This window comes from Acinonyx jubatus, chromosome C2 (genome assembly GCF_027475565.1).
Source record: "Acinonyx jubatus isolate Ajub_Pintada_27869175 chromosome C2, VMU_Ajub_asm_v1.0, whole genome shotgun sequence".
Classification (NCBI taxonomy): domain Eukaryota; kingdom Metazoa; phylum Chordata; class Mammalia; order Carnivora; family Felidae; genus Acinonyx; species Acinonyx jubatus.
The window spans coordinates 112,027,969-112,100,057 of NC_069384.1; the positions used below are offsets into that span (position 1 = coordinate 112,027,969).

Consider the following 72,089-nt stretch of genomic DNA (forward strand, 5'->3'; position numbering starts at 1 on the left):
ATCTGGAAAACAGTTGGATTGCAGTAGGCAAGACTACTTTACAGTTGTTATATAGAAAAATGAAAAGGTAAAAACTTTTTATATGGGCCAGTAGAAGTGTGGCATTTGCCTTGTTTTAAAATTCAGTTATTTTTATGATCTAAGTTACCACACCTCTTTCTTCCTTCTTTCAAAGGGATAACTTTGGCTTCTGTGGGCAATGTCTTAGTCCATAAAGTTAGACGCTGTTTTATAGCTCAATCTATGACAACACATCATGGAAGAATTCTCAAAACTGCCTAATCTATCAGTTTTCCTGGTAAGGAGAAGAAAAAAATAATAAAGCTAACTCATTATGTTGAACAAATTTTATGACCAAGTAGACTGTATCAGTGCAAAATACCAACTTTTTACTTTACCATTACCAATCCCGAAAGGCTGTCTTACTTTTATTTATGATGATTGTTAAAAAAAAAAAAAATGTCTATGATCTGTAGCTTGCTTTGTGTATGTGCCTCACTTACCATTTTTCATCTGTGAACATAGCATGCCATACCAACTGTAGCCCACTAAGGAAATCATTAAATAGCACTTGTACAGTGATATTCTCCACTGACAAAGGAATACATACATTCAAAGAACAGATCTCGCTATAGAAATTCTGTGACTTGGCATAGAAGTACATGTAACAGAGTTGCATCCTAGAATGTTGAAAGGGTGCAAATATATGTCACTAAATAATAAGCCATTAGGTTAGTATTGCTAGAAAATAGAAACATGGGTTACTAGGCTTGAGGCAGGAAGGGGTGGGAGAAGAGATTATTTTGCTTAGGCAGGGGACTTACAGGGAAGAAAGAAGCCTTCTGAATTGAACTGTGTCAAAGAATGAAAAGGTGAAGCCAACAAAACCTATTTTGACTTGGGTTTCAGTATCTGCAATGGGGCCAAAACTCACATTATCCTTCTTGGGGAAGGATAGCCTTGAGGGACAGGATTTGGACTCATGCTCTGGGACACTCTAATTCTAGTCACCATAAAGGAACTAAATTTGGTTTACCTAGAGGGCTGAATTTACAGAGGCATAAATGTGAAGCCAGGGGTCTTCCATTCCCCCTACCCTTTTGCTAAATTCTTGAAATTCCTTTAAACAAAGACTTTCATTTCACTGAAGTATTATGGCTGTTGGAAGGAAGAGTTTGACTAAAACATTCTAAGACATAGGGTTCTCTGATCTTTCTTTGGAAGCAGAAAGAACAGACACCGGATGTTGGGAATGGAATGTTCATTGTAGAGGGGATAATGGTATAGAAAGACCCAAGACAAACTTCCTCATGAGCATCACTAACCTGCCTATTTATCATTTTGTAATTTTGCCTATTCATTTCTGGATTATTGTACCTCCTAAATTACTTCTCCACTTCCAGTTTCAGCCCACCAATTCACCTCCCATTGGTAACTAGAATGATTAATTTTTCTAAACTGCTTATCTGGTCACAATCCCACTGCCTAAAATCATTCGGGAAGTTATTTTTGTTCTAGCTGCCAACTTACTATGGTGAGTCAGACTTTGCCTGAGTCTGTCTCCTGGGAAACAATTCTGTGGCAATTCAAGGAGTTTTGTTTGTGCTCTCCTTTAAACTTCGGAGCACTGTTTCCTTATCAGGTGTCATCTCTGTGAGGGAACCTCCCCTGACAAATCCATCTTTGAATGTTTTCACTATTGCATTGTACATGTTGGTTTGTCTAAGTCCTCAAACTGTGAATCTTTAGACCTGGGCTTTGTCCTTTTACAAGTATTGAAGAGAATTGAGTCAAGTCACAAGGTGCCTGCACTGAGCCTCCTTTAAAAAAATTAGACTTCAGATCATCTGAAAAATTTCCCCCCCAAATTAGCTGTTATTTTATTTCTAGTTCTACAGAGGTGAATTTCCATCTAAGAACAGGTATTTTAGTTACTCTAATCTTAAGGACTTCCCCCAGATCTTTTTTAAAAGGTCTAGGAGTGACCAGTTTGAATTTGGAGAAACATCATCTCTGAGCTGTGATAATTCTTTGTGGATAAAGACAGTTGTGATTACCTATCTCTGGGGACTTGATGGCAAAGCATTCCACCTTAATACTTCTACTTATCCCAGAACATTTATAATAGAATTGAAATATCCAGCTATTTTGAACATACAACTATGAGTTAAAGTAACTGCATGTTTAATGCCTCATAAGCCTTTTTTGGGGAGGGGGTGTAGCAAGCTGTAAAATCACACTGTTAACTACCTAAAATAAGTTCTCTTTGGGGAAAGTTCGGTTTGTATTGCAGACATATTGCCATTATCAGAAACGAATTCTTCACCTAGGATTTTCTGGTTGGTTAAGGTAAACCAACAGAAAACTTGTGTGGCACTTTGGTCTACAAGAGAAAATTACAGATGGCATTCCTGTAAGACTGTGCCCCCCATATTTGCATCCCAAAAAATATTCCAATTATGTGGACTAAGAGACCTTAAATCTGAGGTCAAACTGAAATTTACTTAAGATCTAAACAAACCGATCACTTGGGGTAATGTCTCGATGTTGTTCTCAAATACAGTGTATTCTATTCTAAAAAACAGTTAGCTTTCCCACCTTTAAGTCTGTCCCTGACTTCGGGGTGAGGCCGTGCCTCAAGAGAGTAGGTTTGGATGTAAAGGTTTCCTTTCACAGCTGTTTTGGGGGTTATGTAAGGGGAAGGGGGACCCAATGGGAAGGAGAAGGATGGGAGAGCAAAGGACGAGCACTATTGTAATTTTGCATCTTTTGAACACCGCACCATGAGTTATCTTATGTCATTAAACTGAAAAGTTTATTAATATTTAAGGCTCTTGATACATATTGTCAAATTACTTTCTAGAAGTACACAGGAAAGTTTGCCTTTCTACATTAGGTCCTGCTATTTAAAAGACAAATAACAATTCATTAAATATTAATTTGCATTTCTTAGGTTACTAGAGGCTGAAACTTTAGAAACTGCCATTTATTTCTTCTGTGAACTACCCATATTTTCTACTGTGGTGGTTTTTTTTTTTTAATGCAAAAATAGTAATAATTGCTTTTAATTACCATTTTAAATTAACATTATCAATCATTTCCTTTGTGACTATTATTTTATGAAGTGTTTTTCTATCCCAAGAACCAAAATTTGTATTTTCACAAAAATCTCAGCCTTTTCTAATACTAGTTTTTCTCTGCCAGTTTTAAATATCACACTTTTTTTGGACTTGAGGAGCACACCTGGTGAGCCTTGTGATTGACATTCCAACACGGAAGTTTCATTTCCTAACGCACTGGTGGTGACTCTACTTAGAATCTTGTTCCACACCTACAGGATTACTTCTCAAGCTTATGTCCTTAGTTCCTTAGTTTTTTCCCATATTATTCATGAACATTAAAATTTTGTTTATATTCAACAATGTATCCTCCAGCACAACTAGAACATAAAATATTTGGTAATTCTACATACACCCCAATTTTATGCATTTCCTTTGTGGCTAAATCTGATGAAGTTTTAATTTTAAATAGACAAAGAACAGTTATTTATCCTCTTTTAACAACGCAGAGAGCTAACTATTGGTTCCCATTAACTCCTGATTAGCTAGCTGGCTATAGACACACAGCATGTTAAGTTTTCTACAGGCACCTTTCTGAATTCAAGTAAAAGTTTTGGTAGACAAGGATTTCTTACTTAAAGGTCACTGACATAATATGAATCTTGAGTACAAATATTGCTCACCATTCTTGCATTCTTTAAATTATTTTACTTTGAAAATTTAAGAACTATCATTAAATCATTAAGAACACAGGTTTTCATTTAAGGAATATCTTGAACTGTGAAAATACAAATCTAATCAAATTAAATTTTGAACACATATAGAGCCAAATATTTCAACAAAACTGCAGTTTAATTTCAGAAAATGTGTTAAAATATATATTTATACATCAATTTCTGACATACACTTAATGTGTTAGTATACACAAAATGATGCTTTCTCTTGAAACTGTATTTATGAAATGTACATTTTAATTTAAATACTCAGTATACACTGCACTTAATCTGCATGTTGCATTTATTAAATACATTAAAATCTGCAATGTAACAAAACGTTTTCTGCATACGAAATTCAAAACACCATTTTAAATGAACAAAAGATGGCTCACTTCATTTTTTTTTTTTTTTTTTTTTTTTACAACTAGTGTATGGGACACTAGCTCAGCTCCACCATACTACCTGTTCGTTCTTTTATTTGACATTGTTCACAGACTAGTACATATTACAATAAGAGTGCTGGATAAAAACATGAGGTACGAAAGTGGTTCAAAGATTATAGGTCATGCAGATCATGCTAGACAGCAAAGAAAATTGTGACCGAGAAAACACTAAATAAAAATACATAAAGAATGTGCATTATAAAAAAAAACTCCATTACACAGCTTTGCTTCTTTGGTTACAAAGTAGGTTGAACAATTTCACAGCTTTTTATTCCCACCCGAAAAAAGAAAGTCATACGAAATGTCAAAAAGCAGAGGAATCGTGGCAATTTCTCTATTAGAAAGTAGAAACAAATGAACAAAGTTTTCTTCATCAAAATAGCCCAATTATTTATTATATCACAATAACTGGTGACTACCTGTACAGTTGCACTATGTTCTTCATACTTACACTATACAAAATTTACATTCAAGCTGGGTCTTTACTACTGAAAATAAATACCGAAGGTAAATTGCCATTAGTGTTAGAAATATGCCAGGATTCTTTTGTTCAATTATTGCCTAAACATTTTATCTATTAAATGCAATCCTGTCTTTCAAATCCTTTACTGATACTTATAATTATTCAAAAAAATTAAAAAAGTTCTGTGACATTGTTCATGTACATTATGAAAATAGCAGCCCTGTAATAAATAAAACACAAATAAATGAAAACTTACGTAGGCAAATGTTACTGATATTGAAAGAAAAGTGGCTCTTTAGATGAACTGTTATTTATAATGTGCGAGGAAGGCTCAGGGTAAATCCACGGGTAATAGGAAACATGGGAGAGCCACCAAAGCTCTGAAAAGACCCCACTCATGCGCACCAGGTAAAATGCAGACTCGGCTTGCTTTAATAAACCCCACCTATTATTCTCCTTGTGTACTGATGACATAAAACTGGACATCAACAGCGCTGCATGACATCTCAAAGAGAGGAAAAGCTCCTGTAGAATGATTGTCTAATACTGAAAAGGCCAAACACACAACCGAAGCATGGCTACTTGCTTTCGTATAAAGTGGAAAGAATACCAGTGGCACACAAGGATAGATTGCTTTCAGTTTTTTTCTTAATGAGGCAAGAAAGCTTTATGCTGAGGAGACATTCGGCTGCTGTGGAGGTTGCGTTGGCTGTGGAGGCTGTGCTATCACTGCTTGTTGTTGAGAAGTGCTACCAGGATTGGCCTGTTGGGCTGGGAGTTGGGATAATTGATCATTGTTTGAAAGAGATTTTAACAGTGCATTTTCTCGTTCAAGTAAAGAGTTTCTTTCAACTAATTCTTTTATTTGTTCCTTTAGAACTTCCACTTCTTCTCTTACTGCATACATCAAATGGCTTTTCACCAGATCCTGTGAAAAACAAAATTAGTAATGTCACAAAGAATATAAGGGAAAGGTGTTGCTATTTGGTTCTGGCCTACCTGGTGCCTTATAAACATGAGGCATTTTTATAGTAGTTCTTTTGCTCTTGCTTTTAATGTTTCTACTGTATCTTGACTGGCCCTAAGGGAGATAAGAGTGGAAAAAATCCAGTTTCCAACTAGGCAGCTAGCCCAGGATTTCTTTTCAAATTTTGGAGTGATTTCCAAAAATACTAGGCTCCTTAAATTGTCAATTATAAGCTTAGAATTAAAAAAAAAAAAAAAAAGTTCAAAATCACATGCTTAGATGTTAGACCAAGAGAACAAAGGATATTCAAGTGATATTTAACTAGTTCTAGCACTTCTTTAAGAGATAAGGTGCCTACGATTTCCAACTCTAAAATCTTAAAGAAAAATAGTTTGTGACTAATGGTCCTTATTTATAGTCTATAATTTTAATAAGCTTGAATCAAAATATTTTATATACAATATGAGCAGAATATCTTTAAGGGAATAAAAAAATTGATAGTAATAGCGGAAATCAGAAACAGATTCAACATGAACAGGTCTATTCATTAGAGATGAGTAAAACAGCATCTATAAATGGATGACAAAGGTTTCTAGCTGAAATTTTAATATTCTTTTGTCAATAAACTATTTTTGATGCTGGAATATTTGAAGGCACATAATGCATTCTGATTATGTATGCCCCTTAAAATGGCCCTGATTTATCAGTGGTAATGCATGAAATGGGAGATGTTCAAATGGGAGAAATAGTAACTCCACTGGTATTTCTAGGCTAAAAATTCTCAATGTTTTTTTAGCAGTTTCAATTAAATGTCATTATATAAAAAATATACTTTGGTCATCTTGATGTAAAGAATTTAGGTGTTTTTCAGAATTGATAAAAACCAACTGCCTCCTACAACAAACAACCTATAAAATGAGAGCACTATTAACTTTTACTTACCATTGCTTGTTCTATTTTGTTGTCAATGGCTACACCACCTCCCCCAGATGCACTGGAAAAAATTAGAATATTTCATTAAATTATTCTAAAAAATGTAACATCTTTTCCAACTCTTAAAATAATTAAAAACATTTGTTTTACTTAAAACCAAAAATAACTTAAAATAGCTTAAAAGTCTATTCTCAAAATTTCAGTACTCAGAGCTCTCATTTTGAAAATGAAGGATCTCAGTAAGTACAGGACTTCTAGGAATCCTTTGTAGTTCCAACATTTCTAATTTCCCTATGACATACATACACTACTTTAAAGTAACTCCCTATTCAGGAGTTAACTCAGTGAACTTTTAAAAGGATAAATTTTGAATGAGCACTACACTCTCCACATCTTTTAAACTTCATTTACTAACTATATATTCTAATTGACTTTCATGTGGAAATTCCAGTAGTCACTTACTGCATTAAAATTCAGATGATGACTTTTCTTCTAGAGATTTTAATTCTGGCTTAAAAATTTTCAGAACTGGCTTCTAAAGGGCCTTTGGGCTGGTTAACAGCGTTCTCAACATTCTGGCAAATCTACATACTTTGATTGTAGGTTACTGGCTGGTAAAAATCACCTACGAACGTATGTGGTTTAGACCAGTTTTTCCTGGAAATAATTTGAAGTAATCTAGCTGGTAAATATATCCCAAGGTCAACCTTAGCATTTGTATGATAATTACACAGAAGATTCAGTAACTGTCCTCTTAACTAGTAAGAACAGTGAAGATCTATATCTTTTTCTTGGTATTTTTGTAAATTTTGAAGAACAGTCATTAGATTTTCATGTAAAGACAAATCTGACACTTTAATCTACTTTAACAATACAAAAAGAGATCTTTAAACAATTTTGATATAAAACTTTGCAAAATTACTCTTCATAAAGTATACCCTAAGAAAATTTAGATGCTAATATATTTGAACACTTTTATTTTAGATGATGTAGACCCTCAATGTTCTATCAGACTGAGGCGCAGAAATATCCCGTCTTATGTAGTGGTGCCTTTTATATTGCAATCCAAGTAGATATGGTTATAATTCTGGTTCTGCTACTCACTACCTATGTGACCATCAGCAAAATCAAGTATTTAACTTCCCTGGACCTCCTTCCTCATCTGTAAAATGAAGGGGTGCTTGTCAATGCCTCAGTGGACTTCCTACTTCTAAATCCTTGAAACTGAATCAGTACATGAAAACATTAAACTTGTTTATCTGAGCATTAACCACATTAATTATAGCATACTCTTTCACTTCTTGCTGCTGCTATTTCTAAGATGAAACAGGCTTTTGTAGACCCAATAACTAGAAACGATATATATAGATTGTTAATAAATAATTATACGTTAGGCTTTAAATGCTTGTAGAGCTATGCAAAACAAAGTATGGCTATATGTAACTATAAACGATAGAACAACTATATAAACCATAAGGCTTCGGTGTAAAGTTCAGTTCAGAGACCACTTGGATATGGTCACCAAATATTGCCTACAATTTGCAAAGAAGACATTAGCATTACTTCTAGGCATTTAGATTACAGTCTATCTGACCATCCTAGATTGTACTTTCTATATTTTTTATTTCTATGTCAAGGAAAAACTCTATTAGTTTTAGTCAATTCTTGATGTGAATACATGCAAGCCTTTTAACACATCTGTTTTAAACAGAACACCTTCAATCCTAACTTTAACACCAGTTTTACATATTAACAAGCAAGCAAAACAAAACAAAAAATAAACCCTAACCCCTAAAAAGGGTTTATTACTTTTTTTTTATGATTAAAATAATATTAGTAAGTTTCCAAACCATTCCCTTAGGCTAAGGAATAATTATCATCCTATTCTTTGCTGATATAATAAACTCTAATCCTGACTCAGACCTCTTTTACAGCAATGGAGGAATAAGTCTGCAAAGTATAAATGGATATGAAGATATGTGTCCCTTAAAAGGTATTAATATCCCAATTTTGTTAAGCATTGTACTTAAACCAGAATTATATCAGTCACAGACACAATTACTATCACTACAGCAATCTAGTTTGAAGGCTGTTTTTAAAGAATTCTATAACCTATGGCAGTGGTTCTTAAACTTTAGCACACACCAGTCATCCAGAGGACTTCTTAAAACAGACTGCTGGGCTTCACCTCAGTTACTGATTCAGAAGGTGTAGGGTGGAGCCCAGGAATGTGCATTTCTAACAAGTTTCCAGGCAATGCTGATTCTGCTACCTGACAGAACATAACTTTGAGAACCATACTTTGAGAACCAATGGTTTACAAAGATGAAAGTCGTAAGAGAAAATAAAAAAAACCTAATTCTATTTTTAAAACTTCTTAACCTGAATACAAAACTTCTTACCCTTCATGACTTTGACCCCTGCCTTCTATGGTCTCCTTTCTTCTCACACTCCATCTGGCTGGCCAATTGTGTTATGTCTTACATAACTATTTACAGTCTGTGAAACATATGTTCTCTCAGGTTTCCATGGCTTTGCAGAACTGCTCCCCGAGCTGCAAATGCTCATGCCTCCAATTCATCTGGCTACCTTTTACTTGTTCCTTAAGATGCTCCAGTGCCACTTCTTCTGTAATGCCTTCTGATTTCCTAAGGCAGAACCAATTACTCCATCTCTCTTATGGTTCACCAATCTTCACAAACTTTTTGTACTGCATAACCAGGAAAGCAAAATAGTGAACTCCAGCTCCTCCACACACTCAGTGTGTGAATTCTGGGAAATTATTTAACCTTTCTAGAACTCAGGTTTTTTATCTAAAATAAGAATTATATACCTCAATTCATAAAACTCCTGTGAGGATTGAATGAGTTAAATAATACTGCCATTGTTAGCTCCTATCAGACTGAGTTCCTTCAGAGAGGTTCTTTATCTTTCACCTGTATGAAGAAGTAAACTCAGTGCTTGGCACATAGGAACTCAAGTGCATACTGAAAGAGTAAATAGGATAGCAATTAGATTTGAAACAATTACTGGTTTATGTCAGAAAGCCATTAAAATATTTTGAGTTTGAATAAATCAGTAATTCTCAAAGTATGGTCACTGGACCAGCAATATCAGCATCATCTGGGAACTTGTTAGAAATGTAAACACTTGGGTCTACCCCAGACCTACTGAATTATATACTCTTGAGGTGGAACCCAGGAAATCTATTTTAACAACTCCTCCAGATGACTGATAGAAACTAAAGATTTGAGAAACTGATTTATAATAAGGATATCAACATGGCAGTCTTAAACAATCAAATAGGAGGGTATTCTATTTAAAAATCCCTGAACATGGTTTAAGACTATTATTTCAACGAGGGTTTTCAATGAGGGTCACAAGTTGTTTTCTACCATATTCAAAGTCAACATAGTGGTTTGGGCTTCACATTCTTAAAAAAATGAAACTGATCAACAAAAGGAGAATGAAAAATTTTCCTTTATTTGCTTCCTTGACCTAATGTTAAAGTATTATGTCTTGTTTTCTTTTTTATAATTGCATTCACCACACTATAACTTGATGGTTAACCAGTTTCTGAACTTAAGTTACCAAGACTTTGTAACTATTCTGGTAAACTATAAGTGCTATAGAAAGGGATAATTTTTAAAAAGAAACTTTCTGTTTGCTATGGGTCACTCTTTTATAATAAAAACATATCATGATTAGTATTTACTAGAAGAATTAAAATTTGTGGGTATTGAGGAAATGGACATATAGACATATAAATAATAAAAATATCTATATAGGATGATTTTCCGCTAAAACTACAGCACCCCCCCCCCCCAAAGAATCAAATGAGCTTGAATTTAGTTTTTTTTTTTTTTTAAGATTTCATACATTTTTAAGTAATCCCCACACCCAACATGGGGCTCAAACTCACAACCGTGAGATCAAGAGTCACAAGCACTACCGACTGAGCCAGCCAGGAGCCCCTAAATTCAATGGTTAAGTAAATTACAATTATATTCACAGGAAAAATAAAACTCAATGTATCAAAGGTACAGCAAGACAGCCCGGTTCAAAGCTGTTCATTTTTAAATTCATCCCAATTGGCTCCCCACACCACAGCTTTTCTTCCCGGGCCTCCTTACTCTTATCACAGATTACTTGGCAACCTTACTGAGAAGAGGCCAGATATGAACCTCTGGCTTTGCAAGTTCCCTACATTTTCATCTTTATTAAAAGGCTAACTGCCTCACTCACGCTCTCAGCTCAGTGACTGTACAAATCATCTCCAGTCTCTCCTCTCTAAAAATTAAAATCCATGAAGGCAAGGTTAGGCTAACTGGATCTCACTTTTTAAAAAACTCTTTATGAGAAATCAACTTTTTTCTTTGTCTTTACTAATGTGGACAGAGACATCATGGCTACTTGTTTAAAATAAAAACAGAGCAAATTTCTTCTCTTACATCTTGACTTCTTTGCTCTTTTTCTGTTCTCCCTTCAGCACAAATGCTAAATAACAGAGCAACAAGGTAGAGACAAAGAACACTTAAATGACTGCCCACTTTTGCAGGCACACATTAACTTTAGTGAGTCCTTACTGCCAAGCTTGAGAAACAATCTCATTTTACAGTTCAGGAAACTGAGGCCAAGTAGTTTACTCAAAGATACAATGCTACAGACAGAACTGAAACTAGACAATGTCAAAACACATGCTTTTTCTACCTTGACAGTACGACGGTGTGAAAGGAATAAGCAACTACCTATTAACCTAAAAGAAATAACAGACTTATGTATATTATAAATGCTTTAACTATGTACCAAATGTCATTTGTGAAAGCATAAGCATGGATCCAAAGATTAAACTATGTGCATAATACTATATCTTATCTAGCACATTCCTAAAAGAAGATGAGCTCTGAGAACAAGGGAGGTAACTTCTTGGAAAAGACTCAGTGATCTTTAGACAGCCAGTATAGCTTACCTATTTACCAAGAACTAAAATGCTCTTTTCCTCTGTTAGAAAGCTGAAGAGGTCTTAAGATCATATGTATCTATATGCAGAAAATTATTTTAAAAATTACCTTTTGCTAAAAGACCCTTCTAACTTTCTGTGTTGAGTCACAATCCCAATTAAAACTCCACTATAGGAATTCCCCAAACTGTAAAATCAAGTATTTTATAAGAACTTCTTTGATTGAGTTGGCAAATCTGATATACTCATGTTCAAGCCCCCTTACCCAAATAAGGTAATGATTCTTCATAAACTCCCAAGTAGAAGCCACAGTCTTTCTTAGAGGCTAGTCCTCAAGAATCATGTACTGTTTCCAGTAAATAATCTACAACCTTCACCCCCCCTCCCCTGCCAATAAGCTCTAAAATATCATCATTACTACTAAAATGGATTAATTCTAACCTGGGTAACATCTGACCTCTTTTCTAAGAAACAGATATCTGTATTTTTTAGAAAGAAAACTATCAAATTGCTGATTGCAAAAAATGTATCTAATGAATGTATGCTATGAAAGTTAAAAAAAATTCATCACTCTTCTATAGGAGGAATTTAAAAATATTTACAGCTTAACACTTAAGAGCAAATAACAATTCTCCTTCTGAAAAAGCCAAAATAAGTAAAATTCATGTAAACTTACTCTATGGCTAAATGCAAACTTCTGCAGTCAGGAATAAAACTATCAGACAAAGTTAACAGTAAATTAAGCTAAGAACTAAAAAATTTTATGTATTCTAATTAACTGACCATAAGTTCTCTATCAATATAAAAACAAAAATCTATTTAATTTCATTATTAAGTTCACAAAAGGCCCGATGAAGATTTTTATTAATAACACAAAATAAGTGATTTTTGTGCATGATAAAAGCTATTTATTATTCATGCTAAACAAGCAGGTAAAATGACTACTCACAAAACTAAATGTTATTATTTTCTCAAGTAACCAGTCTTACAATGGTGCAAAAGTTTTTATCAAAGAACAGTTAAAAACTCAGTTAAATATTTATATAAAGGTATTTGTTTTTAGCATCTACAGAAACCAATTATGTCCTTAGCATATTTTACATTCATCTAATTAACTTAAGGTCAAACTCCTGGCCAGAAATGAATATTTAAAAAGTAAAAAAGAATACATGCTGTGGATTGTACCAATGTCAATTTCTGGGCTTTGGATGCTATACTCATGCAAGATGTTACCATTGCAGGAGGAGGGCAAGGAGACAGGACACATACCACTGGGTGAAAGAGTACATGAGACCTCTCTGTCCTTTTTTTTGTTTTTTGGCAGCCTCTTAGGAATCTATATTTATTTCAAAATAAAAGATACATGCACATGGTAAAAAATAAATTCATAAAATTCAAAAAGGTATGCAATTAATACAAAGTCTCTCTCCTACCTCAGACCCCCTTTGTCCAGTCAACCATACCATCTGTATACGGTCTTTAAAAAAGCCTATTTAGGAAGAACTTCTGTAATACTTTGGAGTGGGAGAGGCCTAACTAGATGCCTCAAAATATAGAAAAATAAAGAACTCTTTCAATACTTTCACTAAAATATAAAGTACTTCTACAAACCTGTAAGATTAGAATAGAATCCCAATTAGAAAAACTGGGTAGATTTCACAGGCACAGTTTAAAAGACATGAAAAAAACTCAAGATGTCATTCATAATAAAAATACAAATTAAAACTTATAACATAATACCATTTCTCTAAACAGACTGGCAAACATATTAAAATTTAATACACTGTAAGTGAGACGGTAGGAAATGGGTCTTCTCGTATAGTGATGTAAGTAATATACTGGCCCTTATAGAGAGCAATTTGCTTATATCACAATTTTATACACACACACACACACACACACACACACACACACACACAGACACACACACACATTATCACTCTATTTATTCTTTGAGTCACCCATCCTACATGTGGGAATTTATCCTATAGATATTTTTACATACATAGGAAATAATATATTTACAAGGCTACTCATTATCGCACTGTTTGTAACAGCAAGATTTCTAATTAACAACAGGGAATTAAGATCATGGTATAGCCATCATGGTAGAGTATTCAACTGAATACTACTGATCTATAAAAAAGACCCCATAAAGATGCTTTTCTGTGTACTCAGATGGGAACAACGTACCCTGGAGATCTTTAAAAGTAAAGGTGCAGATGTATGTATATGATCAGTTGTGTGAGGGGGATATAGATATAGATGTAGTATTTGCTTGTATGTGCATAAAGAAACTGGAAGTTTGTGCATACACACAAAGAAAGTGGTTATCTGTCTGGGAAGGCAGGCAGATGGGGGACAGAGATAGAAGATACTTTCATTGCACTTTGGAGAGTACTCAAAAACAAAACAAAGCAAAACAACAACACATTCCAAAATGAAAGTGACTCACAGAAGAGTTATTACCCTGTACAACGTGAACTCAAGACATGAACAAATGGCAGACAGGAAACAGAAAAGGGAGAAAGGACAGAAAGAGAGCCAACAACTCTACTTTCCTTATGAACCACTTCATTCCAGAAGATAGGTACTATGTTCAACATTCAAAATAACAATCAACATAAGTCATATTTGTGATTTGTAAAATTTACTTCTTTGGCTTACAATGAATTATAATCACTTAAAAATATCATGTAAATAACGTTTATAACTCCTAGTATAGTTATTTCTGTTCAAAGTGACTCTGGTAAGAAAAAAATAAGTCTGTGATAAACATTTTTTTGATATAATAGGCTACATAACTTTATATAATAAAAATGTTACTTTAAAAGTACATTCCAGAGAAGGCATAGATAAGAATAATGTAAACTTTACCTTCTTTTTCCAGATCTCTTTACACTTCCAACTAAGGATATCTTGGGGGAATTATTTTAGTATTAAGCATAAAAATTCTGATAACGTTTTCTTGTAAAGCCACTCCAACAAAACAATTTAAAAACTAACCAAACTAAAATTCTTTCTCTTAAAACACTTAAAATAGAAGATGTAAAAATTTAGTCTGGAAAAACTGGAGAGTAATACAAAAGTAAAACATGCACAGCAATTTTACCACTATAATCCAAATATTCCAAATAAACTAAGAAAGTTTAATATTCTATTATTTCAAGTTAAATACTTAAATGTAAAATCATATCTACTTAAGATAAATGAGCTTATGCACTAGCTAGTTATTTTTTATCAGACTAACATTAGGCAAGGTTTGACAGGATGAAAAAGTTATTTTCTTCCTTTGAGTCAGACTGAAATAAAAAGGGTGTGAGAAAGGGGTAGGAGGAGGGTGGCATTTTCTCTAATGTTGGAGTGCTTACATTTACAGCAGGTTCTCTTGAAAGAGATTTCATTGGACTATTTACACAGCAGCAATAGGTTATCTGATGACAGCATAATCCATTAGTGCGAAGTGGCTTAAACCCAAATTAAAAATCTGACACTACAGTCCTGGTTACTTTAATTTACTTCCTGAAGACTGGGAAGCCAGTATATGACTGACAATTATCTAGACTGAGATATACATTGGCATGTAGGAGTAAAAAAGGAAAGAGAGATTGGAAAGGATTTCAAATGTTGCCAACTGATGTCTAGCCCAGAATACCTTACAAAAATAATGTGATTATACTGAAAGGGAGTAAAGTAGATGTAGTCCTGTATATTCATTCTAGATATTCTAAAGCCATTCTTTTAGTTGCTAAGATAGAAGCTGATATTTGACCAACTTCTAAAAACATCAGAATTGGTGATTAAAGTAAACCTTAATTTAACAAAAGATCTGTTTTTCAGTGATCTGAAGGATGATCCTTCCTAGAAAGATAGAAAATTTAAACAGAAAAAGACAGAAAAAACAAAAAATTCGTTATGTGAACGAGGACATTAAAAACACCTAAGAGTGCAAATTACTTCAGCTGTGTTAGGAAAAGGATATGTTTAGCAACCATTTTGTAGTAAAAATCAATTCTCCTTTAAAAGGTTAACAATAGGGGCGCCTGGGTGGCGCAGTCGGTTAAGCGTCCGACTTCAGCCAGGTCACGATCTCGCGGTCCGTGAGTTTGAGCCCCGCGTCAGGCTCTGGGCTGATGGCTCAGAGCCTGGAGCCTGTTTCTGATTCTGTGTCTCCCTCTCTCTCTGCCCCTCCCCTGTTCATGCTCTGTCTCTCTCTGTCCCCAAAATAAATAAACGTTGAAAAAAAAAATTTTTTTTTAAAAGGTTAACAATAGCATTCCTTCCCTTTGACTATGAACAAATAATAGCACTTTCAATACCTAAGGAAGTTTTCATGGTGCAAGTGTATGAAAATGAACAAAACTGGAGAAAGAACATGATAGAAAAGAATGTCAAGGGAAATAAAAACAGTAACAACAACAACAAAAAACCAACCAAAACACTCAATATTTGTGTTTCATTTCAGAGACCAACAAACATGCAGTGGACCTATTATAAAAACAATCTTTTTATATAGCTAAATACACCTAACGTTTCTAAAAGTAATTCAGAATTCTTCAGCAAGGACATAAAGATGGGTCAAACAAACAAAAAATCAGAACCAGCTTACTATTTCTAATGCTAACATTTACATTATTCCCTCCCATTCCAAATGCCTGCTCAACTTTTAAAGCGGATATCGAAAACTCCTGGAGACTCTCCGTGGTTTATTCTCACACTTTGCTCATACTGTTTCTCATTCTCTAAATACTTCTGTGGAAATTCTACCATTCTTTTATGGCTGTCAGCTCAAATATTTTCTTTTCTGTAAAGGCTAGTTTTCTAACCTTTCTAGAAGTAGTATAGTCAGTCATGTCCCACACTATCCTTATGGCTCTAACCATGTATCTACCATAGACTGTGTTCTAATAGCTCCCACCAGACAAAACTCTATGTGCTATACACAAAACCTACCATGGGCTGTCAGCCATCTACTAAAGAATGCTGTAGAAGCCTGAACTCACAAATTGTATAGTTGGAATTTGAGTCCTAAATATATCATTTACTACTTTACCTCTGGGGCCTCTTTCTTCAGTTCTAACATAAGATAGCTGTACTAGACCACCTCCAAAGCTATTTCCCATGTTTAACGGCAAAATTGACTTTTCCCAAAAGTAGTCCTTGCCATCTAATGGACATGGTTAATGCTTCATTTTAGCTAAACTCAAAACAAACAATTTGGGAAACATTCCTTAATCTCGTTCCTCATTTTCAGTCTGAAACGAAACTTGCCATATCTTCTTGCTGGCTAATATCTAATTCATACATCGAGGTAATCCAAATTCCTTTAGAGCCAACAGAACATAATCTTGAACAAACTTTGCCTCTAATTTCCTATGTAGCCAAATCTCAGTAACATTTATCTTTCTAGATGACACTTTTATAAAAAATGATAAATTCTCATGTCTCCTCTGCACACTGCCCAATGCTCAATGAACACTAGTTGGAAGATTATGAAGTTAGATGATGTCCACCAGTGGGAAGATCACTAGATATGGAATTAGCACACACATGCTGCATCTTGGCCTCACCTCGGATTTGCTGTGTCCTGAGGCTAGTTACTCCCACTGGGCTTTCTCTGTCATTTAGTTTCAAAGGTTTTTATGGAACTTAGTGTAACCTTCACATCTGGGGTTTTTTGGTATGTGTGTGAGGTGGGGGTAACATGGATCTTAAAAAAAAAAAAATAAAAGAACTAAGCCATTAAGGAGGGGGGAGAAGAAATATCAGGATACTGCAAAATGCTTGGTCATAGGTATTAAGCAAGGAAAAAGTGAAACAGTTTTTATAATTGAAGCACAGAGGATCTATGAAAGATCAGAGGGATGATAAAAGAAAGAGATTCACCTATATAACAAAGAAAATGCCACGGATGGCTGCAGTTTTTTTAGCTTGGAAGCAACTAGGAGTAGGGAGATGGTTAATGTGTCATAGGAAGATGGCTAGATTTTAGAGGGCAGGGGCCAGGGAGTGAGTAAAAGAGGAACCTGAGAATAAAGGTGAGAAGAAGAGAAATTTAAGTTTCACTTGGGACTGTTGAATTTTGAGACCTCTGGGATATAGATTCTGGTGGAGAAATATAGAAAGAACGTTGCTGGAAATAGGTATCTAGAACTGTAGAGTAATCTCTGGCCTAGAAGTCTAGATTTGAGAGTTTTTGGAATGTGGTAGGTGGCACAAAACCGTGAGAGGTGAGCTTGCTTATTAAACACTGAAAAGACAAATGGGGCCAAAACAATGGAGAACACTAAGATGAAGAGTTAATGGAAGATGAGCTTGGGAAGAAACTACCCTTCTTCGGAAAGCTAACTATTTCTTTCATTGAATTGAAAGGCCTCACAGTTGCCTTTTTTCCATCTCCAGCATTCTATATACTATTATTTTTTAAAAAGTAAACAATTCTTCCTGAAGCACCTGGGTGGCCCAGTTGGTTAAGTGTCTGACTTTTGATTTTGGCTTAGATCATGATCTCACTGTGAGATCCAGCCCTAAGTTGGGCTCCACAATGGGCATGAAGCCTGCTTGAAATTCTCTCTCTCTCCCTCTCCATCTGTCCCTCCCCTGCTTGTGCAACAAACACATGCACGCATATGCGTGCTCTCTCGCTCAAAAAATAACAGATCTTCTTGAAAAAATCCTCTCAATCTCATTTTCTCAATGAGGCCTAACCAAATGAGTGAAAATGAGAATCCCCCTGAATACGAAACGCCAAATACCAGTGAAGAGCAACAGAGATAATTTTGTTTATCCAAAGCTAATCTTTTCACTTATGCCCAATCTTAAAGATACAGAGATGTTATTTATATAAGCTTTTTAGAAAAAGCATACATAATTGTATGGACAACATACTTGACAAAGTAAAATTCTATCACGCTAGCCCTGAGGATTTTCTGATCAAAACTAGCTTGTGTTTTTAGGTTATTAACTAGTCTTTCTTCGCCACCTTATGTCTCTTCCTAATCTGTCCCAAAGTCCAGGGATAGTAATAAATAAAATGAAGGTTACCAATGCACTGTTTCAAAATAGGGATAAACCCAGAAGAATAAAAGTATCACAAAGTTTTTAAAGAGACAGATGCTTTATTCTGGTTTAGACTAAAGGAACAGTTATCAGCTCTTAACAAAATGAAGAGAATATCTTATCAGGGAAAAACTCTGGTCTGTTTTGCTTTTAATAAATCAATAAATATTTTCCAATTGGGATATTTAAAAATTTTGGATTGGCTTGGGTGTAAGCAAAAAATTAAATTGCTCACTTTCAACAAATATAAAGTATTGTGAATATATGCCCAGAAGAGCGTAAGTTGTCTAGGTCATCAGTTTACCACTTGCTTACTTCTCTTTTGTTCTCTACTTCATTCTGGGGGCAAGACACCTTCCTTCTTAGCAGCTGCCTAAGCAAAAGACTAAATTCTCAAAGAATAATAAAGTGGTTTTAAGAGCACAGGATTCAGAAATTAGACAAGCTTGTTTTAAATCCCAATTCCACCACCTTCTAGTGGGGTGATCATAGCAAGTTAACATACTAAAACCAGTTTCCTTGTCTGTAAAATGGGGTTATAGTTGTACCTGCCCTAAAGGATTGTGTGATGATTATGACATTTGTCAACACTAAAAAAATAAACACTAAAAAAATAATTAGTTCCTTCTACTGTTTGGATAAAATTTGGACTGACAGTATAAAAGGTTACTATTCCAGTGTATCTTAGATCGCGAATGAAGCAGTGAGGTACAAATAAAAATCAATTATGATTAGTATTACACCTCACCCAAAGAACGAAATAATGCTAGTTATGCCTTAAATTTATTTGATTCCTTTGTAGTCAATGAGTCAAATGTTAAAGATTTAAGGCAGTCACAAAATATATGCTATAATAAAAATTGCTTCAGATTTAAACTTACATCAATATTTATTAAGCACAGCACTCCTGTGGATTGAACAATAACGACTGTTTAGCATAAAAATAATCTTAACTTACTGTGGGAGATATTTCCAAAGGCCACTGATATATAACTGAATTATTTCAACATAAAAATTTCCAAAAAAAAAAGTGCTTAACTAAAAATCTCCTGTGCCTTCTTTTAGTGTTATATGATATTTCAACAATTAAATATTACTGAAAACAAATCAGAAGAGTGGGACATGTACTGCTTTGCTTCTATACATCACTCCAGTTGGGAATCACTGCTTTAGAATTACTTAATTCAAAAAGAGATTCTGACAGGACAATGAAGAAAAGGATAAAGCAGCACTACTATAAAATCTAAAGGGTTGTTATGTCCTTGAATTTTTCTCGGTAAATATAATACTGTGATATAGACATGGTAAATGATAGAATTTTACAATCATTTGTATACTTCAAATTGGGTAAAATTATTTATGATGAATTCTAAGAATTACATCATGACCCAAAATTTGTTAAATCAATTTAGATTCTAGCGCTAAGACACAGTCATCTGAAATGGAAATGTTTCACCTACATTCTCTTTGCTCTCTTCTTTTCTTGCCAACAGACCCCACCCTTTTCATTCTTCCATAAATAATTGTTTTTGTTGTCTCTATTGAATGTTCATCCTTGAATTAAACTGTAAAGGGAGGAAGTGTGTTCATCTGGAGGGTCTACTAATTATAACACTTTGCATAAAATTGATATTAAACATTTAATTGAAAAAAAAGATGGAATAAAATAGTATTAATATGTTATCTAATTGTATTTTGTAAGTTAGCATGAACTTATGTTATGTGGGCTTATCGTGCCAGGAAAAAGAACTAATAAATTACCCATTAAAAATTTTTTTTTCTTTAATGTTTACTTATTTTTCAGAGAGAGAGAGAGAGAGAGAGAGAGAGACACACAGAGGAGTGGGGGAGGGGCAGACAGAGGGGAGACAGAATCTGAAGCAGGCTCCAGGCTCCAAGCTGTCAGCACAGAGCCTGACACAGGGCTCGAACTGACAAACCATGAGATCATGACCTGAGCCAAAGTCGGCCGCTTAACTGACTGAGCCACCCAGGTGCCCCATGAAATTACCCATTTAAATATTAGAAACTAATGAGAAGGATATCCCTAGAACATAGTAAAAACGGGCATGTCTCCTGAGAAATCTTTTCTCATTGACTAAAACATCTTAAATAAAAGGTCAATAAACCTTTTTTTTTTGTGACGTTCCTTGCCTCTGGTTGCTACTCACTGAGGAGGAAGAAAGGGTACTAGTTTCTATATAACTGGCAATTGAAGTAAATAGAAAAATGGTTTAAGTCTGAGGAATAGAATAGCTAGAGTTCTATGTACTTTCAGGTTACTTCTGACAAAATTATGCCAGTGAATCGCAGCAGTTCCATAGAAGTGATCATGGTAATGACAAAACTCATAGAAGACTTTGTGGAAAATAAAGTGGACTTTAAAACTCCTAAAGATCTTTTGGATAAAAACCTCGACAAAGATCTTTTACATTAGAATCATGGACTTAGGGAAAATAATTTTGTGAACCTAATGAAAGGCTTAATTGTATAAACATATATCATAAATATCCATGTGTGAGTTCTCTCAATTGCCCAATATCATTCTATACAGATGATTAAAATAGAATCTAAAGAGAAGAAATGAAAAAAAAAAAAAAAAACAAAAAAAACCCAAAAGCTATCTTGAAGGTGGAAAGAGACCACAGGCTTGCTAGTTTGGTTAGATCAGATAAAGAAGACAATTCAAATTGGCATGCCTTTAAGGATGTCTCACAAACAAGTGGAAGTTCTAAGTGAACTAGATCCAGGAGTCTGAAGAAATTCATATGTACAGTACTTTGCTCTTTTTACACACTGGTGGATCAAAGCAGTATAAAGGAGTCCTGTGAAACCTTTGCATCTTTACTAGAATCAATAATTATGAAGTAGGAGAGCATTCTTGTGATCTCTAAGATGTTAAGCAACGTCTCCTTACCCATTTTTGGAAAAAAAAACTTTAGAAATGCATCTATATTAACACCGATGATTTATGGCTACAAACTGCAATCCATATTCTTAATTATTTCAGCTATGAAAACACTAAATTAGAGAATGTTCTCACTTGAAGGTTTCCACAGAATACGCAATACAGCTTTTATTTTTACCTAATAATAAAATAATTTTTACCTAAAATAAAATAATAAACCTAATCTCTTTACTCAATGCTTTCAGTGATGGCAATCATCTGATTTTTCTGCTTCATATTTTAGATTTTCTGATATACGGGAAGACTTTTTACAAGGTTTAAGTATGAACTGTAAAAAGACCAGGACACCATGATCAACATCACTGGGGGTGTTCAAAGGCTAGAGAACAACTAAGAAGGTATGTTATACACAGGAGACAAGTATGAGACAAGTGGTTGGCATAAATGACCACTAAATTCCCTTCCAAGTCAGATTTATAATTCTAGACTCAGAAGATAAACTCAGAGATGGTAGTGAATAAAAAGGCTTTGGCTCTGGAGTCATACCCAGGTTTGAATCGTAACTCTATCACTTTTATAATACGACTTCACACAAGTTATTTGGCCTCTCCAAAGAATAATGATAGGATCAGACAACAGTATTCGGTGAGATAATGCATTAGTGTCTGGCACATATTAAATGCTTAACATATTAATTATATAATTTGTATGAATAAGGTAGAGCAGTCAAAAGCTAAATATCATAAAATACACAGGGAACACTAACTTAGGAGTGAGATGATGTGGTTTCTACATCTGACTCCTGCCTGTAATGTATAATTTCTAACATTCTTCCCAGTTACTAACTTTTATGATGCTACATTTCAGGGGGATTTTAATGTATTTAAACATTTATCAGATGCTGATTATGGAGACACATTACAGAATAAACATTACCCCAGAATTTATGAATGTAAGTGTGGGAGATAGACAAGTTAGAGGTATGATAAATGCTATGACAGGGTAAGATTTTAGAGGGTGTTTGGGGAAACATAATCAAGATCTAGGGTCAGGAAAGAATGTTTAGTAATGGAAGTGCCACAGTTGGGTGGAGAAAAGGACACACAGACAAGTAAAAAGACACAACAGTAGGTACAGTTAGCCATGCTAGAAAACTCAAATAATGAAGACCAGTTAGAAGATTTCTGCATTTCCACCTAAGAAAGGACTGTGTCCCAAATGGGGATGAGAGAGATGGATAGGCTGAAAAAATACTCAGGAGGTAGACGTGGCAGTACTTTGCAATTAACTGGCTATGGGAGAACACAGAAATTTGAATGTTAAGGAGAAATGCCTAGGTACAAGTTTAGAAATGCCACAAGTTTAGTGCCTAGAGCATATAGATGGATTCCTATAATATACAGATGACACTCAGAACCATCTACATGTTCTTAGCATGGTGAAGAATGTGAGAAGAGGGTATTGACAGCATCCTGAGGACACTAATTAATACTTAAAAGGACAAACAGAAAGGCAAAGCCTGCCAAGGGGACTGAGAAAAAACCAGTGAGGTAGAACGAAAAACTAGAAGAGATGGTATCAGAGATATCAAAATTATCAGTCACAAATTTAAAACCTATGACATGCCAGTATCAGCTTTGTACAAATTGGAGAAATTTGTGGAATAGTAAAAACTATTTAAAAGCTACATAACTGTGATCACAATTGTTGATATGCTTGCATATGTACTCAAAGTCTGGAAGGGAATATGCAAACACCGAGACAGTAATTGTGTTAAACACTTGGATTAGGTGTGATGGCTCTTATTCTGTTTCGCAAACATTCTGTGTTTTAATTTTGAAAAGGTGAATATGTTACTACTAAAGAAGCTGGGGTTCAAATATATTACTGAAAAAAAGACTTCTAAATATTCTCATGTTCTGAAGACCTATCAAATTGTCGTACACCTTAATCCATGGTCTTGAAGAAATTACGTATATACTTGATATGCAGACTAGTTCAACTTAACTGAAGAGTAAACAAATTCTTACAGTTTTACTGGTTTTTGTTTTAAGCAGTACTATTATTGTGGATTTAACTTAAAGTCCTACTTAGAACTTTATTATAAACACTTAAAAATAGGAAAAGGTTGTAACGTTTGAAGCTCATCTGAAAATAAAATTAAACCAATAGAAAAGGATTTACACAAAGTAGGGACTCAAAATAAAAACCATGTGTCTAAAAAATAAATTTTGCTGCATACGTGTTTTAAAAATAAACACTGACGAGGTATCTTAATAGAATTTTTCACAACTAAGGGCAAACGGGAAACTGGTATAGCACTTAGTAGAAGGTTTTACATGAGATTCATTCCCCTACCCAAAGAAACATTCGCAGTTCAAAGTAGATTTTTAAACTGCTTCCCATTGTTTGCTATTTATAAATCCTAAATATCAAAGGGCGAGTTCCTTAATGGTTACACTTGGTACAATACTAAATACTAAATACTTCTAACACATATATAGTTGCTTAAAATCACAAGCATTAAATTCGAATAGAAGTTATTTTCGAATGCAATACATATTTAAATAGCTACTTATCAAATTAGTTTTTTGGACAAGTGCTTTAAAAGATGGTTTTATAATAAAGGATGACCCATTGCTACTTAGGTTCAAAGGAAATCAAATTTATATATTCACGTCTTCACTCAATATAAAATTCTCCCTTATCCTTTAAGCTCCCCAGGGTTACTCTCTGCATACCGACATACAATTGAGAGTCATAGTTCCAGTTAGAAAGCTAGATTTGAATCCCAGCCCCACTACTTAATGGCTATGTGACATGAGCAAGTTACCCAATCTAAGCTTTCAATTTCCTTCTCTGTAAACTGAGGATACTACCTACATAATACAACAGTTGTGAAAATTAAATAACATGACAAAAATAGGTAGCGGTAGTGCCTGATACATAGTAACCACTCAGTAGCAAAACTAAATTATCCTGTGGAGAAATCCAATCAACATTTGAGCACAGAGACTGACAGTATGAAATTCCTAAACTAAAAGTGGGTAGGCTCTGATTTGTTCCATCAGTCTAATGATCACTTATGATAAATCAGCCTTGGATAAAATTCAGTAAGAGTTACAGAATCAGTGTATTCATTAAAAATTTCTTTCCTACACCATGTAGTTAGGTATATTACAAGGCTGTGCCTCTTAAATACATTCACTAACAAATGTTATTCAACTGTCTTTGAAAATCTGACAAATGCTCTGAATGTTTCACCAAAAACTGAACATAAAGTTTCATCCAAAATTTCACAGGGTTCACGATCCCTTGAGGCCCACTCACCCACTGACTACCAAAGATGGATATCCTACACTAAAGAAATTAGAAATTGTTTTCCTAATTACCCAAGGTATATAGAATTATTGTAGTAAAGGAAAAAATAAAAACTAAAAATCTTATAGAATATGGGACAATTATTAGTTTGTGATATTTCCTTCCAGACTACTATTGATCGTAATTACTGCTTTAAGAAACTTAAGTTTATATAATATGATCAAAGTCATGTAATACAATCAGAAACAATTTAGAATATTATTCAAAAGATAGAATGTATGTAAGGGAGAGACTAACATATCTCTGGTTGAGAATAAAGTTAGACACAGATATGGTAGCCTATTTATATAATTTCTAAAAATCTTTGATACACTTACAGGATATGTACACCATACTTTAATGAACATACTTTTTCTACAACTTTATGACCTTGGACATAAAAAACTTAACCCAAATATGCAAAATATGATGATGATCTTTTGAAGACTGAAGATTAAGATCTTATCCTAGTCTAAACTGTATTTTCCTAAGAGTCTCCTACAAAATACTGTGTAAAACAAAGTGAAATAAGAAGACCTATAAAACAAGTTTAAAGATTTTTGTTTTCCAAGCAGAATACAATGCTGAAAGGAAATGTTTTATTTTCAGGGCATACAAAAAAGTATATTGACTTATAAGTTTATCATTTTCATTTAATATTGGTTCTTAAGACAGGAACTGAGAAAAATTTCCTGGCTTTACTTTTACAGACATCTAGCAGAAAAATGCCTTTTATTAACAAAAAATAAAATCCCAGAAGCAATAAAAGTAATTTAAACTATATTGTATGAAAAATGGATGTAAGGTGGTTTTTTTTTTCTAATAAAAGATTAATATATTAGTTCTTAAATCTCTCCTGGGAAAATAACTAGAAAGTATTTGGGGGCTCTTAACTACACTGTGAACATCTACAGCAGATGTAATAGCAATATTTAAATAATGTTACTATAGCACAGGATGTCACTTTATTTTTTAAACTGATTATTTATTAAACACCACTGCAAAGATACGGCCTTCAGCCTCATGAAATTTTGAAAGGATTACATACCCCCAAGTATTTAAAATTCCAAGTTTGAACTTATATTTAGTACTATACTCTTAGTTATACAATGTGCTCATTTTGTTCATAAATATTCATCTCAATACAATAACATCAGGTATAATACATAAAATCTAATCCATTAAGTCTTACCAATTTATGACCTGATGAGACACTCTTGTGGACAACATTCAGTCCTTAGAAGCTAGAATAACCCTCCAACCATGTGAGGGCATCACAACTTTTAAACTTTCGGCTTTCGATCATTATTATGTCACATTCCTCCTCCGATGCTGAATTCTAAAAAAAATTCTAGCAAAGAGTTTAAGTAAATAAGTGTTTTAATCAAATAGCCTTTAAAAATCTTTTATAGCAAAGTTTTATGTTTTACCATGATTACACAACTGATATTTTGTACTTAAAATTTTTTTAATGTAAAATAATTTCATATTTAATCTGGATACTTCAAACTTTAAATTTCAACATGGACTTCAGGCCATCAGGAATACTTGTTAGTAAAGAGTCAAGGAGAAATGGAAACCAATTAAAGGTTTAAGATCATGATCCAGAAATTATGATGTAACACCATTAACTTGCTACAGACAGTTTTGTAGTCCTGTAGAATGGCACTTAAATCTATTATCTGGTTCACATCCACATGATTTTCTAGACTTACATACAGCACACGTGGCTGGATCAGTAATAATCCATACCGATCATTTAAATGCTCAAGACAGCATTCAATTTTTATACCTAAATCCTAATCTGTCTCTACCATCTCCAACTTAAAAATTAGACAACATGATAGAATAAAATTTTATTATGCATTTTATATAACAGACATAACAATGTATCCTGTTCAGAAGTGGTCCTACAGCTCATCTGTGTGTGGGCACAGAATGAAATTAGGGGTAGGAATATTTAATAAATGATAAAAAAATTACTTAATAATGTTGAATTTATTAAATTTTACAAGAAAGCTTTCAATTGGGCATCTATTTTAATTGCTGAAGGGTAATATTTGTAACATTTTCTATCTAGTGTGAATACTCATTTCTGTTTTTAGTTGCCAGTAATCCACAGAAAAGGCAGCCCACACATTCATGGGCACATTTTTGCCAATTTAAATTATCCCTCTAAATAAAAAGACATAACAGGGCAAGGGAAAGGGGGAAAGGAAGCCATTACTGAGGAAGATCAATATATGCAAAGCCACAGAAAACTCAAAGACAGCATTGTAAAGGAAACTCTGCAGCAATCTCCAGAAATATTTGACCCAAATGTAGAGGGTTGGAGTTATGCTGTTACAGATTTTAACTTTTAATGGATTTTTTTCTATCACACAGTCTTTAAAAGTCTCCTACACAATCTGAAGAACTATTAGAATTTTTCCAATTTATAAATATCTTTCCAAATGTAATCTCACAACACATTTGACTTCAATAAAATCATACAACTTTACTATCTTTTGTCAAAGTGCAGCCTTATAATGTAATCACCTGGTGAAGGCAAAAACCCATAATGATGAGGGAAGTAGTAGTTTAAAGTCGTGGTCATTTCATTAACATATTATCAAAACATTTTAAGCAACTCTTGTCTCCTATCAACCACAATACTACCATGATTTTAAAAAGTCCTTTTTGATGATGTACTCTTTTATGGGACAAGTCCCATGAGAAGACACAATACCCAGACATATGTAGCAGAGTAAATGCTTCCTGAAATATATGTACCTGTAATGCTGGTAATTTGCTTGTCTGTAAAGGCTCTGATGGACTGGCCATTTAAAAGCCACACTACCTGACCCTCTGTTAAAGGGCCTGCCAACAATAAGCATTGTTAACGATAAATGCCTGGAAAGATTCTGGAATAAAGAATCACACCAGTCATATAAAGCAAACTTAGTTATTTTATTATGAAGCTTATAGAAAAAAAAAATTTAAGGAGTATGTGCATTATACGAATGTATGGTAAATTTAGGACTTAAGAGCTATACTATATTCAAAAATACAAAATTTTCCTTATCAGATTTTCCCCCCAGCATGTATTTTCAAAATTAGCTGCTACCAAGTACAGGGGTCACATTTGAAGGGTTTCAATGACTAAATTCCAAAATGTAGGAAATCCTTATTAAAAATGTGAAATAAAATTGGGTAACTGAATCGCTTGTAGATGAACATAGTTAAGACTAATCAGATATTCTTTTTAAAATTAGAATTCTCCCCAAAATGAATATTTATTTAGAAAGTTGTTCTAATAGATCAATCATAATCTTGAATCTCTGGCAAGATTGCTATCAAAAACAAATTCTGAACATTTCCTATATTTATCATTTCCTTCTTTTTCAATTTGTGAGAAGGAAAAATCCCATTTAACCAAGTATGTGCTATTGAAAGTTCTTATGGTATAGTCCAGGAAGAACTAGGCTTAGGTTTACCATGATTTAGCTAATTTTATGGCAAATTTATATTGATAGAACAATGTAGAGAGCACAGGGGCAAGAAAGTGGATGATCTACAATTTCCAAGTCATCTGAAAACCGATACGCAAAATCAAAAAAATCTGCAAGAGTTCCTAAAGGAACTTGCTATGTGAATAAATGTGCTTAGGTTTGGTCTGATATAAAATTTTACTTTCACGTGTAAACCACATCCTTAAAAACTTCACTACACTGTTTGGAGAAATCCTCGACATGATAAATCAATGCTTGCTTTTCTAAAGATCAGAAATGCTTGTTTTTTAAATGGAAAAAAGGGGGAAATGGGACAACTCTGTATGCTCCCAATAAATTAAGTATATAGTCTTTCCACAGATTACATATTGGGGAAAGGAAGCTAAGAATATCAAAGATAAACTTACGGAAAAGTTTTAGTCCAAACGTACCTAACAGAATAAGAACACTGGAAAGACAGTGTGTTCTAAGAAACTCACATATAAAAAGACATACACAGTAAAGGAAACCCGTATCTGTGGATGAGCCAAGGCAAAATTTAAGATGATTAGCTATGTTAAAAATATTAAAGAAGGTGTTTAGCATGCTGTGCACTATATCCAATCCACCTTTTGGTGAAAGAAACACAAAATATATGGCTTAAAAATTTCATTCATACAGCTCTGAAAAATACCTCTAACAAAATAGGTTATTGATGTTTTTAATAGATCATGTTCATTCATAAGTGATTTACACTCCTCATTCTTTCAAAAGGAGTAGAAACAGCTTATAGAGGATTAAAATAAATTAATTGGGAGTTGGAACAGAAAATAAAAATGGAAAACAGAGTAGGTAGAAGCCAATTATATGTTATTTAAATACATATGTGATAAGGAATGGCAGGCTTTGTTAACAGAAGGCAGGATATCTGACTGAGCTTTTATTAATAACAGCTAACATAAGGAAATATAACTGCTCTTAAAATTTAAGAGAGCATCACATATTACGTTTTTAAGAGTTAATATCTCCTTCTTGAAACATAATATAACCATCCCAAACATACATTTAGCAACATTTTCCGAACTAAGTTAGTAATACCTAAAACAGAAAAAGGTGCTGCAAATAAATTTTCTGAAGCTCAATGGTTAATAGTCACTCTGAACAGAAGGAGTGGGATTAATCAGACAATACAACTCTTCCGGAACTCCTTGTTACCTTCAAATAGTGGGTAGACCCCAGGGCAAGAATACTTTCTTTACCCTGACATTACCCACAGGGAGATATACAGTAAGACACACTTTTGGCTTCCAAGACACTGGTTACATATACCACTGTTTCTGGGTCAAATATCAAATTAAAAACTGAAAAAAAAAATAACAATCAGCACCTTCCAAATCTTTTGGTATTTATAATCAAGGATCTTTAAACCTTGAAAACAACCAGGAAACAAAATTGCATAAAAATGCTATTTATTAAGGATATATATCAAAACATATTCTAAATTATTACCACCTATTTAAATTTATTTCTGTCAAATATGAAAAATGTTTTAAAAGTATTCAACTGAAACCTAAACACAGAAGATAATTTTTGGTACACTAACACATTTAAGTGCTTTATATCCATCACAAAAATCTAATATATTTCCTGATTTGAGTAATTTATTTATTTTTTTCAATATATGAAATTTATTGCCAAATTGGTTTCCATACAAAACCAAGTGCTCATCCCAAAAGGTGCCCTCCTCAATACCCATCACCCACCCTCCCCCTCCCTTCCACCCCCCATCAACCCTCAGTTTGAGTAATTTAGAATATTAGTACGAGTATGCGTGTGCACACATAAATAATAAAGAAAATGCCAACTAGAATATAGTCAGTCATTTCATCTAACTACGTACCAACCCAAATTAAGGAAACAAAAATATAAAGTAACTCCACTTGGTATTTGTTTCTTCCTAAAAGGCTGCCAAACTATCTGGAAGTTTAAATACACTGAGTGAAGTGTGAGCTTAAAATTTTAAATTGTTTAAGACTAGAAAGAAAACAAAACAGATGCTATATATATTTGTTCTGGCTCAACAAATTCAGGCTATATTTAAATATCCTCATCCAAACAAGTTCAGTAAAAGTTTTTCTTAAAAAGCTTTGTTAGAGTTCTAGATTCCATAGAAAAAATAAATTGGGTTTAGCAAATTAGTTTACACACTAATACACACATACAAGTTTCTGTTCTATTCAAAGGTTTGGTTTACTTAAAACTATTCTGGTGAAAAGTAAAAATAAATTAACAATAATAAGACCTTACCAACTATTTCCACTTATTTCAACGGTTTCTCAAATTTTACCCTGAAAGTAATTACCATGACCTCTCAGAGTAGGCTTTGGTGACTTATGTTAAGAAAATTTACTAACTAAAGAAGAAGGTGGTAAACACATGAGCAGAAGCATATAATAATGGATAAGCTGTTAAAAATTTATCATCATCAATTTTGAAGTCTGGTCATGTGATGAAAATAATGTCAGCAAGTCAGGTGTCCCATTTCAGCCAGCCATAGAAAAGCTAAGAGAGGAAAAGAAATGCTTAGAATCCACCAAACATCACATCAAACAATGAGACGCAGATCTATGGTTAAAAATCTGGTAGCAGATAATTCACCTTACACAACTATCAGAATAAAATTAGGAGGATGCAACAGAATATAAAGGATAGCAATTACATAATTTGTAACCCCAACAGGTGAGTAAAAAGGTCTTCAAATTACACTACTTTTTCCAATTCCAGATTAGAATCCCAACTTAATATGTATGTATAAAAATCACCTAACAGAAAAAATTGGTACATGAATACACTTGCATTTCTGTTCGAAGGGACACACCCACATTAATATCCACAGGTTCTTCTCTTGCCATTACCCACCCCGCAAGTCTGAGAAATAAAAGACATCCCCTTGTAACATTTTTCCAGCCCCAACAGTTGTTTCAGCTGGATTTTAGGCATCTTGCCTATCTCCTCTCCCCAACCCTGACAATACAGACTAACTAGGCAGATGTGTTTTACCTTATCATTTTATCCAGAATACTAGCACTCCTTTTTTGTGGTGAACATTTAAACTTTTAACAATCCAGAGAAGACTAATACAAGAGAAGTATTTAATTACATAAGAAGGAGGAAAAAAGACAGGTGTTTGATAATTAAATGTGATCTATGATCTTGTATTGGCTCTTGGATCAGGTAAAAAATGGTAATGAAAGACATTACTGGGACAACTGCAAAATCTGAATATAAACTGTGTATTAGATAACAGTATATTAAACTTGAATTTGCTAATTATACTGTTGTTAGATAATAGAATCTTCTTATGCTAGAAGTATTTTTGGGTCAAATGCACAGGATGTCTGCAACTTATTCTTAAATGGTTCCTAAATAATATGTCAGGGTCATAAAGCAAGTATGACAAAATGTTAATGAATGCTTAATCTTGGTAAGATTATTGGAGCTTTTTATTATTCTTGTAATTTTTCTGTAAATTTGAAATTTTTTCAAAATTCAAACATGTTCCCTTCTTTTTTTTAGTTAGTAAATGATATTCCCAGAATCTATCTTCTACTTTCCAAGATCACTTACCCTCTTCAGAGCTTTTCCTGTTCTCTAAAAGTAGATAATGTTTCCCAAGGTTATGGCTTGACCCTTTTACCCTACTCTGCTCACTCCTTGGCAAACTCAGCTTTCCCTAAAGCTTGAACTCTATATGCATATATACATAAATAAAACAAACAAATGGTTCTTAAATCTCATCTAGCCTTGGCTTCTCTACCAAGCTGCAAGTCTGCAGCTCCAGTTGTACCCTGAGTATTTCCACCTTGACTTTCTAGCAGCTCCACACATCCCAAAGTAGCTAAAACCAGAATCTCATTACTATTTTCTCCTTCTCAAACCAATTCTTTTACTAATTCTTCCTATTGGTACCACCATTCTCTCAGTCAATTAGGTTCTAGACTCTGGAGTCAAATATCCAGTAAGTTATAACATCGTGTAATTCCTACCTTCTGATAACTATTCTTTTCTCATCTCCATTGCCTAATTCAGGCCTTCATTACCTTTCTATTCTCTTTGGTCTCTGTCTATCCCAACATCTCTTCTCTGGTGTCTTCAAATGTTTTGTGCAACAAATTTAACCATCCTTACCACATATGCTCTATACTTAACACAGTTGCTCACTGTATTACTCTAATTGGAATTCTCCCTTTCCCTCAGTTCTTTAACTCTGTATGAGCAAATTCTATTCACCTTTCAGGTTCCAACTCAAAAAGCCTCTTCCTAAAGAAGCCTTGCCCAGTACCTCCAGCTGTACTTGAGACATTCAAATGCTTGAATTTTAAATGACAGTTATCACTTTCAATCATGTGATGATTTTCTCACTTATCTTTTTCCATGTTAAGACCCAGCTCACTGGTTTTCCTATTGTGACCAACACTTATATGCCTCTGGTACAGGATTCTTTTCTAAGAGTTTGCTTGTCTTCCATTCCTTAAGCAAATACACAGTTCTATGAGGTTTTCTGATAATCATGGCCAACAATGATAAAACAGAAGTAGCACAATTCCAACGCCTTTCTTATCTCTTCTTTTCCATTTAGAACTAAGTGCGGGGGATAAAACTCCACAGAACAGGGATTTTAGAAGTAATTGGCTTTAAACCTCAAAGTCAACATTCCTGACATAAGCAGGAAGACAGCTGTTAACTGTATTAATATTAATTTGTAGTGATGGAAAGACTTTTTTTTACAGAGCATGTGTCTACTTTAAGAAAGCAAGCTCAAGCCTCTCTGTTCAAACACCCACCTGACTGTCTGGGTAGAGTATAAAGAAAGTAGTTTTTAGCTACCTTTGTATTTAAAGTAACTATCCTATAGAAATGGAGTATACTAAGTCTGTCACCATCTTTTCCTGTTTCTTTGAGATCTAAAAAGATTGTCTAAAATTACATTGGCTTTTGTGACAGGACTGTCACTTGCTGATCAATACCATAAAATGCAGGCAACTAAATACATCTAGGGATTTTTTACTCCACCTATTTAACCTAAGTTTCAACTTTCCTGAATTTACACACAAGTTCTTTCAATTTCTAGTTTTCTACACATGCTTCAGACTGTTAAACTTATAAATGCTATCATCTGATAATACCTATAACTTCCTACTTTATTGTCTAAACACTTTATAAACATGTCTTTAGGTTTTTCTCTAAATCTGAGATCCAGTCCTAAAAGGTGACAGGTTACTAAAACTTTGTCCTCTAATTTTGTGTCTTTGATTATCCTCTACTGGATATCCTTAACTGGAATATGTCAAAATGTAATTACATAATAAATTACATAAGTACTATATAGAAATTATTAGAAAATATATCTGGGGTGCTTACAAAACAATTCAGGTTCATATCCTCAAGGTACTTCTAGTAAGTACAGAACATCTCCTAGTAAGGAAAGAATATTTAACTAGTAACAATTTCCAACAACTCATTATGGTGATTCTTGAAAATTATGTACTGCTGACCCTTTAACAACATGGGTTTGAACTGCACACGTCCTACTTATTTGTGGATTTTATTTATAGTTGACATGTTATATCAGTTTCATGCATATAGCATAGTAATTCAACATACCTTAATTTTTTATAGTACTATAAATGTATTTCCTCTTCCTTATGATTTTCTTAATAACATTTTCTTTTCTGTAGCTTAATTTGCAAGAATACCATATTTAATACATATAATGTACAAAATATGTATTAATCGATTGTTTATATTATTAGTAAGTTACACTTGGATTTTCAACTGCGTCCAGGGGAGGGAGAGAAAAGGGACAGTGTCCTTAATCGCTGCATTATTTAAGGGTCAACTGTAGTTCAGATCTACAACTGTGCAGAACCACATACATAAATCTCACATATGGGGTGAAAGAAGACAGACACAAAATAAGGAACTACAATTTTGTGTCTTAATCTGGGTGCTGGTTACAAAAGTATGTTTAGTTGAACTGTACATTTATGAATGGTGTACTTTTCTGATAAAAATTATACTTCAATAAGAAGATTTTTTTCAAGTCCTATCACTAAAGCATTCACAAAAACTGGATTAGCCAAGTTCTAAAACCTGAGGTTTACCATCTGGATAAGTACTAGGGGGTGTTAATGATGTACCCAAGCTTCTTGGAGGATGAGTAAAACAAAACAAATTATCTTATACAAGAAACTTATTTCTGATTTACTCCTAACTTCAAAAATGAAATCTCATAGGAACAAAACAAAGCAATTTAAATGAAATTAGGTATCTAACATAAAGATAAAAAATTTAGACACTCTTTAACTTAACTCATGTGCGCTATTTTCCTTATTTATTTCTCTTTAAATACTGGTGCTATCATAAGGAAGGACAAGCCAACTCAAGGGGATAGTGCACCTGGCAACTGTTACTCTCATTTGTTAACTACATTTATGCATTTTCTTCATTAAGGCAGAAATACTGCAAGTGTTTATCAATGAAGTCTAAATCCTTACAAGCTACCTAATTTCTTCCTTTAGTCTACCTGAGCAAAAGTTTCTTCCTCCCTACTCTTTTACCTTACTGACCCGATATATACAAGAGGGTAAATTTGTTTGCAATAAACCCTTACCCTCAGCTTTTTTGCAAAGGACTCAACAACAGCCTGTTCCCCAGTGATCGTTAAAATAGGTTTCTAAACTAATTTGTTACCTACCATTGCAGTGGTAACAAAGCAATGCCAATAATTAAGTCTGGAAAGCTGTTCTTTACAGAGAAATAGAAAGTCAAATTTTAAAGTTACTATTCTAAAATGCCAATAAGCTAGGATACCACTAAGTATAACTACAGTAAAATAATCTCCAGAAAGCTAATTATGGAAGCTTAATAAATAGTCAATGCAAACACTCTGGGCTTCCTAAGAAAGGGATGTATTATTTTTAAAGTATCAGTATCAATTGTTCTTAAATTTGGCAATGGTTTCAGCTGACTGATTCCCTGAGTACTCTGTAAATGACAGGAAGATAGAAAACAATGATGGCACCTACAGGTAGGTGCTTAAACTTTAGTATAATAACTGAATAAAGTGCTGGTTATCAGTAGAAAGACAATCTCTAAATACAGGTAGAGGCAGATGGGTGAAAATCTTCTCAATTTGCTAATTCTAATTTAAAGAGAGAAGGAAACAAAGGGGCCATTAGGGAACTCTGAGTCAATGTGAGGAAATGTATATTAATTACTTATGTTTTGATTAAAAGATACCTGCTAAAAGAATATGGGGGGGGGGGGGAGGAGGGAAGATTCCAGTCTTTCACATAAGGCAAACCAAGGATCTTCAGGTATTCCGGGCAGGTTTAATGAAAATTGGCACAGGGTTTAAAAGCTGCCTCTACAGAATAGGAGTTCCAAGATTTCATAAATAAGAGCCTGAAATGTACTTATCAACACTGATAAGCAAATTTATACCTCAAACTTAGATACTGTAAAGGATTTATAGTCCCTTCAACTCCTGAATGGTTCTATTCAATAGAATCATCCCCTGCAAAATACTTATTTGCCAAATTAGTGTAATTAAAAAAAAAATCCTTAATTTATAATGGTAAAAAAATGAATATGGCAATTTGGTGAGATTACGACCATGGTTAGGATAAGAGTATTTAATATATTTTAAAGCTTAACACACACAAATCTTCAACCCCTTGTCTGCAATGAAAAAAAACGAATAGTCCCACAATACTTTATTTGCTAATATACCTATTAAAAAGTCTGTAGCTATTTACCAACTGAACTCGTATAGTTAGAACTAATAAAGCTAGCCACTACTGCTCTCAACTGAAAATCTAGTAAGTTAGTTGAAAGGTTCAAAGGAAGCCACTAGTTCATTTCTATGGAGTTGGACTTGTCACTTTAGTACCAAATGGAAGAATGGCTGATCTATAATATAAGTTTGGTGTCAACACACTACAGACAAGTATCTATTAACATCTTTGGCTCTGGACAACAGGCTTCAGGGAGAAGAGAAAATACTTTCAAACCATGAGAAACTACAGATACAGCAACTTGCCTCATTTCTGATACTTAAATATTTCTGTATCTAAAAATGGAAAACAGATAAGGAGTATTTAGCTATAACAACAAATGATGAGCAGGCAACTTCTGTGGTTGTTTTATAATGGAACAAAAGAAAACTTTTGATATTAGGTCAAAATTATAAAAAATAAAGCTCAAACCTTTCTATATTGTTTTGATGAACAGCTCTTAATCATATTGATATCATGGTAGCTTACAAAATCTAGCTATTTGAAATAAATTACCATTCAACTAAAACTTCTCTTATTATACATTTCTAAATAGAGTGCCATTTTTCCTTTTTCTAATACAAAAGTATAAAGTACAACCCAAGGTACTCATCCTGGCTACATCTGATAAGCCATTTGAATGATTGAGCATCCATGCTTGTTTTATGCCACAATTTACACTTATGTCTTACTTTATATTGATATAGCTGTATAATTTCAAAATTGAAATTATAAACATTGTACTATAAATTTTAAAACTTCTTGTTCTATAAGTAACTATTTTAAAACATTTTCAGTTAAGGAACAGATCACCAAAAAGATACTTTGCTAGACAATTTCTTCAGAGTGACACACAGCAAATCACGTCTAAGAATTAAAAGACTGTTACCATTTGTAGGCAATGTAAACCATGTCTTAACATGACATGTACATGCACTTAGCAATACTCTTTTCTAATGAAAGAGATGAAGTTAAGTCCATGAGTGTTATCCAAACTATGCCAGAGGACACAAATGCGTTGCCAGGCAGAGTTAAAAGAATCTAGCAAAGCTTTGTGTGAATTTTTAAAACAGCATTTGTGCTCATTCTATTAATTAAACACAGAATGGAGTGCTAATAAATATTCAGCCAAATAACTGAACAGAGCATATACTAAAACTATGTAATAAGCAGAAAGATAAACCAAATTATCTTTTGCCATAAATGAACTCTTAAGACTTCACTCTATATTTTAAAAAGTTAAAAATGAAATTTATATAACATTTCTATGAGAAAAGCTGTTTTAGGAGTTTATAAAACAGTAATGCAGGTCTAGGGAATTCGAGCAAACAAGCTTGATGTTAAAGTTTCGCAGCAAGAATTAAACAGTGACTATTACTTTAATACCTTGGTCTCGTCCCTTCTCCAATTTCTTAATAAGTAACATTTCGCTTTGAGTCACTAAGGCGTTTACAGAGAAATATAAAATAGGAAAAAGTAAAATAACCGTAGTTTATTTTACAGAATATATTTTTACATTGAAATATAAAGGGTAAGTGAATATTTCATATAGCAAAATTCAATAGAATATGTAAATCCTTCAAAAAAGTAAACATACTTAAAAAATAAGTAAAAACAAAAGTATGCTTATATTCTATTTAAAATATAGATTGTCCTTTTGGTTTATTTTGCTGCTTTGTCCCATGCTAGATACCACATGATTCCCCCCCTAAAATGACATATAAAGTTTAGTTTTAATGATGTGATACCAGTACAGTGCAAAGCAATTCATGCATACATTTTTGCATGTATGCATTCCATATGTAAGTATTCATACCTATCCCAGAGGTTCTTTGATTCCTGAAACGTGTTCAAATGGAACGCTTGGTAGAAAGCAGTTGAAGGATTCCTGCGAGATCCAAGAATCAAATGGAAATGAGGTTGAGAAAGTACAGTCAAATCACTATTTTTCAAAAAAAGATGGAAGATCTTAGATTTCTAATATAGTATAAAGCTTTAAAAGAAAAAAAAACCACTACATAAGCTTGCTTAAAAACATTTTGAAAGAAATTAAAAAACTGGATGAAATCCAGCAGACCCTGCCAATTCAGGATCACAGTTATAAAAGAAAGGAGTAATACAGATAAAATAGCACCCAATTATGTGTGTGTGTATGTCTACACAAACATGAATCAGTTCACAGCCTAATCAACATTAGTCTGTATCAGATGCCTTTATAAATCTCTAAACACTTAGCAGTTCAGCAAAGCTATTCTCAGGTACAGTTTTCATATACAATAAATTAGGCTACACCTTCATAATATAAAAAATCTTAACAGGATCTATTTAATAGGGTTTGATGACGACCAACGAGTCCTTTTCTGGGTTGGACTTGACATGATTTCTTCTACCTTCAGAACCCATTTATTTGTGTTTTCTCTGGGTTAGGGCAAAAAACGGTGCAGCAATTGTATGGCAGCTTTCTAATTTCTGGCATTAGTACAGTGCCCCTTTGAGGGGTAAGAGCTTATACACCTTAATCACCATCCATTTCTACCATTCCCTGGAGACACATTCCCTAGGGCTATAACCACAGAATCTTACCTGATGGGCTCATCAAGGCAAGCTCCCAGCCTGCATGATTCATCTCACATCCCTGGATTTCTTAAGAGACTACTAAAATTTGACTACTAAACCTCCTCTCTAATAGTTCCCCCTGTACCTAAGCATATTTCCATAGTTTTCCCAACTTCAGTCTGTATGTTAGGGAGCTAACAAAAACTTGTCACATTACTTCTAAAATCCTTGACCCCCGCTGTGGCAAGGGTCTTAACAGCAAGTTAAGAACATAAGTGCTTATTAAATACCAGACACTATTCTGGGTTTGTCTGTTTATTTATGTATATTAACTGAATTCTACAACAGCCCCCAAAGTAGGTATTGTTATTATTTCTACCTCACCAAAAGGAAAACACCTAACATCACAGAGCTAGTAGGTAGCAATCTGGTCCTACAGTTTATGCTCTTAAACTACTATGCTAAACATAGAGTTAAATTTTAACCTCTCTAGGTCTGGGTCTTTATTATTAGTACAATAAGAAAACTATTTCCAAATTCTACTGGAAGAGCGATGAATTACCGATGATCAACAATCAAACAAATACTCAACAGAATTCCAGGATTTCAAAATTCTGATTAAGACTCATTGTATTATCTATTAAATTTTTTAAAAAAATATTTTTTAAAGGCTATTTTTTTATTTTAACCACTAGGATACCTCTTAGATGATCTAAAACTAGGAAAGGCAGACAGACGCTAGATGCCAGAGTGTCACCAAAGCCAACTGTTTGATTAATTGGCATTTTCAGCATATCTACTTCTCTTTGCCTGCCCTACTTACTTTAACTGTTTCCTATTCTTTTAACCCTTTCTCTGTTTTTCTCTAGACCAGGCCTCAGATAATCAAACTGATTAGACCTAATATCAAAGATTCAGAGTCTGCTAACTACCATTTATTTAATAGCTTGTACCCTCTCAAGATAGATCTGTCAGGCCATTTTTTTTTTTTTTTTTTTTTTACTGTAACTGGAAATCGGTCTACCAAATTAAACGAAAGTAAACTGAACCAACTGAAAACTCAATTGGCTTTTACCAGGCTTACTCAGGACCATATGGGGACAAGTTTGCTATTCACATAGGTCTGTTTGGAGACCCTGGATTTAAAACAGAGTGACTCAAAGAGGAAAGCAGTAAATATGAGAGGATAACAAAGAGTAAACGTGGAGGCTATTCTGCAAGGCTGGAATTTAAAATTCATTAAAGAGTATTTACAATATATTTATAAGGATGACATTCTTTAAAAAAACTTCAGATCCCCTGACCTTGGAAACATACATACATATATATTTAACTTGAATCAAATTCATATGCCAAATAAATTGGTTTTAAATGAAGTCATATGACTTGAGTTATGAGATTCCAGCATTTTTACAGCATAGACTCTAATAATGAAATGTTTCTCATAAGTTAAATGTAGAAGTGAAAAAAGAATGTATCTGCAGTTAGTCGTGGATCTTGGGGCAAAAAAGGAACCAATGAAATAAAATACTATAAATGGGCCTAAAGTCTTCAGAACATGTCAGAACAAATACTCAGGTTGCAAAAGCTGGCAGTGAATCACTTTTTGCATACATTCAAAATGAAGAAGCCATATGGAGTTATACAATCTATGTACTCTAGAAAAATTCAAATAGTCTAGATTGCAAGGATAAACATTTGGTTTCTGGAATACTTCAGCAGGGTGTTTTCCATAAACAGAGGAATTTTTTGCAAATAGCAACAATTAGTCTCAAAACATTGATTAACAGCCATAGATTAAAGGAGTCAAGTCTGTTAAACCTAGCTGATCAGAACTTCAAAAGAGCCATTTGTAAATACTGAAGGGCTTGATCATCAAAGACTTCTGTTTTGGAATGGCATAAAATTGAGGAAATTAAGAGCCCAAGGAAAATGCTGTTAATGGGGATCATTTCAAGGTTATAGTCTATGTAATCTGAAGGCACCACGAGGCAACTGACGTTATTAAAAATTTATTGGAAAGAAATACTGAATTTTACGCAATTTTGGTCATAAATTCTCTTCTGCCCAAGAAATAAAATTTGAAACCAGTTTTCTAATAACATATTTGATGTCAATGCTAACTATTAGTCTAAATATAAAGCCAACAAAGCACTTCTTAGGGAGACTGAGGTGTGGTTTATTCTGAATTTATTTCAGCCACCTAAATTAAAATGCTGTTTCCCCATTTGTAGACATTGTTCAAAACCAATGAATGACTATATCTTTTTCTCTGACTTTATACACTAAATAGCCTGTCCTGTTAATATCTAAGTACATGATAGTAGTACATCACAATGTGACTCAAACATGACATATACCTACCTGCTTTGCTAAGACACTATCTTTGTAGGGTAACTGTAACAGAGAGGAAAATATAGATATATACTACACCTCAAAATTAAGCTACCAAAATCGTTGAAGCTTAAAGTATGAGGTACATGAGCCCTAAACTTAGCAAATACCTTCTTCTCTTATGTCAAAACTCAACTTCAGAGATCTCTAAATAGAAACCAGGGAAATACAATAAGCAGAGGAACAAGGGCCACCTCCAACATTATTATCTAAGGATTTAAAATAATTAAAACTATTCTTTAGGTAAAGGATTACAACACAACAGATTAGTGGCTAGAGTAGCTTTTCCTTCCTCTATACTATAGTCAGCAAAGTAATAGAACAAAACTAACTCTGGAAAAATCCAAGAGCACTGGCTTTGGAGTCAGAAGGCCTAAGTCTGAATCCATGCTTTGTCACTTAATAACTATGTATTTAAATCCTATAAGTCTGTTTTCTTAATCCATAAAAAGAGGAGGAACACTTCCCCATAGTTGCTGAAAAGTTCAAATGATATTATGCATAAATAGGGCCACAGATATAATTAAGCTTGATTTGTGTTTAAAACAGGATTACAGTTTCTAAATCATGCTATATAAAAATCAAGTTTTGGTAGAGAATCTTAACATATACCAAATATTTCATCATTACTAAGGTAATATTGAGGCAAACAAAATACTTAAGCTTAGAGCTACGTATACCAAGCTATTTTGTACATTCCATTGGATAAGAATCCTGACTTCTGGGACTGAGAGCTCCCCCAGGATTTCCTTATACACAACTTTATTGCAAGATTTTAATTAAAAGTACAATAATCACTGAAAAGGGTACTGAAATGGTTCCAAGATACATACTATTTTAACAATAAAAGCTTCAAGAAACACATTTAACAGCAACCATAAACTTCTGATAAAAAAAAAAAATTCAATTTCTCACTGTAACATTTAAATCCTTCACTCTAGTTCCTGTCAAATTAACTACATTTCTCAAATCTGACATCTCACTCTTCCATTGTCACACAAACTGCCATCTCTCTCTACTTGGAAAATCATCCGCTTTGCTTATCAACTGACCTAACCTAAATGGCCCTTTTAAGATTCATTTCAAGAGTTGAAGAATGCACAAGTAACAATGGGTTGATTCTGAGGACAGAAACTGGGTGGCTGGAGGATAGAGGTATCAGAGAGGCCTTCAATTTATACTCTTGTATATTTTGAACTGTACAAAAGGTATTACCTATGCAGATAATAAATTATTTTAAACAGAGGTCTACCAAATCTGGCGTTAGGCCCTAAACTATTCCCATTAGTACCTTATATTTATTCCATCACAGCCTATAATGTATATGAAAGCTTACATTTTCATATAGCCTGAGATCTTGAGAGGGCAGGATAGTCTTATTTCTGTATACCAGTACTTACTCTTCAGGGAACACAAAGAAAGTTTAAATGACTGACATTGTTACTTTAAATGTTTTCTTGGGCTTCCAACCTACTTGATGAGTATCTGTGAGTTTAATTTTTTTTTCTTTCTTTTTTTGGTCACATGATAGTCTGGTGGCAAGAAGGCTTAAGTTGGCAGACATATATATATATATGTCTAGATATACAGAGTCACATACAAGAAACTTTAAAATCTAACCAAGTCTCAAACTCCTTCTTTACCAATGAGGAAAACTGAGAGAAGTTAAAAAACTTAACCAAAGAAACTGGCTAAGTGGTAGAAAAGTCATGACCAGAACATAACTATTACACATCTTATAACATCATGACTTTTCTGGCTTAAAACAATGTCTCCCTTTCTCTTATTAACATCTATACCATGGAATTACACTTTCAGATCAGAACAGAAGACTCTTGGTATGACTCACCAAGAGGTGATCAAGAGAGCAGTTTGGACAATGAAATACTAACATTTCTGTGATGTATGCTTGCCATACATACTGTATTATGTATGGATTATTTACAAATTATTTGTATACCTCATTTAATCCTCTCAAACTCTTCAACACAGATATTACCCTCATTTTTTGTATGGGGAAACAGGAGGCTTAGAAAGCTAAATAACCAGCTCAAGGTCAAAATGCCTCAGGTATGTAGCACAGCTGGGTTTTCAGCCCAGGCATGTCTGACTCCACTATCTGTAAATGGCCATTCATATGACATGCTAATACATAATTAAACATACTACTGATTTCACTTGACCAAGAGCCTTCCTCTCCTTGTTTTTGCTTTGTTTTCAAAGGCAAGGGAGACCGAATACAAGTCAAACAAGGATGGGTTTTGGTTTAACTTATAAAACTATTTAGTTCTCCACTTAATTCTAATTCTACTTTAGAAACTAGTTGGTTTTAAACTTTGCTTTGGGTATCCTTCATTCACAGATTAAACAATCTACTTCTGTAATAATGAAGAGGGATACCCTAAAACATTAAAAGTAACATTTAAAATACACCAGCATTATTTATAATAATTGACATATTAATCAGTTTCTATATATTATTCTTTCATCAGATTTTATTTTTTTTTAATTTTTAACATTTATTTATTTGGGGGGGGGGCAGGAAGAGAGAGAGAGAGAGAGACACAAAATCTGAAGCCATTCCTCTGAGCTGTCAGCACAGAGCCTGATGCAGGGCTCAAACTCAAGAATACAAGATTATGACCTGAGCTGAAGTCGGACGCTCAACTGACTGAGCCACCCAGGTGCCCCTGTTTCACCAAATTTTAGTGAAAGCTTATGGGAAAAGAGGTTTTAAGTAATTTAACATTCAGACTTCACTTGTTTGTCTTGCCTACTCTAATTAGCAAGGCACTTATTAATAGTCTATGTCCTAGGTGAACACACTATTAAAATTATTAACTCAGTGATCTGCAGAAATTTCACATAACTATCACATATAATGTATGACTTAATAAGACTTCATTCTTTTTAACAAATGTAAGCTTGGGTACAAAGAAATAAAACTAAATACTTAAATCTAATTTGGGGCTTTAAATTTGAGAAGCAATCCAGAAAAGCATGGATGAAATTTAATTCACCTGGTTTAAAAGCAGAACTTATAAACATAATTTTTGAAGATAAAAGCAGATAATACCTTAAATACCAGTCAAATTTGAAGTGTATATATTAAAATATATTATGAAAGTCACATAATGATGTATGGGAATGATATGAATTGGTTATTGTTCCTAAATCTTTATGGAGAAGTTTTTGCCCTGAACAATACTAGCTTAAGAATGTAACAAATATTGAGTAATTTGGTATGTTCAAGAAATGCTGTGGGAAAGACCCAAATTATACCAATGACCCAGGTATGCACATTATTTGTGGATGTAGTACTTTGTTTTATACCATCTAAAACAGCAGCTTCAAATCACAAGTCCACTTGGTTTAGTATAAAGAAAAAACTAAAGGGATTTACTTCAATTCAGGAATTTTGCTATACATACCCCTTAAATACTGTCAATTAATAAGATTTCTTCTTAAAAACCTGCTCTTCCCATTAATAAGAAATTAATAAGAAACATCATCATTCAGGCTACATTTATCCAGACAGACCTGTTTTTATAAACCCTTTCTTCCTCATACTTAAAGAGTATTTAAATTGCAATGCAATAAAGAAATAAACAGTATCTGTTCAGAAAAGGAAATACATATTGGTCTAAAACAATTATTAAGAAAAGAAATTAGATGGCTTTTTCTCACTAGTAACAAGTGTTGCTGTTCCTTCTGAGACCGTATTTCATGTCATTTCGCTCTATTTTCTTCTGTCTTGGTTATGTGCCATCACTCTCTAACTCCCCCTGCCCCAACTTCTGCTATTTTAGGAAAGAAAAGTCAAGACCTTTTTATATTCCCCTATCAACCATTCCTCAGTAAAGAGACTCATTTTGGTTTCTTTACCATCTGATTGTTGGGGTGCTCTTTGTTACTAGGACACTAGAGAGCAGGACTGCTTCCAATCTCATCTGGTGCACAGAAAGACTAAACTCTATTCCAAATGACCAAGTACCAGATCCATAAATCCAGTATCATGTTTTACGATTTCCAAATTAGTGCTATCAGAATTTTCAACAGATTAATATTACATTTATTCTCAGGAAGTAGAAAACATTTATACCATACTACCAGTACTTTAAAAAAAAAAAAAAAGACTTCCAATAGAAGCAATTTAGTTTAACATACCCTACTTCCTCCACAGGGAAAAAATAGTGTTACTAAAATAGTTACTTAGAGTGTGTCTTACCCACACACATATAAGCCATTATGTTTTCTAATGGTTATCCAATGTTTAGCCTACAGAATTTAGTTCATATAAAAATTTAAATATATATGTCTCTGTTAAAAAAAAAAGTCATACTCCTACTGATAAAACTCAGTTTTGGGAATTTTGGGTACTTTTGGACCATCAATCTTTCCGGAAATCTATGATAATTTCCTTTACTTAAAGCCATGTTTATAACCAAAGTATATTTTAGTAATCAGTGTGACACTCTGATGGATCCACCATTTATCAGTTTTTATACTAAATAATGTCACTCACACGCAGGATTTTACACTAATTACAAAATCCTTGGTAAGAGTACGTAAGATAATATCTAGTGTGTGTGACTTAAACATCAACTGTAAATCTAGTAGGGCAAAATTATCTCTACAACTCAATATAGATAAAGAAACAAAAGCTCCCAAGAAATAGAGATTCAGCTAAGGAGCTTTCATTTGTAAAGACTAAATGTAGTGAGACTTTTTGAGCTCTAAGAAGTATCTATAGATTTTATGATAAAGATTAAGAGTTACAATCTCTTGATATACATTTGCATAATCTTCTCACTTAAACAGCAAGTTAAAAAGCTCTGTTAAAAGTGTGTGTGTATATATGTATAACTGTAGCAACAAAATTTGTATATATAGCACATGTCAGGATACACCACTTAACAGTCACAATTTATAATACTTAATCAGTCATTAGCAAACTACACAAATAAAACCATTAACAAGATATAGAGATATTGGCCACTAAGGGATCCTTACAATCAGGTTTTCAACAATCTTTTGGTTGTAGTTGACAGTTCACAATTGCATCCATTCATAAGAGTTCCTGGAATGTGGCTTACAGAGTTCACGTTGGTCAGCTGTCTGTGGAAAACGATCTGCACTGTGCTCCCTTTCCAAAAGGGAATATTTTGCACTCCTCCCCATTTACAGAAAAGGAGTCTGTTAAGGGTACAGGTAATTTAAATTTTTTTTCAATGTTTATTTATTTTTGGGACAGAGAGAGACAGAGCATGAACAGGGGAGGGGCAGAGAGAGAGGGAGACACAGAATCGGAAACAGGCTCCAGGCTCTGAGCCATCAGCCCAGAGCCTGACACGGGGCTCGAACTCACGGACCGCGAGATCGTGATCTGGCTGAAGTCGGACGCTTAACCGACTGCGCCACCCAGGCGCCCCATGGGTACAGGTAATTTAAACAAATGTTGTAACTTCCACTGTAAAAGTGGCTGCTTTTTTTATGAACTATATTTTCAACCATTATTATATCCTCCAGTTTACACAAAATCAGTTTGAAGAATCAACAACTGACATAAGCCTTTTCAATGAGAAAGGCTAGAATAATATGTAAACTTTATGGTAACTGATAATAGAGAGTCAAAAGACAATGTTAACTAAGAACTTTAAAACATCTTCTTGCTTTCTATATACAACCATCAGCCCTCTTAAAGGTATATTATTAAAATGTATTATTAGAAGGTCCTCTTCAAAATAAATGGTCACAAAACGAAGCCTTCCTTTAGGTAATGGAACCAAAATAACAAGATAAAGTTTTCAATATATCAAACCAAAAGAATCATTGGTTTGGTCAGTCATTTTTGTTAATCTTCCATTTTCCTTCCTTTTCTCAAAGGACTAGGCTATGTTTACTGATATCTTCTTTAAAAAAAAAAAAAGCACATATTTATAAATTTTTAGGATCTGAAATTTGTCAACCTATTCACAAAGTTAAAGTCGTAATTACTCAATATCTCTCACTCTAATGTTTTATTTTGCATTCAAATGACTGCAACTAAAATTGTATGCAGATTTTAACTTAAGAAGGCAACCCCAAATCACCATATTAAAATTATGATTTTGTTAGTACAGTTTCCTCAAAAATAGTCATCTCAGTAATTTAAACATACACCTAGAAAAACTGTGTCATTTAATTTCAAGCACACAACTTTAAAATGCCCTCTCTTTTACAAAGCCTTTCCATTAAAAACAAAAGCAAAACAAAAAAACTATTTCTACTTAATGGATTTATTCCTTCACCAGGTGTGTTGGTCCAGTGACAAAATAGTCAAATGTGTAAGATTACATCTTGAAAACTAGCATGTTAAATTAAAAACCAATGAAAAACTACAACAAAAGTAAGAAATGCACATTTGATAAACAATGCAGATTTTAAAAGACTGGGAGGGGAAGGGAAGTATACCACATTTAATAGAGGACTGCACACATATCAAAACCCCTGCACTGGATTAACTGTTGCAGTAAGAACAGATACGGTAGTATCTGTGGTTCAAACATTCACACTGGGAAATAAGATTCTTAAAATTATCAACTTTTTTAATAAAATAAGAGGATAAATAATTTCATCTTTGAGGTCATACCCTAAAGAATACATCCCAGAGTTTCCATTTGTCAACAGATCTCTCTGCTTCATGCCATATCATCATATTCAAGTCCTGGGGAATGTAATTACATATGCTGTAAACTGAGAAAGGTGTGAGGAGGAGAGAAAATACATTCTTCATTCATAGATGTGCATGTGCTTTGCAAGGAGAGGGTGTGGTTTGGGAAACCAGTCATTTCTTGAGGAGATATGGGGACAATGTACAACAGGAACAGAGAGGCAAGCAAATGGTTATTTACCAACCCATCAGAAAAAAAATGGCTTCTGGTAGCTAGAAAAGGGAAGATACCTGTTGCCTCTTACCAAAGGTAAACAAACAAACTCAATCTGCACTTCAAGTGTACCCCTATGTGTGAAAAGTGAAATATGGGAGTAGATGTAAAGAGATTTTTCTGAATGGCTTGTGGAATCAGTTTCTTTACTTGGTAGTCCCATCCATATAAAATTTCTCAATGACTAGCTAGCTGAGCTCACTTATGGACACGTGGTATTCTCTAAGAGTTCTCAAATGGAAGAAAGACTCCCAACAAGCAAGTCACCTACAAAAAAAGATGAACTTTGAATTACAAAAAGCAGAGAAGATGAATTTCAGTGAGCAATTTTCAAACCAACAAAAGTATATAACAAAAATACAAGGCTAATTGGAAATGAAAAGTTAAGAAAAGAATGTGAAGGAACTCAGAAGACACAGAGGAAGAAAAAGCTTTAACAGATCTCATTGTTCTACATACCAATTATTCTAGAAATCCATAAAGATATCTTTTAATCTTTTAAAATTAACCTCTCTCAAAACAAAAATCCCAGCAAATAAATGCCTAACCGTAAAGTACCTGGAACTTTCTCTGTAATTTTAAAATGTAATTTTAAAGCTTTGTAACAAGTCGGTTTTTAAAAATTTGCAATATATGTCAAATTTCCCTCTGACATTTCCTCAAAACCACTTAAAATCCTCAATGAACCATAACCAAACATCAACTATTATAGAATTGGTATGGCAATACACCAACTTTCAGTTAAACCATTAAAAAAGCATCCCTTAAATAGAGGGAGCCAATTGTTGACACAAATACTTTTACTAATCATATTACTCTAATTTCAAGAACTGTAGCTTTTACTACTGTCAAAGAATCTTATTTCATACCTCCTTTCCTGTAGCTAAAAGAAAAAGAAAAACTAATGGAAGAGAATATCTTTCAAACACATTTGCTTTAAAAAACAAAACAAAAAAAGGACCTTAATGAAGTCACTGGGAAGCCTCCTGAACCTTATTTCTATCTCCTTTTATTAAAAAGGCTGGAGGACAATATGATCTTCAAAGCCGGGCTTGACATTTCACCATTCTCTCTCCAGCCTCTCCGGATACACTGGAAGAGATACCTTACATGGATCTTTCCCCATTAGAGGACCTCTGGTTTTCCAGAATGGAAAAATTCAAATTTCATGTCTTGGTATCAAAACTCACACTGACAGAACTCTCTTGCCATAAGTGTTCAAGTGTGACTGTTGCCTAAGAAAAGAACAATCCAATAGGGCATAGTCTAGTTACCACCTGTAAATGTATAGAATGAAGCTTAAATCCACCTTTTTGAATAAACAAATGTTGTGCCTTATCCACGTCAGTGCTTTTAAACAAGACCAATTTTCTCATTACACACCGTTACATTAGCAATCTAAAACCAATGCCCTTTCAAGAACTGACAAATCTTAATAAACACAAAGAAATTTTTGTATTTAAAAATGCTAAGGGCCTCAAGTTGAAAAAAAGAACTCGAGCTGCATTCTAAACTGCAATGTTTGGTCAAGCATTTCTAACAAATATTTTAAATAAGATTTCCATACCTGTCTTCATCACCATCAACAGGAATAGCTATGCTGAATACAGAGGTGGCCAAACTGTTCATAGGTGTTAACTGAAGGGGGTTTGCCAGGGCATCTGCAACAGGAGGCTTCACAACAGGCTTATTTTCAGCAATGAGAGAAAGTGGTGGTTGAGGTAGGGGTTCTGATTTTCTTCTAGTATCGTCAACTTGCCCGACTAAAGGTTGGGTCTGAGTCTGAAACTGGCTTAAGTCAGACTGTGGTAGACTTGTTGGTACACTGGGTGTGCCTTGCGCTAAGGGCAGCCCAACATGCTGGATTACGCTGCCGCTCCTGCTGACTGGCGTATGGCTGCTCAGCTGCTGCGACTGGACCAGAGGCGCGGGTACATTTGGCATAGTAACAGAGGTGGTAGACACACTAGGCACGCTTGGAGCGGGCACGGCTGCAGGCACGTTTGGAACTCCGGGCAGCACGGCGTGGGGGCCGCCAGGCACGGCCGACGGCGCACCACTGCCGCCCATCTGCGGCGGAGGCACGGACTGGGGCTGCCCGGTCCCAGGGGGAACCAGGCCCGGCTGCACCGCGCATCCTACAGCGGCCAGGGGCACTCCAGCCGGTTGACCAGGCGCGGCCTGCCCGCCCTGCGCGGGTCCCGGCCCTGGAGCCACGGCTTCACCGGGCAGGGAAGACGCGCCTATTATCTGCGCACCCACCGTGGAGGCATTCTGGCCGGTGCCCACCGGCAGGCTGGCAGGCGTGGCGAGGCTCGCTCCGGCGCCGGTGGACGAGGGCTGAGCAGGGCTTGGCGGCTGCAGGCCGGCCACGTGCGGCTGTAGGTATTCACTCTGCCCCGTGGGCTGGACGGGCAGCAAATGCCCGGGCGGGAGCGGAGGCTGGGGGTACGCGAACTGCGGAGGCTGCTGCGTCGCTGGCGCTCCGAGGGTCGGGCCGGGCTGCGGCGGCAGGGGCATGCCGGGCTGCGTCAGGGTTACATTCGTCAGCGGTAGACCCTGTCCGTTGGGCCCCTGCGGGAGGACGCCGGGGCCGGCTCCCTGGGGCTGGCTGGGCTGCGGGGCTGCCATCATCTGCTGCGGCCCGGCCGCGGCTCCCGGGAACGGCGGCACTGGAGCCGCGCTTTGAACCACAGCCCCACCTACGGGCGGCGGTGGCTGTGGCTGCCCAACGCCAAAACTCTGCGGCTGGGCCGGGGCGGGCTGGCTCATTTTCTCCGACGGGGGTAGCTGTGACACAGCAGTCAAGGAACTGTCAGTTCCCGAGTCGGGCCCGTGCGCCCCCGGCATGGAGGCCACCACCACCACCACCGACCCTCCGGTGGCGCCCAGGCCGCTGTCCCGCTCCGCAGTCTGGTCAAAAGTACTGCTGTGTCTAATGCAATCCCCGGACCTGGTCAGGACGCTGCTGTCCGAATCCCGCTCATAGTATTCCATACACGTCCATCGGCCGCGTCGGTAGGGCTCCCCGCTCCCGTGGTCCAGCTTGATCACGCGAAATCGGGAACTACAAGTGGTGGGGGGCTGCGATGGGGCCGCAGTCCCTGGCCCGGCAGAGGAGCCCGCGACCGGGGGACCGCCGGGTGCTCCCGCGGAGGGGGCCGAGGTGGCGGCCACCGCCGCCGCCGCGGTACTGGCCAGCGCCCCAGCCACGCTCCGGGCCGAAACGGCTCCTCCTCCGTTGGCGGGAGCAGCCGCCGCGGCCGCCAGCTGCCCGTCCAGGAGGAGGTTTGGGGAGACGGTCCCGGGAGTCTCCGCATCCCCAACATTGTTGAGCGTCTCTTCCGAGGAGCTGCGCTCACAGACCTCCTCAGGGCCATAATCCGTGGCCCGAGAGACGTCGAATATCTCGGAGGAGACGTCCTCCGTACGTGACTCGTCCGGGTCGTCCAGGCTCTCGGTGTCCTCGGTGATGCTAGTGGCCACCTGGGCCGTGGTGACACTAGTGATCTGGAAGCAGCTCTTCTTCTTGGCCGGCATCTTGGACATGGTGAGAAAGGCTGGAGGGCAGAGAGGCACGCCGGCTCCTCTGCGATCTTGCCGGAAACCAGGAAGGGCAGAGCAGGGGCCCCCAAAGACAAAGTCCGCGTCCGCGCTGGGGTCTGAGGCCCGCCGCTGTGAAAAGTCACTGGCTGATCCGGACGCTGGCCGCCCTGCGAGACATCCTCCTCCCCGTTTCCTTCAGTGTCGGTCTCTACGGCTCTGCCCCCGTCGCACTCGCGCGGCGGCTCCTCCTTCCTTTTCGCCTCCCGCAGTCGCGGCGCCTCGATTCAATCCCCTCAGCGGCGGCGCGAGCGCGATCCCAGGGGCGGGCCGGCTGCTTCCTCCTCCCGTCTCTGGGGCCGCCGTGGTCAGTCCAGCTCGACGCTCGGCGCGGTCAGCAGGCCGGGCTGGGGGTGGGAGTGGGAGGGCGAAGGGGAGGAGGAGGCGGCGGCGTGAGGGGCGGTGCTGCCCCGCTCGGGCTCCTCAGGCCAGTGCCGGCGTCAGCGCTGGGCTCTCTCGGACGCTGAGGGAAGGGGAAGGAGTGGCGAGTCTGGAGCCGGGGATTCCTAATTCAGCCAGGAGCGGCGGGCCGGGGCTGGCTGAAGGTCCGCGGGCGGGCGGCGGAGCTTCGGCGCGGGCGGGCGGCCCCCTCCCCGGCTTTAGCCGGAGCTCAGCCCCAGGGACATGTCGACTGTCTCTGGCGGAAACCCGCTCCGGGGGAGGGGAAAGCAAGCTCGGTCCTCCCCTTACAGGGGAGCCACCCCCGCGGGCGGGCGGCGGCGGTCTCGGCCTCCCCTCGCGGCTCCTGAGAGAGTGAGGGGCGGCGGTGGTGGTGGTGGTGGTGGTGGCGGCGGCGGCCCGCTGGCCGGCGAGCGCAGGCGCTCCGGCTGTGTGAGGTAGCGGTGGTAGCTTCTTCGGCTCCTCCTCGATGCGCCCGGCTCGCAAACCCCGGAGAAACTGAAATTCAAACTGCTGAAGCGGCGGCTGCAGCTCCCTCCCCTCCGCCAAGATGGGGCTGAAATGGCCGCGCCAGGGATGCTGGGAGGAGCAGCAGCCCGGCTGCCGCCGCCGCTGTCGACTAAAATGCCGCCGCTGCCGCAGCCACCGCCAGCGCCGCAGCCGCCGCCGTTCCGTGACGCACCGGCGTCGTGACGTCACCGCCCCGCCCCCTCCGGTTTCCTGCAGTTTCGCGTGGAGGCTGGAGGGGGGGAGGCGGTGGGCGGGACTAAAGGTTAAAAAAGGGGAGCGGTTTTTTTTCTTTAATTTAAAATTTTTTAAATTTAAAATTTAGGCCGTAGGTCTTTAAGAGTTGAAGAGCTAAAGACTCTTGAATGCCAAGCCTGGAGGAGCTTATAACCGCGCCAGTTTTGTTCCGAGGCACTGGAAGACTGGATGGAGGTCATGTGCTGTGTCTAATGTTTAGCCGAATCTTACAGAAACAAGGGCGATAGAAATGAGAGTTAGGGAGATTTAGCCAGGATAAAGAGGGAAACCGCTGGAGGAACCGAATCACTTGAAGAAGTCTTTTCTGAAAATAAATGTTCACCACTGTAGTCAGAAGAGTGAAATGTCGAGAGAAATGGGGATGATTAACCAAGAACAGCAAGCCAGATTGAGTCAGAAAACTGATCTTTCGGCCAGAAATTCTGTCTCCAACAATGGCATCAGGAGATGGTTACTTGCCCAGGGTGAGGTCAGTTTAAAAAAAGATTAGAGGTTACCAACATATTCCTGATTTTCCTGAATTTGCTGTAATTCCAGGGTCGAAGAGTTCATTTAAACTCTTGAGACTGTTTTTACTTTCAGCACGAAATGAGCTTATGGGCTCCATAAATGTAGAACCTACTGCGTTAAATAGTTATGGTTCTTTCTTTTGTTTATTCTGAAACTCTTAGTTGGAGCCAGAGTGTTAACATGGTTTGAATTGGGCCATGAACAACCAGAACAAGTCAGAAAGCACCCTTTCCTCTCCAGTACAGAGAGCAGTTACCAAAGTACTGGAGAATTGATTATCTTTTAGCTACTTCCTGGCAAAAGCAAATGGTAAGGCCATTCTCTTAAACAGTTAAACAAAATGGGGAACGTGGCTCTTGAACTTTGACACACTAATATATCACTTAGGTAAAATCCAAGAAATCTGGAAATCAAGATTTCATATCACAGTTTTAGCAGTCATATCATGATGACTTACATAAATCAGTTAACCATTATGCTCAGTTCTCTAATCTTTGAAGAGTAGAAATACTTTTTATCCCCAAAGATGTTTCAATAATGACAATTTACTAATAATTTTTAGGTCCTTAGTTGTAAATATAATATACAGACATATGTCTTTTAACCTTAGTAGAAACCATGTCGTCCAAACCCAAGTGCATGAGGTCAGGATGTGAAATAAGACCAGATAATAACATCCCTGTTTGTTAAGAAGATGGGACAGAGTAAAGGAACAAGTGTAACGTTATGCTGCTATTGTGGTAGAGATAGCTAATGGAATATTTCATTTCTAAATCTCTAATTTCAGTAATTGTTAGAGATTTTTCCATTAATAAGTTAGATCAACTGGTTAAATCCAATATAAACTTAACAAAAGCTTAATTTAATTTTGCATCTACTTGCTGTATTGTTAAAAATGGTGACCAATTGGGGCGCCTGGGTGGCTCAGTCGGTTAAGCGTCCGACTTTGGCTCAGGTCATGATCTCCCAGTTTGTGAGTTCCAGCCCTGCCTTGGGCTCTGTGCTGACAGCTGGGAGCCTGGAGCCTGCTTCAGATTCTGTGTCTCCCTCTCACTCTGCCCCTCCCCTGCTTGTGCTCTGTCTCTCACAAATGAATAAATGTAAAAAAAAAAATTTTTTTTTTAAATAAAAAAAATGGTGATCAATTTTGGAAAAATAAGTACCAGATGCCTGCTTATCCCATTACATTATCTTATTACATAAACTTCCTGATTACTTGTTATGATACTCTTAAATCACACACTTAAAGGAAAAGTCTTAAGTAATCTGTAAGATCATTTCTCCTTAAAGAACATGTAAAGGATTATGAAATGACAATGATGATAAAGATAATTTAGAAGAGATCTGCAAGTGGGCTATATTTTTGATAAGAATGGGGTTAAGGATGTTAAAAGACATCTTAGCAAAAAATAAGATGTATAAAGTTAAAATGTTTTATTTATATGCTTAAAGATTTTTGTGTGTTTAAGACAATAAAATAGTTCTCTTGAAAGTAAGTAAGTTTTCCAAAAGTCTTAAAGGCCCTAGCTTCTTTTATACATTCGCTCCTTAGAGATGTAGAGAATTTATTGCATAAAACTGCTATGAAGAAATGGTAAAAATTCTGGTTGTTAAAAATAGATTTGAAAGCATTTTACACAGGAAAAAAAATCATAATTGTCATCAAACAATGCACAACTATGTAATTCATGGTTCACCCACAAAGGATTAAAATCCTCCACATAACTAATTAAAGTGATAGGAAGCCAGATGTACCAGCCAGGATATACACTCTGTGTGAGGAGAGCTGATAATAAGTAAAATGGTAGCCTAAGTCACTGAAACTGGGGAGACCTCTGGAGTCCCAAACCTCAAGACTAAGGGTTTTCATACAACTATGCTGGTTCCATGCTTACACCAAAAACTACATGTGGAAACTGTGGGAGTCCTTGATGACTGCTCCAGAGCACCCAATTTGAGTGTCCTACATCTTATACTTCCCTCAAAGACTTACTTTAAAGCCACGTATGGGAGGTAGGTTTAGGAAGAACAATGCAGGGGGGAAAGAAAAAAAAAAAAAAACAATTGCCAACAACTTAGAAACTAAGGACTGTTTCCACTGATGGTCAGAAAAAACAAAACCAAACTGAACCAAACACTACAACCACAATAGCAAGATTCCTTTGTTTGAGAGTATCATACTCCAAATTCTGTTAGGTTATTATCTAACCATATCAGTACCAGATGGTAAATTGTTTCATAGTCACAAGATCCTGGAATGTGCACTACAGATACTCAAGAAAACCTTATTTTTTCAACAAATACATATTACATTTAAAATAGTAATAGTATATTAAATACTCTGGGATAGAGAAAAAGACTCATACTTTCAGGAGAAATTAAGCAACTGCCTAGACTAAGAGAAGTAACATTCGGAATTAATGCTATCAGTCATTGACATTTATTGAGCACTCCCTGTGTGCATTAAGAATTGGACAGCCTGTGTCCTCGCCAACAACTTTTTTTGGGATTTAGAAATAGCTTGTGTTTACTTTCTAAATTTTTATTACCAACATGCTGGAAAATACAAAATGGAGGACTACTTTTCAGGTTTCAAAAAGCATTTGCTAGAAATAAATATCAGTTGTCTGAACAAGTAGTCCTTATTTATTACTATGGTTTTCCTGGGGTTCTATTTCTGGGACAGTATCTTACTAATAACCACTTGCACTGAGGCCATTGTATAATATTGTCTGAAAATCAAACAACAACAACAAAACAATGCTGCAATGAAAGAAGACTAAGCATAGTGAAATTCCATAAATACTTTTATAAAAGAAAACATAATCTGATTGAGATACACAATCTTTTCATCACTTGACAGCAAATGAAGTGTGTAAAAATTTCAAATTTAAGAAAAGTTCTATTGGGGCGCCTGGGTGGCGCAGTCGGTTAAGCATTCGACTTCAGCCAGGTCACGATCTCACGGTCCGTGAGTTCGAGCCCCGCGTCAGGCTCTGGGCTGATGGCTCAGAGCCTGGAGCCTGTTTCCGATTCTGTGTCTCCCTCTCTCTCTGCCCCTCCCCCGTTCATGCTCTGTCTCTCTCTGTCCCAAAAATAAATAAACGTTGAAAAAAAATTTTTTTTAATAAAAAAAAGAAAAGTTCTATTAGATAGTCTTCTAAAGTTTGATATACTATGAAACAATAGTGTCTTTTTTAATAGGGAAGATTCCCTTGAGTCCCAGTGATCTTTGAAGTTCAGGCAAAATATAGCAATTTGTTGGGAGGAAATGGTGCATTTTGAATAATAAATATAGTATCCTATTAAAGCATGTTTTCTTCTAGTATGGCACTTAATTTAGAATCTAAAATATTAATTATGTAGTTCTGAAATCTATCTTAATGCTGCAATGTAGGGCAACTTCAACAGAAAATCTATTAGTGACTATATTACCTTTAAATACACACACACACACACACACACACACACACACACGCTACTTATGACCACTTGGGATACAATTAAAGAAATCTACATTGCCTAATTTGAGAAAACTTGAGATCAAGAGTAAGCTTCAGTTTTATTTTATTTATTTATTTTAAAACAAATTTTTTTTTCAACGTTTATTTATTTTTGGGACAGAGAGAGACAGAGCATGAACGGGGGAGGGGCAGAGAGAGAGGGAGACACAGAATCGGAAACAGGCTCCAGGCTCTGAGCCATCAGCCCAGAGCCTGACGCGGGGCTCGAACTCACGGACCACGAGATCGTGACCTGGCTGAAGTCGGATGCTTAACCGACTGCGCCACCCAGGCGCCCCATTCAGTTTTATTTTAAACTTGTCTTGCAACTGTTGACAAATCTATTAATCCCTCAGTCTCCCATTACTAAAAAGAAGCAACATTGTGGTGAAGAGGCATTAAAACCACCATTCCCACTGAAAGAATAGATGGAAAAAGATAACACACGTGGCAGTGTTTTGGTGTCTTTGGAAGAAAAGATGGCAACTCACTGTGATATTATTGACAGTCACATTTTCAATGCAATTTGTCAATTAAAAAAGAAAGTTACTTGGGCCACCTGGCTGGCTCAGTGGGTAGAGCATACAACTCTTGATCTCAGGGTTGTGAGTTCGAGCCCCACAATGAATGCAGATATTACTTAGAAATAAATAAATAAAAACCTTTAAAAAAGGTTACTGGATTACATGATTTTATGAAGAAGCCATATTCTGTCATAGATGAGCTAGTTATTTAAAGACATTTAATGGAAAATCTTTTGGTGAGGTGAATCATCACCATCTATTCTGTCTTTCTTGTGTGTGAATTTGGTGTATGCATGTGTAATTATGTTATTACTTCAAGTGGTAGTATATCTGTAATTTTAAGTTGTAACGTTAATACTCACAAAAGAACACTGAAAGACATTGCCAATTCTAGACTTCTAGGTTATAGTTCTTCTGTATGTTACTATTATCAGCTTATGAAGTTCAAAAAAATATGTTTTAGTGTAGAAACTTGTATAAATTGGATCGAGACATGAGGGATGGTCTAAGTGTTGACTGATAATCTGAAGGTCATTCTAACTTGGCTGATTGGACTATTTTCAATTCATAGTAAACAGCGGTTGAAAGGCACAAATAGAATCTTGACTACTTTGTATTGGCAGTTGTGTTTTAATTCCAAAATAACTATCTCCTTAGTCGTTGGAAACAAAACACTTTTAACATTTAACTTTAGAATACTTGAAATCCTACTTTGACAGCATTCATACTCATTAAAAGCTCAACCCATGACCATGTTTGCACAAGGATTTGGGTGTTACTTAAAATGGTTACGTAATGAGCTGCTCCTCTATAAATTAATTTTCACTCCTCTCCCCCATCTTTCACCTGATATCTTTGGAGAAGAAGGAGGCTAGCAAGAAATAAGGAAATAGGAAAATGCAAAATCAAGGTGAAATGCTAACCATAGGCTTGTTGCAGTTTTGGCCATCAAATATCTAATGAATAACTATAACTATTACTGTGACCCTCATTTTGTGATATTCACCTATTTTTTAAACTAAATTGACTAGATACAAATATATTTTCATGTTCAAAGATTTAGAATAGTTTCTCCATCTTCACCCCATTTCTTCTGGATTGTGGTACTAATCGTTTTTTGCGTATTGCATATGTTTGTTCAATAGCTGATTTACTTCTAGATTTTCAGTTTATAACTATTTCATTTATATTTGTTTGATAGGTTCTCCATCAATACAATGGTTCTACCCTTTCAGGAAAAAAAGATCAACCCTTTCACAAAAATGCATATTTTAAAGAAAGATAAATTATGTGATAATGGTTCATTCATTTTCCATGTATTCTCCCCAAGTATTGCTTTAAGCAACTACTGAATTGCTTTAAGCTTAACTACTGCGTTTAAAATAATTTTGCTTATTAATATTTTATTTGAAATATTTTATGTTGATGGAAAAAAATCAAGCTTATATTTTGAACAAAGAGCTCTGAATATCTCCTTATTTACTCATCTAATATATATTTAGAAGACTACTATGTGCTGGTCTCTTTGCTAGACTTGGGGAACAGCTGTGAACTAGACAAGAAAAGGAAAGTCTTTGTTCTAATAGGTCTTATATTTTAGAACAGGAACCGATGCCAAAGAAATCAATGAATAATGCGGTAATTTCAAAGACTCATAAGTGTGAAGAAGAAACAAACAACAGTGGAAGGTGGCGGCAAAAGCATCTTAGGTGTCTGGCTGGTGGGCTTTTTGTCAAAAGCCAGCATTTAAGAAAGAGAGGCAGACACGGCACAATGGCACTGTGGTGGAAATCAGTGTGTCGCAGGGGCATCTGAGAAGTAGGCAGGCCCTAGATCTTAGGGATCTCGTTGGCCCAGTGAAAGAATTTGTATTTTACTTTAAATGTAATGAGAAGCCACAGGAGGGTTACAGGCACATGATTAACACGCTATGATTTACATTTAAAAAGAAACCTCTCTGTTTTCCTAACTTCTCATAGTTTAGAGTATGTGGTGTATTATATTCAGAAAGATCTGTTAAAAGAGTCAACGATACATTTCTTTTCATATGGTTATAATACTTGTATCATACCAAAATGGTAGAAATATTTAACAATCTCTATGACATTTTTTATACAGAGATTTAATAACTTTATAGCACAACAACTGATTAAATACCTGTGAGACAAGTCTTTTTCTCAGTGAAACCCTAACTAATTTAATGTCAGTGATTTTGATTACTCAAGAACTTGAAATGCCCCACCTAAAAAAACCCAAAAAACAAAAAACAAACAACCCAACTCTGAACTACAGAGAAAAAGAAGGCATTTTGTTTAAAGGCAATTATTAGATAAGTGTGATAGAACTATCTGACAAGGAGAACTTCTAACAAGTAGAGCTAATTTTAGGGAGGCTCGGTGCTGAGCCTCATCTTTCCCATGAGATAAAAATATACATAGATAAATCTAGGGAGGATGGGAGAGATTCAGTTAGTCATAAAAGAGCCACAAAGAAGGGACCCTTATGGAAAAGGTAGAAGGCAAGGCCATACAGCTCAGTATCGGTGGATTGCCTTTTCTTTCTTGTCCAGGTACAATTGAACAGTGGATAATTTTTACTCTGATTCATGGGCTCTCTCTTAGCAAAAGAATGCTAGAGTAGCATCTTGTTTTTAATGAAGCTACACTCGTGTTCTGGTGGCAACAGCTGGCCTCGCCACTTTCCTCACTCCTTCCTTTGTCTTCTCCCAATTCTAGGTTTATGTGTATGAATGTTAAATTTATTCTTACCATCGTAAACTCCAAAGCAGGGCCAACATGTCTGGGAGCTTCAGCAGAGATAGATGGGTAAGCCATCCTTTTCTCTGAAGCACACAAAGTTATTTTCCCAGTGGAACATGGAAGAAGAAGCACCTACATATTTTGTGCTATAGACCCCACTGTAAATGTAAATGGGCTGCTATAAGTTCCAAACAAAGAAAAAAGGCTTGCTTACCTTATCTAATACTTTTGAAATACATTGTTTATTATTTAATGAAATTTGGTGTTTGTATGATTATAAAGCATTAAGACTTTATCCTCTTTAAAAAGGGTACACGTGTTCCCATGTTGCATTTTTGTTAACTACCATTCCAAAACTCTTAAATTATTTTACAGCTTAATTATGAAGCTTACACATATTGATCATATTGCTTTATAATTGTATCTTGTTGTGGGTAGGAAAATATTACTTTAAACAAACTGTATAGTCCACCTGATTAATGAACTTTACATGTAGTTGACTTCTATTTTCAAAAAAATCAAACCATTTTAAAGATGAACATTTGTTATCATCTGATGATTTTTAAAAAATGATGAATGTGGTAGAATATTGAGTTAAAAAACATTAAACAAAATTGTATCTCACCTTTGAAAGAAGGTTACATGTATGCATAGGAAAAAAACTGAGGGGAAAATATATCAAAATTTAAATAGTAGTTATCTCTGGGTGATGAGGTTATTGGCCTTTTTTGTTTCATTTTAAAAAATATTTTCCAGGGGCGCCTGGGTGGCGCAGTTGGTTAAGCGTCCGGCTTCAGCCAGGTCACAATCTCGTGGTCCGTGAGTTCGAGCCCCGCATCAGGCTCTGGGCTGATGGCTCAGAGCCTGGAGCCTGTTTCCGATTCTGTGTCTCCCTCTCTCTCTGCCCCTCCCCCGTTCATGCTCTGTCTCTCTCTGTCCCAAAAATAAATAAACGTTGAAAAAAAAAATTTAAAAAAATATTTTCCAAATTTTCTATAACAATCACATACAATTTTTATCTGAGTGTGTTACTTTTATATAAAAAATGTACGTTTCCATACCACCTGAATTAAAAGTAGCTTTGTAAAGGTGTAACAACAGATGAAATGACAATTTTAGTCATGTGATAAATAACACTTTGTAATTTCTATCAAAAGATAAACTGCCCCTCAGTTTTGTTGAATTCCATCAAAAGGTAACATTAGGAATGAATTGTGCTTTTTCAGTTGAATCAAATTAATGCAAAAATGCTTTAAAGAGTTAATTTATGAAATTAAAAAGGAATTTAAAAAGAAATTAAAAAAGACATAAAGGACAGAAGTGTAATTGAAATATAAGAAATAAAGTTGAATGAAAATGGGGTGTTAGGAAACCTTTGTTCTATTGTAGGCTCTGCAGAATTCTATGTAGCTGTGTGTCTTTGACCTCTCTGGGTGTCATATTCTTTATCTGTAAAATAAGGAGGTTGACTGAGAGCATTACTATTTTTGGTTCTAATATTTTATGAATCTAGAGTCCCAAAGGACAAATTTGGAGTCTTGGTTTTGCATGTGACAGCCAACATATAAATAGGTCCACAAAACATTTTTGCTTTAGCTTTGGTAATACTCAAATATGCTAATTATTGCCTGATTCCCCAAGGTACCCGCCTGCCTCAGGACCTTTGCATTTCCTGTACTTTCTGCTTATTGCCTGAAATATTTGCATGCCTAATTCCTTCACCTCCTTCAAGTCTTTGCTCAAATGTCACCTTTTCAGTGAGGCCTACCCTGACTACACTATTTAAAACTGCCAGCCTCTCCCGCTCCCAGCTCCTATCCTCTTTCCTGCTTTATTTTTTGCTGTTGCACTTGATACATTTTTTTTTAAATGTTTTATTTATTTTGGGGAGAGAGAGAGAGATAGAGAGAGAGAGAGAGAGAGAGAGCCCGGGAAGGGCAGAGATAGAGGGAGACACAGCATCTGAAACAGGCTCCAGGCTCTTAACTGTCAGCACAGAGCCCGATGTGGGGCTCGAACCCACCATCCGTGAGATCATGAACTGAGCCAAAGTCGATGCTAAACGGACTGAGCCACAGGGGGCCCCCGCACTTAATATCTTTTAATACATTATGTCATTTCCTTATTTTGTTTGTTGTCTATCTTCCCATGCTAAAATGGATTGCCTAGGAGAGCAAGGGCTTTCATCAGTCTTGTTCATTCTTGCATTTTTTTGGTTTTTAGTATGTATATATTTTTATTCTAGACACACAGAGAGAGAGAGATCCAGGGAGAGGGGCAGAGGGTGGGAGAGGGAGAGAGAGGGAATCTTAAGCAGGCTCCACACTCAGCATGGAGCCTGACACAGGGCTCAATCCAACCACCCTGGGATCATGACATGAGTCAAAATCAAAAGTACAATGCTCAACCCACTGAGCCACTCAGGAGCCCCAATTCTTGCATTCTGAAGGTGGTAGAGCCAGACACATATTAGATTTTTTAATAAATACTGTATAAATGAACTTTCCATGTTTATAATACCCTACAACATTTTCATTCACCATTATGAAAGTAAAGCAATAAATATGTCTAAAATCATGGAAGATTGGCACAGGGGGAATTCCCTGCAAAAAATAGGTACTTCATGTATCTTTAAGAGGAAATAAAAAAGAGGGGCGCCTGGGTGGTACTGTAGGTTGATCATTCGATGCTTGATTTTGGCTCAGGTCATAATCTCACAATTTGTGAGTTCGGGCCCTATGTCAGGCTCTGCACTGGGAGAGCTGAGCCTGCTTGGGATTCTCTCCCTCTCCTTTTCTCTCTGCAAACCCCCCCCCCCCCCCGCAACTGTCTCTCTGAAAATAAATAAACCTAAAAAGAGAGGAATTAAAAAAGAAATCATTTTAATTATTAGACATTTTTTTAAACTTGTTATTGAATCAATTTTAATCTTTGCAGAAACTTAAGAAAATATGCGAGCTATACATTGGATCATATGCAGAAGCCCTCGAGAATACAGCATCTTTCGTATTCTGTAGAAAGCACAGATTGAAATTTTGATCACGAATACACATTCCTTTGACACCACCATTTTTAATCATATTCATTTAAGGCATATTAAGATGCATTTAATATTTGGTATAATAGTCTCACATTTCCTTTCATAGGAAGATTTAATAAATAGATCTACTCTATGGGTAAAAAGTTCTTCCCATATAGTTTTTTAAATGTAGGTCTATAGATATGTCACTACAGTAACAAACTTGGAAAGAAGGCTCTATTTTTAATTCAGAGAATCTAAATGCTATGGGTTAATGAATACCTAGGCTAAAAAAATGTCTTTTATAGACTCCTTGGGCTTTGTTTTCTTCATCTGTTTAGTTTGGCTGCTCTCATTTACATACTTGTTCTCATTAGGGTTTGAATTTCAGAGCTGGCCTCACTCTGCAATGGGAACAAATGTCTTGCCATGTGATACTAACTTTCCATTACATCCTGAAGTATTTGCAGTCCCAGAGGCAAAGAATTTATGGTTGGTACATAAGAGATGGAACCATCACACAAAAGAGGCCAAATTTGAAAACATATATTTTTTTGGTGCTAATATAGTTTCAAGATAATGAGAACTTAGAATAATCAGCTAACGACCAAAAATGAATCATTGTTAAAACACTGGTTTTTTGGCATAAAATAGCTAATGTTTCTAGTTGGTTGATAATTTTCATAGCAACCGTGGTATCTGGCACGTCCTAAACACCTTTCATTAGGGGCCTTCAGACCCTTTTGAAGCAGCTCATTATACTCTGAAATAGTTCTGAGAATAAGGAAAAATAATACACACATTTTGCTGATATTCTGTAGCTGTGTAGAGGGCATCATGTAGCAAGTACTTACGATGCATTATGAGATTTCCCAATAATTCTCCAGCCAACTAGGAAATTGAGTAGATGTAGCAAGAGATCTGAAGTATTGAAAGTCAATCCCCAAGTTAGAGTTTGGTCAGAATTCTAAACTTAATTATTTTATTCTTTAAAAAATAAATAAATGAATCTTGGAGGCTATTTCCACAGCAGGGTCACTATTACTATCCATAAAAATAACATGGCACCATATTTTCAAGGAGTTCTGTATATTTCCCAGCTTCTTCTTACTCTTTGCTATGCTCTATGAGATGTTTTGGTGGTAAGTTTTATTTTAGTGTTGGCCAGAAAGTCAAGGGAAAAGAGTGTTAAGAACAGTAGTCAGTAACTGTGAGAATTCATCACAGATCTATTCATATTTCTGGTCATACCTTGAATTTGTGTAGTACTTTATGGTTGTCACGTGTCATATCATTTGATTGTTATGATGCTATGTCTTTGTGACCTTGGGCAAATCATTCAGCCATGACTGTGGTCCCCCTTAGGTAAGCTGCATTTAATAGATACCTTCTACTAAGCCCAAGGAACGCTTCGGAATTAATAACAAAGTAGTTGAACACATTACAAAGTCTTTAAAAGAAAGGTAGCATTGTAAATATAAGGTATTTTTAACCATCTAACTTGGGAAATTGAAATTTAGAGAGGTCGAGTGAGCTGGCCCTAAGTATTTAACCATGTTAGTTCAAAGAAACATATAGAACCATGGGTTAAAATGTTTATATTTTATAGCTAGATTAAAAATGGCAAGAGATTTTTATCATAAAGGGCAAAATATTGTCTCAAGTGGAAAATAGCACTTTCTAAAAAATATAAACAAATATTCATTCTGAACTATGAGCTCACTAATTTTACTTAAATGCATCAAACTGAATACAATTTCATCAGTTGTTGATCAGCATTCAGGCTACATATGACAAACCGATAAAACAAATTTTTTGTAAAAGATACCCAGTTTGGTAGTTAATCCCATAATGACTATGAATTACATGAACTGAAAGCAGAAATAGGAAACATTTTTGATAAAAGTAGTGTTTTCCAAATAGATATACAATCAGAATGGTACTTCATAAGCAACAGTTAAGGTGGTCAGCTGCTGTTCAAGCATTGTTGTATAGCTTATTTATCAGAATAAAACCTCCTTAAGAACACTGGCTATTATATAAAATGTCTCAATGTGCATAAAATGACAATCTCTAGCTTCTAAATTATTGTTTTTTAGAAATATATTATCATCCAAATCTGCATGATTGAAAGATTATTTGTATTTATTAAACATTGCTAGCAACTGAAAATGATCATTTTAAATTATTTTATCTTGAAATTTTTTATAATGAAAAATTCCAAATATATAGAAAAGTAGAATCATACAACAAATGACAATACTTGCATATTCAACAGGGTTCCTAGAAAATGGAGAAAAAGTGAGCAGCAGAGAGAGAACAGAAAAGAATAAGTGCTTAGTGTATGCCAGGCAGTGTGGTAGACACTTAAAATGTGTCTTCATTTAATCTTTTTTTTTTTAATGTTTACTTATTTTTGAGAGGAGGAGAGGGGCAGAGCGAGAGGGGGACAGAGGATCTGATGCGGGTTCTGCACTGGCAGCAGCGAGCCCAACGCGGGGCTTGAACTCACAAACCATGAGATCATGGCCTGAATTGAAGTCAGATGCTCAACCAACTGAGTCACCCAGGTGCCCCTTTATTTAATCTTTACAGTAACTCTATGGGATAAACATTAGCATCTCTAGTTTAGAGATGAAGAGATTGAACCTCAGAGAGATTGAGGACTTCCTCAAGAGTTTAGAATCAGAACCATATTTGAACTGGTCTGCCTGCTCTCTTTGTCCCATGTTCTCTCCATTACTCCATTTTACAATTATAATTTATGAACTAGCAGATTAGATTTTCCCAAACTTGTGAAGAGAAACTACTTTCTGACTTTTTGTTTTGTTTTGTGAACTCATCATGTTGGAAGGAAAGGCCAGAAGAAAGGGGTTGAACCTGTTCTGGATGAATTTGAGGGATAGACCTGATAATGAGGTCCTTGATTGGGGAAGGAAGTGGGCAGGAGGTTGTTACTTGCCATGAGAAAGAAGCAATGGGCCAGTGCAGGCTTTGGGGTATAGCAGCTAATTAGGCTGGTGTGTTGGGAACCACTACTGTGGTTGGGTCAGGCTCTCTAGAGGGCTTTCTGTTTACTTCTGTTAAGGAGTAGAGCTTTTATAGTAGGAGATAAAGCATTTCATTTTGCTATTCCTAAAAACAAAAAACCAACTGGAGGTGTTGGTCTGCCATTCTATTTCAATTAAAATGAAGTTGTGTCTTTAGCTGGAATGTATGTGTAACTGTCTTGGAATTAGACTCTCCAAGGTCAGTCTATCTCCACACAGCAGACAAGCAAATTCCCGGGATACCAGGCAATGTTTTCAGCAGGCTGCTGCTGCTTCCTGTCCCAGAGAAGAGGAGACGTTGGTTCTCATCCCAGCTCTGCAACTGGCAAATCGTCTCACCTCTCTAGGCCTCTGTTTTTCCCCCTCTGAAAAATAAGGAGGCTAATATGGACAATTCCTAGACTCCCTTCCAGCCCTTCCGGTCTCTGGTTTTATGAGAACAGAAATCACAGCTATTCCTTAGGCCCTCTGGGGGGGAATAAAACCAAAACAATTACCTTCCATGGTAAAACTCTGTCTGCTGTACAAATTTTAGTGTCCGAAGATTTAAAGTCCATTTATCCGATAGACTTGCTGGGAAGCAGGTCAGTTGACATTTTCATACACTTATTTGAAGGTGTTTTAGCATTGTTAGAAAACTTTTCTGTAGGCTGAAACTTTGTTGAGAGTTAATTCAAATTTTTTTAACATCTCATTTTGAAATTCAAAGCAATTGACTTGTTTTGGGTGTCCTATTTAGGTGCTTTCCATATCTCAAATAATTTTGTCAAACACTTCAAAAGTTACACTCTGTCCTCTGAAATTGTTTTAGGGACAATTGCTTGTTATGTAAAATGGGATAGATGAAAGCTTAAATGTTATATTTCACTTATTCAAACATACACACCTTAATGACAAATGCCTGCTAAAAGGAAGTGTCTTAGTAAAGTATGACTTTGTGCTTTTTAATTGCATAAGGTTCATTTGTTCATGAATGGGTGGATAATCTTGGTGGGAAAATGAGAAGACTTTTACATGTATGAAAATACAGACTCCTTTTGGAGTTGTTGCTTGTTCAGCACACACGCGTTGACTTTCCATGTACTTGACAAGCACTGATTACTTGCTGGAGTTACACATGGGAGAAAGGTATGCTCCCTGCTTCTGGAACAACCAAAGAGTAGAAGGTGCTTGTAGTTTGTATGGAAAAGAAAAAGAGAGAGAGAGAGACAGAGAGAGAGAGTTTATAAAGTTTCTCTGCTATATGACCTCATTGCAACACATGGAGTGATATTATTATTTTAGTATACTCACAAGGAAACTGAGTCTCATAAAGGTTAGGTTATTGTCATGGTCAACTTGTTATTACTTGCTCAGTGTCTGTTGTCCTATTTAACAAACCCTGGGACCATGTCTGTCTTTTTCACCCCATAGCCTCAGTACCTAGTGTGATACCCGGAACCCAGTAGGTGTTCAATACGTATTTGATCGATTACTAAATATTGGATTAGTAGTACATCCGAGTAATAGTATTTCAAATATTAGCATTAGTAACATTAATCTTCTCACTCTTCAAGCAAGTGTTCTTTCACTATGCCGTGCTGCTTCTTCAATTATGTATCTGTTTAGTATTAACAGAATGGAACCTTGAGGTCTGGAAAAAGAATTATGTACTACCTAATTTTTTAAATAAGGAAAGAGATGGCCTTTGAAAGGCAGAAGCTGAACACCTTTGCAAAGCACCAGGATAAATCCTCCAGAACTGGGACCTTGAAACTCGACTGTCAGAGTACTATTTTCCTAATAAAGTTAAACAATTATGGCATATGTTTCAAGGTTTCCGATTGTTTAATGGTTTGAAATAATTTCGCACTGGCCATTAAGAGACATGGCAGCAAGTTTCAGAGTCTAGAAGAACCTGTGTGCTGTATTAGTAATTTGATATTTTATGAAGCTCAGTTTATGGTGGATGCTAAGATACAGAGTTATTAACACTTTCGAATACAAGGATGGAATTTGAAATGACCTTGGCAAAACCGAGAGTTGTTAATCCTAAATAGGAACATGTGTAGGCAGGAGAGGCAAAGGTACGATAATTGCAACATGTGACTGTGGCAGAATTGAATTTAGAGTACCAAATTCAGTTATCACAAAGTAATTCTTGTATTGCATTCTTTAGACTGTTACTAGAATACTCTGGCGAGTTGTGGGCCTACCCGTTTAAGAGATTTGTAACAAACTGTATGACATTCAGAGGATCTAGAAAATAATTGAGGGTGGAGATTTGGGAATGTGAAACCATAGAAAATAAGTTGAATTTCAGTCGTGTAAGGCCTCAAAAACTTTTACGTGTCATATGCCCATTCTCAGAAGCTACTTTAGGATGTGCTCCACCAAAATGAGGGAATGAGGCAAGACAGAGGAAGACAGTGGAGACAGGATACAGGCCAATGAGGTTCCAGGAGACAGGGAAGGGAAAGCCTGGGTGACAAGTGTGCCTCTGGTGTCCAGGACCATCCATCTGGTGGTCAATACAAGGCCCATTACAAGGCTCAAGGAGGGACTTCTTTAAGAAGATGAAATTAAAAGAATCCTGATGTGTTTGAGCATTTTTTAAAAAAGGTCAAATAATGGATGGAGAATTCAATTAGTGGTAATACATAGAATACTTGATAAAACAAACAAAAAATAACCCCAGGGAAACAAAAGTATGAGCCAAAAAGAATAGGAGAAATATAGTATTTATATGACAGAGCTTAGGTATAAGTAACATTGATATGCCTACTATAATATAAACACTATTTAAAAAAAATTTTTTTTAAACATTTATTTGTTTTTGAGACAGAGAGAGACAGAGCATGAACAGGGGAGGAGCAGAGAGAGAGGGAGACACAGAATCTGAAACAGGCTCCAGGCTCTGAGCTGTCAGCACAGAGCCCGACGCGGGGCTCGAACTCACAGACCGTGAGATCATATGACCTGAGCCCAAGTCAGACGATTAACCGACCAAGCCACCCAGGTGCCCCTAAACACTAACTATTAATGGAACCAAGGGGCACCTGGGTGGCTCAGTCGGTTGAGTGACCGACTTTGGCTCAGGTCATGATCTCACTGCTCATGGGTTTGAGCCTCATGTTGGGCTCTGTGCTAACAGCTCAGAGCTTGGAACCTGCTTGGAATTCTGTGTCTCCCTCTATCTCTGCCCTTCCCCCGCTCACACTCTGTTTCTCTCTCTCTCTCTCAAAAATGAATATACATTAAAGGAAAAATTTTAACAACCAAAATTGTGATCTAATGATATTGAGTGCATGAAGAGGTGAGAAGGGGAGATGTGTGTGATGGGGAGGCAGAGGGCAATGAAGGAAGGCTATGTCCTTATCTTCCATAGTGAGGAGTTGTGGGGAAGGCCTATACTTTAAAAATCAGGGGCACTTGGGTGGCTCCGTCGGTTAAGCTTCTGACTCTTGGTTTCCCCTCAGGTCACGATCTTGCAGTTTGTGAGATCAAGCCCCATGTCAGACTCTGCACTGACAGCACAGAGCCTGCTTGGGATTCTCTCTCTCTCTCTCTCTCTCTCTCTCTCCTCTGCCACTCCTAGCCTGCACTGTTTCTCTCTTAAAATAAGTACATAAACATTAAAAAATAAAATTAAATTAACAATGTAAACAAATACACGTACAATTGTGGAAGTTAACACCAAAAACATCAACCAACCAATTAATGAGACAACACAAAACAAAATAGCTAAAAATGTTGGCTATAGTTGCCTTTGGAGTGGGGAGAAAAGTGAGGCATGAGGACGGTTATTTTTCACGATAGACCATATAAATTCCATCGTTTAAACTATGCACATGTATGGCTTTAAAACTAAAAAATCAAATTATTTAACTACCTAAAAATATATATAAGAGGACACCTAATAATATCCAAACATGCAGAAATTGATCTTTTCTCAGAGTGATAGCTAACTGCTTGCGGTATTTGTGAAGTCAAGATACTGCTTGATGCTATGTTTGGTGAAGGTTCTATAGGAGTTTCTAAACCGATGAGGCATTTCCTTTCCCGGATTTGTGTGGCACTAACAGTCCACACTCAACAGTCTGGCATGTCTTGTTTATATGCAGTTATGGAGTAAGGCCTGAGTGCATTTCCCTGGCTGATCTTCTGGGTTCCTTATAACTCTGTAGGCCTCTGGCGGCAGTGGGGTGTGAGGGACAGAGCGCTGGCTTTGTAGATACACAGACCTGAGGTCAAACTCCAGCTTAATCATATGCTATTCTTATGACCTCAGAAAAGTTACCTAACCTTTCTGCACCATAATTTCCTCACCTGTAAAATGGGGCTATGTGATAACCTACCTCATTGCCGTGTTGAAGTATTAAGATGAAATTATAAAGCCCTTGGCAGGTGCTCGAAAAATGTCAATTTCTTTACCTCTGAGATAGTAATCTCACAGGTGCAGGGAAGTAATCATTTGAATCCCATTATGACGGTGTCTATTTAACCTAAAACAATCAGGTAGAAAAATTTAAATATATATTTAAATATATGCTTGTTTTTACCTTTTACACGAGGCAAAACAACCAGTTCTCCCATCCTGGATGGATATGCTTTAAAGATAATTGATTTGCTCAAATTAGATAGCTATTTGATGTCTTGTAGATACACTTTGAGTGTTTAGGTGTTACATGTGGTCTTGCTCTCATGCTACTACATGAGAGGACTCCAAAAATGCTCAAGGCCTATAGATGATGAAATAGTCAAAACATGCCCATCCAACCAGTCTCCCAAATTGCTGCATAACCCCTTGAGACCCTGTGAATCATAGTTTATAAACAACTATTCATGGATCCAGGTATTTCCCCTAGGGTATTATTTATGTGGGGCTGCTAAAGAGCAATTTTGGGGGGGGCATGGTGGGGGGGGGGCTTGCTAAGTATTAACTCTAGTGCCTGGCTCACAAAGGCAAAAGGATGGGAAGGTGGAGAAAAATCCATTTAAGAAGAGCCAAAGAGACTCCTTGCAGGGAGAGGATGACCAAAAAAAAAAAAAAAAAAAAAAGCGCCTTTGTTTTTGTTTTAATGTTTATTTATTTTGAGACAGAGAGAGACAGAGAGTGCACACTTGAGCGAGTGGGCAGAGAGGGGGAGAGAGAGAATGGCAGGGCAGAGAGAGATGGAGACACAGAATCCGAAGCAGGCTCCAGGCTCTGAGCTGTCAGCACAGAGCCCGATGCGGGGCTCGAACTCACAAACCATGAGATCATGATCTGAGCTGAAGTGGGATGCTTAACTGACTGAGATCATGACCTGAGCTGAAGTCAGTTGCTTAACTGACTGAGCCACCCGGGCACCCCAGCTTTTGAAGAAGTCTTCCTAAGAACAAGGACCATGTGGTCCTATGGTACTCCATAATCCAGATGTCAAGAATAAATAAATGATACTGGTTGATAAAGAGCAAACTGCCACTCACCCAACTTTGTAGTTCTGCCCAAAATGGATTTCCAGATGAAAGATTAAAAAAAAAATCTCGGGGGGAGCCTTGGGTGGCTCAGTCAGTTAAGCATCGGCTTCTTGATTTTGGCTCAGGTCATGATCTCCAGTTCTTGGGAAATAAATAAATAAGCTTAAAAAAATCTCTATGTTGCTGCCTCTCAAATCTGCACAGATATTGACAGTTCAGTGCATATTTTCCACATTAAGTTTCTGTCATCTGAAAAAAATATTTTCATCTTATATATTTTTAAAAAACACAACCAGTAACCATTTTTCTTTTTCCAGAATTCGCTCACAATTAGGCAGATTTCTCACTGTTGATCTAGATGAAAGAGCACTGAGTTCCTACTTTGTATTATTCCATTTTATCTACCTCGAATTGGAACAAAAATCCTTTCAATCATTCAGCAATTGAATCAGTTCCTTGAATT

At 36.2% G+C, this 72,089-nt stretch overlaps 1 protein-coding gene across 3 annotated transcripts; it reads right to left on the reverse strand.

Moving 5' to 3' along the window:
- Positions 1–2,788: 2,788 nt before the first annotated feature.
- TSC22D2 (TSC22 domain family member 2) lies at positions 2,789–52,056 on the reverse strand. Of its 3 annotated transcripts, none has more exons than XM_027061606.2 (4): positions 49,620–52,056; positions 37,993–38,064; positions 6,591–6,642; positions 2,789–5,609 (listed from the first exon to the last, which is right to left on the reverse strand). In XM_027061606.2, the coding sequence occupies exons 1-4, from the start codon at positions 51,599–51,601 to the stop codon at positions 5,349–5,351; spliced, it is 2,367 nt and encodes a 788-aa protein (XP_026917407.1). In that variant the 5' UTR covers positions 51,602–52,056; the 3' UTR covers positions 2,789–5,348. The 3 variants fall into 3 exon arrangements, 2 of the variants coding, with proteins under 2 accessions (XP_026917407.1, XP_026917408.1); XR_003420886.2 differs by lacking the exon at positions 37,993–38,064 and adding an exon at positions 26,061–26,219 and having other exon boundaries at positions 5,522–5,609; positions 49,620–51,728; XM_027061607.2 differs by lacking the exon at positions 37,993–38,064 and having other exon boundaries at positions 49,620–52,055.
- Between the last annotated feature and the right edge of the window lie 20,033 nt (positions 52,057–72,089).

Bases quoted from the DNA above. Each gene is read 5' to 3' on its own strand.
- TSC22D2 (XM_027061606.2), bottom strand. From the start codon at position 51,601: ATGTCCAAGATGCCGGCCAAGAAGAAGAGCTGCTTCCAGATCACTAGT. The intron at 38,065-49,619 runs GTATGGAAATCT...TGGATCTCGCAG, and splicing joins GTTGATGGTGATGAAGACAG to GAATCCTTCAACTGCTTTCT. The intron at 6,643-37,992 runs GTATGAATACTT...AATTTTTTCCAG, and splicing joins TCAAAGAACCTCTGGGATAG to TGCATCTGGGGGAGGTGGTG.